This window comes from Haemaphysalis longicornis, unplaced genomic scaffold (assembly GCF_048455015.1).
Source record: "Haemaphysalis longicornis isolate Haplotype H1 unplaced genomic scaffold, Haemaphysalis longicornis Haplotype H1 scaffold_23, whole genome shotgun sequence".
Lineage (NCBI taxonomy): Eukaryota > Metazoa > Arthropoda > Arachnida > Ixodida > Ixodidae > Haemaphysalis > Haemaphysalis longicornis.
Window position 1 is genome coordinate 4,290,042 of NW_027526306.1, and position 72,089 is coordinate 4,362,130.

A 72,089-nucleotide genomic window follows, 5' to 3' on the forward strand; every position below is an offset into this window, starting at 1 on the left:
CTGTGTACATTAACACGAGTTTTATACCTCAACTGTTCCATCAAACATGGAGATCTAAGAATTTTTGACTTTGAAAATTATGATACAAACAATAACGTGAGCTGGCCAAGTATCGCGGTTGGGTTTGCTGTTGGTAATGTTGAAAACTTTTGAATGTTTTTCGCTCAGGGTCAGTTTCGTTTGCAGGTAGCACCAAACTGACCCACAAGAAAGGCAATGATGGAGTGTGCAAGCTTCTGGTTCGTATGCGCCGGCATCTAATCCATTTCATTGCAAATTGTGGCCGGTGCAAGTTCTTGAAATCGAACTTTGGTAATTATCCAGCCAGCATTACACGAAAGATAAAAGAAGCTTTTCTCTGCAAAGCACTTTTCGCAAACAGTATACAATCAAGACAAGCCGTGTGCCATGAATGTTGTTTTTGTACTTTCGCACGCGCTACATGGGAACGTTGTAGAAGGTTACAGAAAGTAAAGACGAAATTTTAAACGTTCAATTATCTCCATATGAAAGGGTTCTCTCAAACAGTAATCTGAAGAGGCGCACCCGTACGTACCCTAAAACTTTCAAAAAGCTGTGTACCTTTTTCGGCAGTATTTAATCAGATGCAAACAGCCGCTGGAGCCGCCGTTCTCGTCCCCTTCAATCAAACTGTGATTAGCGATTTCTCATCAATTAGGCCATCTTAAGGCACCCAATCAACGCTAAAATGCCTATGGGTAGGTGAGATGTTTGTTGGAAACAAACTTGCTAGTTGCGTTCAGTGTCCCTTTATGTGAATCCAGTGCAGTTTGCTAAGAGTCACTGGCGCTACCAGTGAGACTAGAGGACTGTGCTGCGGCAGCCAGGTATGCGGAAGACCGTCTCTCATACTTTTTTTCGCCGGCAGCTTCCACCCTGTTGGTGTTTTTGGACGTGAAAACAAAGGAAGCTAATATATAAACGGCACACAAGGCACGAGGTGATACGCGAGTTCTCCCCACTTCACAGGATTGCGCATGCTTGCTAACCTTTACGGCGCTGATAACGACCATTCGTAAAAAAAACACGGAAATGTTGAGATGAAACATTCACTGCTTGCCAGAACAAAATTCTGAAAATATCCCTTGGCCACTGTCGTGGTGAGGGGCTGTTCATGTGTAACGTTGCTTCATAACATGCAAGCGTACGCAATACCTGTCACGTGCCTAGCTGCCGCAGCGCCGACAACTAAATTTCGCGGTCACGCCCGTGGCCAGCAGTGTGCTGCACTGCATGTATCGATGGCTTGGGAGCACGCGTTGTTGTTAGTAGTTTTATCCTCATCACCTGTAGCGATTTCTAAATTTCAGCAAACAATTATGAGCACCGATAGGGATTCCTAGGTAGATGAAGAAGCAGCTTTTGAATGCTGTAAAATGTAAAGCGCTTAAAACTGTAAAATGTATGCTCTTTGTTAAACAGCATACGGCATTTTTAAGTGAGGTAGCCGAAGCCGGATGCTACCTATTTCTTTCACCCTATGTACAAAAAGTGTTGAACACGTAAAAATATTTTCATAGTGTAGCAGCCCGAAATGTCGGCTACTGAAGGAGGCGAGGAAGCAGACTTGACCCTGATTTCGAGTTTCAAGTCAAGACTTTATTTTCAAAAGATGCGTGCGCCGAGAGCTTTCCCCGACGAGGGAAAGAAGGCGAACCACCGCGTCCTTCAAAAGAGAGCGGAAAAAGTCCCCCCGAGCGAGCAGACGACAATGGCGCCAAGTCTAATGCCAGGAGCATAGGTCGGCGTACTCACTCGTGAGTACACTCATTTGTACTCATTTGTACTCATTTGTACTCAAACTCACGAGTGAGTACGATAATGAGTGAGTACACACCCAGAAAAAAAAAGTGAGTATGATGACGAGTGAGTACAGGGGTAAGTCAACTACTCGTGAGTACAGTACTCATGAGTACACTATTCATGAGTATGAGTACTCATGAGTACAGCATTCATGAGTACGAGTACTCACGAGTTTGAGTACTAATGAGTATGAGTACTCATGAGTACACATTACTCATGAGTACACAGTACTCATGAGTACATAGTACTCATGAGTACATAGTACTCATGAGTACACAGTATTCATGAGTACACAGTACTCGTGAATACACAGTACTCATGAGTACATAGTACTCATGAGTACACAGTACTCATGAGTACAATACTCATGAATACTGGTTTTGCGAGCGCTTGCACTCTCGATTATGTGCACTCGTGAGTACAGTACTGCAAACAAGTTTTATCATGAGCTCAAGTTTGGACGCGCGTGTACGAGTCGCAAACATTAGCAGTGCCGCTGTGCAGCTTAACTGTCAAGGATGTCAAAATTAGACAACGAAAACTGCACCTCCCCCCTTTCCCGGTCCATGTTTGCGCTGTAAGCGTTTCGCGGCGGTCGCTTGCAAAGGGGTCACGGTGAAGAGGGAAAAACGAGGGGGTGAGGGCCCGGCGGGAAACGCGGCCGCAGTTGCTCTTCTACGGCACTTGTTGACTGCCGCAGTTATTTTTGTTGACGCGGCCTGTGAACGCATGGCGGCTTCATTGCGCGTGCTCCCTTCCAGTTGTTTTAGGGGAGAGGTGGTGGAGGCTGCTAACAATGGACGCATTAGGCGTACTGAAATCCCTCTTTTTCGGTTTTCAGAAGTTTCCGTAGACGCATGTCGCGCTGTGTAGTCGTTTTGTGAACCGAACCGCTCATTTCAACAGTCGCAGTTAGTTTACGTAACTCGCGTCAAACCGACTACGTGGTTTGTAACGTTTGTCTCACCGAAATTGGCCGCACCATTTCGCTGTGTGTATTGAAGCGACAATTTGGCTGATGTACGTGCGCTCATATGGTTTTATTAGGTTCCCGTTTTGAAACATTTTGCTCAGGTTCGCTAGTAATATGGTCTCGTGTAGTGCCATTTACAAGTGAGCATACAGCCCCACCGTGCAACCGCGGCGGTGGAATTTGCCCCAGCAATGGAAATAAAATATCCGGGTACACCTAAGTACGTTTGTGAGTTGTGAATCGGACATCATAATATCCAGTTGAACGCGTGAGACGCCTTGTTTAGCCTCACATATTTTGTCGCAGAGCTCTGGCATCTTGCCGCTGGAGGAGCGTTTTGCTTTCGAATGGCTTTACTTTCGAGTGGCAACCCCATTCGCCGCTTCTCGTTTATGCCACCGTGTAATGACGACGCTGACGATGATGATGAATTTCGGTGGTTGTTATTCCCCTACCCTTCACTACTGTTTACAGGCGGGCGCACACCCCTCGCTAGCAGCTACTGTCGAGTTTAAGCTCGCACTGTGGGAGGCCTCGTGAAGGAATCGTTTTGAAGTGATGAACGCCAACGCCAGACGCTGGGATTGTCGCTTAAGCTCACGTCTTGGAACATCTCGTAAAACATGTGGATTGCACATAACGACGCCACCGCTTTTTTTGATCGATCGCTGTCAGCTTCATCCGCACTGCTCGAGATAAGAGCTGCAGATTTCCACGGTGCAATCAACCAACCAACAAGGCAATACAGTGACGTCAGTGCAAGCTATCACGCCTCCGAAAAACGCGTCTGCAAACTTTGTTCTCTAGTGCACGAAGCACGGCAGCGCAGTTCGACACTGCTGGAACGGCTGCCAAGCACCGGCAGCAACTGGGTGCCCTGCGGCCCTCGACTGCGAGCGATACCCCCTCCACGCCCCCCCTCCCCCCCCCCCCCCCGAACACACACGCACACTGTTTGGACTGGGCCATTCCTACTCAGTCACCACTGTTGCGACGTTGCCCTGCTCACTCCGTCATCGACGCGGCGCAGAGCAGAGCGATGAAGTTGTCGAGCCGACAGCGATTTTAAGCTGCATTTATATACACTATATACAAAGGTAGCAAGAGTGTTACATGGCTCGCACAAAGGCGATAGCACTTCTCAACTCCGTGCCGCCAATGAAATGCCGCTGCACAGCCGTTGCTTCAGGGCTGGTTTTATCCCCCGGGGTGCCGCCGCAGCCGCGTGCAGTTCGAATCTTTCCAATCAGGACTATCACTGGCCGCAGTTTGAAAGCGAAGGAATTGCGTCAGCCGAGCCACGACAAGAAAGGGAAGGCTACTCAGCGGCGCCGTCTCCAGGGTCTACATGTCTTTTTCGGGCCGGTCGTCCCAGGCATGATTTGGTGCGGCCGTCTCGATGGGAAAAGGAGAGTAGACTCGGCGGCGCTGTGTGCCGCCAAGTCGCGGCACGTCTGCCGCGAGCTGTTTGACCGAGGCGCGAATCTGGCCCACCGTCGGCGTGTCGCCAGGTGCAGCAAATTTGTGTCGGGCGCTCTGGTTAACCGCACACACACGCACACAAAAATTATCAAGGTCAGACCCGTGGGGGTTTTGACCGTGCTGTTAACGGAAATAGACACAACGACGCGTAGCGCCCCTGTCCTGTCCCTTTCTCGCGGCGGGACTTCCCTCTTTGGCTTTTCGCGCGGTAGCCGGTTTTCGTCTTTCTGTTTATCTGTTACATTGCGGGCTGGCGGCGCTTGCGAGGGGTACGGTTGCGCAATGTTCGCTGAATGCGGAACAGTGGCGGCAGCGTCTCTTTCCAGCTGGTTTTAAAGACGATAGCCTTTCTTTGGCCACTTGAGCGGGACAATGTTGGCCTGTCAGTCTGTCTGTCTGTGTCTGTCATAAAGATAATTTATTATTGCAACTTAATATCACGCCCCGCTGTATACATGGGAGCTACTGAGGTCACCGTTAAATAGCTTTATGTACATAATGTGCCCTCTCTACAACTGGCCAACTGCCCCGCCATTCAGCCGCTCGGCCAAACGTTAAAAGAATCCTTAATCGAGGGCTTCATATTGGCAAAATATTCCCTCGCTACTAAAGCTGGTACCATGCTTCCTATTTATCAGCTTTGTTCAACAAAAATAAAACAGGGATATTTGAACTTAGACATAAATACGAAAGTGATATGAAAGTGAAAGTCTCAGGCTACAACCCCGCGCGCTTCGAAGACACATGGAGTAACGGGAGTTCTTATTTACAGACATGAATTATACACGGAACCGTAGCCATACAAGCTTGGCTAACAGCCGTGCGCTTTCTGACGCTACGGGCGTCGACAGTGCATTATTTATATGTACAATGGAGCACACAACGACTAAACGTTGCCGCGCTTTCGAGCTATTACGGGAACTGTACGTCATGAAACTAAGAAAAAAAAATAAGCACCAGAGCACGGAGTCAGAAATGCATCTGAAGGGCGATTTTTTTTCCCTCTTCGCTGAGCCGCCTCGTTGGCGCGCCGGCACCGGGAGCGCGAGCGTGAAAGTACAAAGAAAGAGTGTGCAACCGGCGGCACAAGGCGGCGAAAAATCCGCTTTTTTGTTTGTTTGTTTTGCTGACCTCGGTTAACCCACGCCATCGACCAATGAGAGGCATCCCATTGCCTGTTGCCCTCAGCTCCTTTCCTGGCACCGTGATAGCATCCCTGGAGAGAAATAAAGAAGCGACGCGCCACCCTGACGCCTTTCCCTGCGTCCCGAACACACAACGGACCGAGTCCGCCGTCCAATCGGTCACGTGATGAGACGTCACGGTCCGCCGCGGTCCGATCCTAAGCAGAGCGCATCCACACGGCGGGCCGGCTGAGCGGACTGCGAATGGCCGACCGTCTGAACTCACAAGCCAGAAGGGTGAACACAGGCGCCGTTTGGCCGCGACAACATGTTGTAAAGCACGAGCCTGCACGAAACCTTTCATCCCCACAATAACGGCCACCCGCATGCAAGCCGGGCGGGCGTGCTCACGCAGCCGCCGCCGTCGTTCGCATGAAGGCGACACGACGAGCGGCGACGGCGGGGCGATCCGGGCTGCATACGGCTCGTCACCGCTCGCTGGAACCGAACTCTTCCCTAAATTGAGGTCCACATGCGTGAAACAAAGTGATAATCATAGCTAACATCGCACTAGTAAGAGTCAGGACTCGCAAGAAAAAGCGCGAATGAAGTATGCGTCGCGATTGCAAGCCTAGCCCGTCGCTTATCCAACCGCGGGTGATTGACAGGCTCCTTCGAGGGCTTCGAAACAGCCGCGCTGCCCGCGCTATTCTCTATTGGCGCAACTGGATGCGGCTCCGCCCACGCGACGCGGCCGCTGTTATGATGTCGTGGTCCGCCGTCGAGACTGCGGGCCGATAAGCCTCGGCGAATATTTGGACCGCGAAGGCCGCGGTCCTGCGCGGTCCAACGGCGGCGCGTGAACTGGTGACGTCTTATCACGGGATGCGCGGACCGCGGTCCAAATAATCGTTTTGGTCCGCCGTGTGGATCGGCGAACACGCAAGCCTTAGCCAAGAGGTAAATACATCAGGGAGGGAGTACTTGTGGCGGTTGCGCCGTGAAACTTGCAACTTCGCGCTGCGTAGCGCGAGGTATTGCAGTGTCGTCCGTTCCTCTTTCGCCCGTTCCTCTTTCGTGCTGTCCCGGCGCCGGTCCACGCAACCAACGACATCGCATCCGGATTTTTAGATATGGCCCCGACAAGCGAGCAACACGCACGGCGCCCGAAATGCACCATACGTGCCGAACGACCGCACACCAATTATAGTGGAGTGTCCTAGATAAAACGAGGCGCACAGCGCACGAAACGCACCAGAGGTGACGAACGACATCCAACTTGAACCAGTCGAGCTGACCACGGCGAACGAAATGCACAGCGCATGGAACGCCGCCAAGCCAGCACACACAGAAGAAACTGCTATTCGCGACATCCTCCGCTCGTGCTGCTGCTATCCCGACTTGGCCAGCGAATGTTACAACCTCAGAAATCACATGGCCACAAGCAACAAAAACCCAGCGCACGCGGTTCAACCCTACCGGAACGTACGAGCTCTCCGACAGCCGCTGCTTCAGCCCGAGTCCAGCGGACGAACGACATCACACTCGTGCAGGTAGGTCCGTCGACGAGCAACGACACGGCCAGCGCATGCGGCATGTCCGAGCCAGAACGAACAAGATCCCCGGCATCCGCGCTCCGACCGAGACTCACACGATAAACACTATTTCGTACAAGAGGACGCAACCGCGAGCAAGCGCACTCGGGACGAACGGAGCCTGCTTGTATGGGAGAGATAGCGATTATAGCATTCTCGAAACAACGGGCAAAAGACGAAGGCTTGAGCGACGACACGGACACAACAAAAACGACAACGAATGAACCCGATCCAGACGAAGGCATCGAATGCCCTAACAATGAAGTCACGCTTGCGACGCCAAGGAATGTGGGACCGAACGGACGGCACGAACTACCCCCGCTTCCCCACCACAACGGTTTCACTTCCGAAACAACCACGGCAACTGCGAGCACGGAGCCGCAAAGACTTTGACCGATCAGCCATGCCACCCTACGAAAACGCCACGCTACCGCACACTAAACGAAAAGCCAATCGGCTCCCGCATCATACGCAACGCACACGTCAATTCAAGCAACGTCCTCAACACGCCGAACTATGCCATCCCTACACAGCGCAGCTCGCCACCGGACGTCTACGCCCCCACATGCATCAAGCACGCGACGAGTTACACGAACACAATCGCCGACGGAAGCGGCGCGACTAACGCAACGCCGTAAACACTGTCAAGTTCAGCTTTGACGAAGTGAATCCCACGGCACACACACAATAAAAGAAAGCAGATTTGAAATTCACCGAAGCTCAATGAGACGAACACCCTCCTAATGAAGTTTCTAGTATCCGGAACAACAAAAAACAAACGCCAGCATCGAACATCTGTGAATAAGCGGACAGTGATCTCGATACGAACGGACGTTAATCTACAGAAACGCTTCATTGTGCCTGGGGGAAGGCACAATTCTGATTTGGAGCACGATTAGGAGAGTATCAGCGCGCCTGGAAACGAAAACGGACGACAAAAGCTGCCACCCGAAGACACGCAGAAAACAGCAGTTTACGGCCACGGCCGCACCGACAAGCCCCGAGCTCCCCTAAGCCCGATCCTGTTTTTCAAATCAATTAAACATTTTATTTTTTTCTATTTAGTCTTTCATTCGAGATACGACCTAGCTAACAGTGCAGATAAGTTGATTATTCGTGAGTAATACAAATTAAGTACTCATGAGTACAGATTGAGTACTATGAGTGCATAATGAGTAGTACTCATGATTGCAGAATGAGTAGTACTCGTGATTGCAGAATGAGTAGTACTCCTGATTGCAGAATGAGTAGTACTCATGAGTACAGAAGATTGAGTACTCATGAGTACAGATTGAGTACTCATGAGTACTGGGTGAGTACTCATGAATACAGATTGAGTACGAATACTCGTGAGGACAAAAGAGTTTGGGTACAAGTGAGTATGATTACAAATGAGTATTTGATGAGTGAGTACGAGTGATTTTGTGAACAGACCAGCTTTTTGAGTCTGAGTTTGATTGAGTACAGCGTGAATGAAAAAAATTGTGATTGAGTTTGAGTGAGTTCTTTCTGTTTTGCCGACCTATGGCCAGGAGTCGGCCGGACAACAAGCTCCGTCCGAGAGGTGACTGTAGTGAAGGGCCAGTGCAGTGTGGTGGCCAATCCTCCGAACCAGGTGTATAGCGCTGGCCGAAGGCAACGGGCCAACAGGAAAAGAAACAAGGAAGGTGCTCGGAAGCGGTCTGGCAAGACGACAGCAGGACGGCGCCCTCGCGGTGTAGGCCCGAGGTCCGTCGCCGGCGCTTCCTTCCAGGTTTTGTCCGTCGCGTGTAGGCGCGACGAAGGCCCTGGACGCCGCCGGGAAAAGCCGAGGTCCGTCCCAAGAGTGAGCGGTGTGCCGGTGACGCGAAACGCGGGCAGCGATGCCTCGCTTCGGGCCCAGGCTACTTCATCCCGCCGCTAGTCATCGGCACCGCCACAATCTCCGTCTTGGAATACAACGCCCGGTGAAACTTCTCGGCGCACACGTCTTGTACTGCTGACAGACTGCCACCTCGCGTCGACTCACCGAAGTCACCGGCTCGTCCCCGTTCTATCCACCGTGCCAGCCCCAGCTGAGTGTAGTGGACCAGTTCCTCGCCAGTCTTGTGAATATTGTCTTTGCCCTTTCAATACCTACCCGTTTGGATTGCCTGTTCAATATAACGCGTGTGTTTGTGCAGACAGTAGTCCGGCTCATTGCTCTGCACGCGGTCGGGCCCAACATTCATGACAAAAGTGGCGAGCCTGCCAGGATTCGCGTGTTACCAATAGGTAGGAGTCTGGTTGCTGTTAGCCCTAAAACCACGCAAATATCCGAACATGTATATCGCGGGCTTGGAAAGAATAATGAAGGCGGGGCAATACTTGGGACTGACAGGTGCAGCCCTCCGCAAGTACTTCGACACGGAGAAGGAGAAGCAGAAAGGGAGCTAGCATTGAGTAGGGAGACAAGGCGACTAGGTGTTGATGTTGCAATCTTGAGAGACGCTGGTGAGCACAAAGATGTGATACTGAAACAATGGCAGCAAAGGAAAGAGGAAGAAGAAAGGGAGGCACTCAGAGAGTACGAGGAAAGGAAGGACACGGATGAACGAAAGATTGCCGGACCTGAACAAGGAACTTGCCGCTCTCGAATTCCGCATATGCCTCGCTCGTCCGGCCGACATATCGCGTACCCCCGTACATGAGCCAGTCTCCGCACCTAGCCACCCTGGTAACTGTTCAGTGACTACTCAAAGAGAGCCTGGTTTGCAAGCACCAGATACACATGACGACAACGCGGAAGGTCCTGAGGAAGACAAGGCACCGGGTTCGATTATTCTCGAAACGTATTCAAAAAATGGCTGGAACTGTCGATTACGCATACTGGCAATTAACCTATATTATACAAGAGTATTCCTCTGCTCTAATCGATGTTTTGATCTAGAGTGTACTTTTATCGCACCACTCTTGGAGGTCGTTGTTGACATGTTTTTTTTTTGCTATCCTAGAGGCATTCCAATCGTGCATTCCTAATTAAAAAGGCTGGAAATGTCGATCATGCATATTGGTAATTTACATATATTGTGGAAGAGTATTAATAGTCTGCTCTGATTGATGTTTTTATTTAGAGTTTACTTTTATCGCACCTATCTTGGAGCCCGTTCTTACATGTTTTTTGCTATCCTAAAAAATCCCTATCGTGCATTCGTATTTAAAAAATGGTTGCAACTCCCGCTTACGCATACCGGCAATTTATCTATATTATGCAAGAGTATTCCCCTGCTCTGATTGATGTTTTGAATTAGAGTTTACTTTTTCAAACCAATCTTGGAGGACGATCTTGACATGTTTTTTTGCTATCCTAAAAGGATTCCTATCGTGCATTCCTAATAAAAAAGTAAACATCCCCCTCGCTAGGGGCACGATCAAATGCAGAGCATTTCCGCGGGGGGCGCGCCTGCAAGTCGTATGGATTACGTATTGGTTGTTGTTGTTGTAATTGTTGTCTTCCAGCGTAGACATTGTCGATGAAGTCGATGGTGAAACGTGCCATGAACCCCCTGCCGCGGCTATGACGCAACGTGGAGCGGCTTTGACGCCACGTGGCGCGGCTATGATGCAACTTCGACATGGTAGAAAGCGCACTAAAACGAGGACACATGAAAAAGGCGGTGACACGGGACGAGCGCTAGACATCAACTATGGCTTTATTCACAAGAAAGGCTATATATACACACATACAAATGCGCAGAAAAGCAAAAAGATACACAGGGCGCAGCTTTCACAGAACATGATATTGACGCTGTAGATAGGCTTTCTCTTTTGTGTGCAAGGCCAGCGACGGAGTGCTCACGCAGTCATCTTTTTCCTTGAAAATACAAAACGCCTCAAAGATTTCCCTTTGTAGTTGCGTCCTAAAGCTGCGCAGGACGCGGGTATTATGAAAGTCAGGCGTGTTATGAAAGTCAGGGTATTATGAAAGTCAGGCGTGAAAGTCAGGCGGGTATTATGAAAGTCAGGTTTAGTGCGCTTTTTACCATGTCGAAGTCCCATTACCAACTAGCCGAAATTTCTGCCCTGAATTATGCAACACAGTCCCACACAATCCACTTTAATCCAATCCAAATCCAAACCAATCCAATCTAATCCAATCCAAGCCAAGCCAAGCCAAGCCAATTTAAGCCAATCGAATCCAATCCAATGCCCCTCGCGAGAGCGTGTTATAGAGCCGAAATCGCGCCACCACACGAACGCGTGATGTTGAAGTCACGATCACGCCACAGATGTTAGCGACTGGAGCGCGCCCGAACGACATGTGTGGTTTAAGCGCGAACCGACCGCGGCGAGAGAGCGCGATGCGAGCGCCCCCACCTGTTCTTCCACGCGAACCGACTGCTGCTCAGCGCGAGCCCAACGCGGCGAGAGAGGGTGTTGCGCACGTCCGCACCTGTTGTGCGCCCGAACCGAACGCGGCGAGAGAGGGTGTTGCGAGCGGAGAGAAGGGGAGGAGGACGCGGGGGAGAGGGCGCACCTGTGGCCGCTGGTTGAATGAGTCAAGGATATAAGGCGCGTCCGTAACCTTCCATTCTGTGTCGGCTTTGTGGCGCAGTGGGCAGAGCACCATGTACCTTGCATTCCGCCCGCAGAGTCGTGGGGTCGAAACCTGGCGCCGGTAAGTATTATTTTTTTATAGACTACGGACGTCAACGCGTGTGACATCGTGAGTTACTGAAATGCTCTGCATTTAAAAAATGGCCCAGAAGTCAATAATCCCAAAGGACTCGCAGCCACCAGTGAGACATTTTCGCGCTCCCCAAGGAGACCGCGGAAACGAAAGAGCCACAAGGAGACTGCGACGCATTCGACCATTCGCCCCCAATTGCCGCACATCCCAGCAGCGACAGTTCCATTTATTTCTGCCAGGATGTGATGAGTGACTCGGAGGGGGCGCGGTGAAAGTAGTGAAAGAAGATTTCACATCGCGGGAGACACCAAGTGGCCGCTGGAAAAAAGACACCACGGAGAAGAAGAAGAGGGCGTGGAGCGAGCAAGCGCTGCGAACCCGGGAAGTGCAGGGCGACCGAGACAGGGCACGGTTGGACTGGGCATTCCCTCGTCAGACATTCGGTCGACGTGCGGTCCGCTACGAGACCGTCGCCATCGGTGACAAAGGCGAGCTTCCGTCTGGGTGCGGCTCGGGCACGAGTGATCGCAAGGCTTTGCCGCGTCGTCACGTTCCGGCTCGAGCCAGGGTTTGTGATGCTGCGAGGCCGACGTTCGTGGTGCGTCAGCGGCCCCATGCTCCTGCTCGGCCCGCCGGGTTGCTAAGTCCTGGGCACGACTTCCTGGCCTGGTGTGCTTGGTCGCGAAGGTGTTCCGGAGCGTCCCACACCAGCTCGTTGGCGACCTGACCGTGAAGCGGCCGGCCAAGTTTGCGACCCTCACCCTCGACGACCATTGCGCCCCAACAAGACGTACCTGTGAGCCGTGCTCAACGCAACTGTTTTGCGGGCCTAGCGACAGCCACTGCCGTGGAAAGCTAACCGAACCCGCTTTGCGAACATTTCTTTTTTTAGTTACCTTCATTCCTTGAGTGGCTAAATATGTTGTAAATACATTCCGTCCTGTGTGTGCGTCCGGCATTCCTTTCATTGGGTTCTGCACGATCCCAGCGCTACAAAAGTGGCGAGCCTGCCAGGATCCGCCCATTAACAACTGCAGAACTGAGTTGGATGCCGAGCACATATTCGTGACGTGAGTGGACTAACAACATGGATGTGGAGAAATTATTGGAGATAGGGACGCAGCTAGAACTCTCGGGGCCGGTACTTCGGGCGTGGATCGACCCGCAACGTGCGGAGCAGCGTGCGGAGAGGGCGGCTGAGAGAGAGAGGCTTAAGGAAGCTGCGGAACGAGAAAAAGAGGAAAGGCGAGAAGCCGACGAAAGAACTATGGAAGCCGCCGAGAGGGCAAAAGAAGCTGCAGAGAATGAAATGCGAATCCTCGAGCTGAAGATCCGTCTCCAAGAAGGATCGCGAAACGTCGCAAATGCCACTGCCGACAGTGAAACTAGCTCCAATGTATCAGTGATGAATCCGCAAAAGCTCCTACCCCTATTTGACGAAAGGCGCAATGCTCTTCACGCGTATATTCAGCGCTTCGAGCGCGTGGCAGCTGGACACGGTTGGGCCCAGGACAAATGGGCTTTTGCACTCAGTATGTGCTTGACCGGAGAAGCACTCACCGTGATTGGGAGGATGACTGCGGAGGAATCACTGGACTACAGCAAGGTCACAAAGGCATTACTGCAACGGTTCAAATTCACTGCCCAAGGATACCAAGAAAAGTTCCGCAAAGCCCCGGCAGAAGGCAGCGAAACAAGACAGCCGTTTGCAGCCAGGCTGTCGAGCTGCTTTGATCATTGGTTTGAGATGGCCAATATTTCTAAATCTTTTGAAGGCCTCCGTGACCTAATGATCTCGGAGCAATTTTATCGCTGTTGCCATGCAAAGCTCGTGGTGTTTTTAAAAGAACGCGAGTGCAACAGCTTGGATGGGTTTGCGGATGTTGCGGACCGCTTCCTGGAGGCACAGAACCTCTCTAACCTAGGGAAGCTTCCAAGTGACGCGCCGGAAGTTCCGAAGGGTGCGGCAGACACACCGAAAAAGGCGGAACAGAAGTCCTTCTTGTGCCATCGTCCCGAACACCGCGCGCAGGGCTGTCGCAATGTGCCCAAAGACAATATAGTTTGCTCTAAATGTGGCAGACAAGGCCACAGGGCAGATAATTGCCGGAGCAGACCGGGAGGCAAAGGTCAAGTCGCTGCGTGTGCACTTAACAAACTCCCGAGCAAAGCCGCGGAAGGAAAGTCCAGCATTGCCAAGCCGTCTAATGTCTCGTAGCGGACGGCACATCGACCGGACGTCTGACGTGGGAATGCCCAGTCCAACCGTGCCCTGTCTCGGTCGCCCTGCACTTCCCGGATTCACAGCGCTTGCTGGCACCACGCCCTCGTCTTCTTCTCCGTGGTGTCTTTCTCCCAGCGGCCACTTGGTGTCTCCCGCGATGTGAAATCTTCTTTCACTACTTTCACCGTGCCCCTCCGAGCCACTCATCACATCACCCCCACCTTAAGAAAGTTGTTAGGGGAGCCGGAGTAGTGGCGCTCTTAAGCAGGGCTTCAGCGCTTGCCACGGCGGAAAACAGGTAGTGCGGTTCCGAAGGCAGCGTTTGCCCTAGGCTGCTCGTACTCGTTTCACTGTCGCCAATAACTCCGTACTCCCAGTCAAGATCTGGATCGTTAGGTTCCCTTACGCCTGGAATGTTGCCAAGAACCAGGTCGTAAAGGGGACAGGCCATGCAGGCAGCGCTAATCTCTCCTACAAAATACGGCGTCGGCACTTCGATTTTCGCCTCCGGTGCTTCCTTCGCGGTCCCGTCTAGAAGGACAACACGGCGTGTCTTCCCAGTCAAACAGTCGTCGTCGACCAGATCACGGCGGTCGATGGCGGTGTTGCTCCCGGTGTCTCTGAGGACTCTAGCGGCTTTACCGGGCACTCGTCCTGAAACAACTGGCATCCCCTTCGCCAGGAACGGCGAATCACTGTCGCTGGCGCCCTTCGAGTTGGGACCATTTGCTCTCACGTCCGACGACTGGGCTTTGTAGGACTTGGTTTTGGCGGCTCTCCTTGGAGGCTCGTAAATGCCACATGCAGCTACCGTGTCTTTGCCTCCCGATCCACTTCGACAGTTATCGGCACTGTGACCTGATCTGCCACACTCAGAACAGGTGGTGTTTACTGTGGCCAGAGTGGAACCGTCCTGTGCGCTATGTCCGGGACGATGGCACAAGAAGCACTTCTGTGCTGCTCTTATCGGTGTGTCGGCCGCACTCTTCCGACCTTCCGGCGCGTCACTTGGAAGCTTCCCTAGGTTAGAAAGGTTCTGTACCTCCAGGAAGCGGTCCGCAACATCCGCTAACCCATCCAAACTGTTGCACTTACGTTCTTTTAAAAATACAAGGTTTGAATGGCAACAGCGGTAAAATTGCTCCGAGATCATTAGGTCACGGAGGCCTTCAAATGATTTAGAAATATTGGGCATCTCACCCCAATGATCAAAGTAGCTCTACAGCCTGGTTGAAAACTGTCTTCCGTTTCGCCATCTTCTGCCCGGGCTTTGCGGAACTTTTCTTGGTATCCTTGGGCATTGAATTTGAACCGTTACAGTAATGCGTTTTTGACTTTGCTGTAGTGCAGTGATTCCTCCGCAGTCATCCTCCTAATCACGGTGAGTGCTTCTCCGGACAAGCACATACTCAGTCCAACGGCCCATTTATCCTGGGCCCACCCCTGTCCAGCTGCCACGCGCTCGAAGCGCTAAAGATACGCGTGGACATCATCGTGCCTTTCGTCAAATAGGGGTAGGAGCTGTTGCGGATTCATCACTGATACATTGGAGCTAGTTTCACTGTCGGCAGTGGCATTTGCGGCGTTTCGCGATCCTTTTTGAAGACGGATCTTCAGCTCGAGGATTCACATTTCATTCTCCGCAGCTTCTCTTGCCCTCTCAGCAGCTTCTTTTGCCCTCTCAGCGGCTTCCCTAGTTCTTTCGTCGGCTTTTCGCCTTTCCTCTTTTTCTCGTTCCGCAGCTTCCTTAAGCCTTTCTCTCAGCCGCCCTCTCAGCACGCTGCTCCGCACGTTGCGTGTCGATCCACGCCCGAAGTTCCGGACCCGAAAGTCCTAGCTGCGTCGCTATCTCCAATAATTTCTCCACATCCATGTTGTTAGTACACTCACGTCACGAATATGCGCTCGGCATCCAACTCAGTTCTGGGGTTGTTAATGGGCAGATCCTCGCAGGCTCGCCACTTTTGTTGCGCTAGGATCGTGCAGAACCCAATGAGAGAAATGCCGCACGCACACACAGGATGGGATGTATTTACAACATATTTAGCCACTCAAGGAAATGAAGGTAACTCAAAAAAGAAATGTTCGCTAAGCGGGTTCGATTAGCTTTCAACGGCAGTGGCTGTCGCTAGGCCCGCAAAACAGTTGCGTTAAGCACGGCTCACAGGTACGTCTTGTTAGGGCGCAGTGGTCGTCGAGGGTGAGGGTCGCAAACTTGGCCGGCCGCTTCACGGACGGGTCGCCAACGAGCTGGTGCGGGACGTTCCAGAACACCTCCGCGACAAAGCACACCAGGCCCGGAAGTCGTGGCCAGGACTTAGCAACCCGGCCGTCCGAGCAGGAGCATGGGGCCGCTGACGCACCACGAACGTCGGCCTCGCAGCAGCAGAAACCCTGGCTGGAGCCGGAACGTGACGACGCGGCAGAGCCTTGCGATCACTCGTGCCCGAGCCGCACCCAGACGGAAGCTCGCCTTGGTCACCAATGGCGACGGTCTCGTAGCGGACAGCCCACCGACCGGACGTCTGACGTAGGAATGCCCAGTCCAACCGTGCCCTGTCTCGGTCGCCCTGCACTTCCCGGGTTCGCAGCGCTTGATCGCACCACGCCCTCGTCTTCTTCTCCGTGGTGTCTTTTTCCCAGCGGCCACTTGGTGTCTCCCGCGATGTGAAATCTTTCACTACTTTCACCGTGCCCCCTCCATGGCACTCATCACATTGCCAAGCCAAGCGATCCTGGCAGGCTCGCCACTTTTGTGATGAATGTTGGGCCCGACCACGTGCAGCGCAATGAGCCGAACTACTGTCTGCACAAACACACGCGTTATATTGAACAGGCAATCCAAACGGGTAGGTAATGAAAGGGCAAAGACAATATTCACAAGACTGGCGAGGAACTGGTCCACTACAGTCAGCTGGGTCTGGCACGGTGGATGGAACGGCGACGGGCCTATGACTTCGGTGAGTCGACGCGAGGTGGCAGTCTGTCAGCAGTACAAGACGTGTGGGCCGAGAAGTTTCACCAGGCGTTGTGTTGCAAGGCGGAGATTGTGGCGGTGCCGATGACTAGCGGCGGGATGAAGTAGCCTGGGCCCAAAGCGAGGCCTCGCTGCCCGCGCTCCGCGTCACCGGCACACCGCTCACTCTTGGGACGAACCTCGGCTTCTCCCGGCCGCGTCAAGGGCCGTCGTCGGGCCTACACGCGACGGACGGAAACTGGAAGGAAGCGCAGGCAACGGACTTCGGGCTTACATCGCGAGGGCGCCGTCTTGCTGTCGTCTTGCCAGACCGCTTCCGAGCTCCTTCCTTGTTTTTTTTTCCTGCTGGCCCGTTGACTTCGGCCAGCGCTACACACCTGGTTCGGAGGATTGGCCACCACGCTGCACTGGCCCTTCACTACAGCGACCGTTGAATGCACGGGAGAATGACCTTAGCCGGCGTTGGCGTCGCCAATACGCCACTTCCACCAAGGCGCACTTTCGTCGAGCCGGGGGCAAACCGGAGAGAAAGGATACGCGCGGGTGCCGAGCGGCGTCCGTTACAGAGGCTCCCCCATACTTTGCGGAGCTTTTAAGGAAAGGCAGGAGTTACTGGCTGAATGTAAAAAATTTCCCCGCATTTCCCCGAGGGGAAGAATGTGAAAGTGCGAATGCACGAGTTGAATTTGCGCGGTTCGGTAATGTTCGCGAAAGAGAGATCACACACACACACAACTACAAAGAAAGAAAGATGCATTTATTCACAGACACCTATTTGTGTTGTCGTTGTACTTGATTGCTAGAGCGGATCTCAGCTTTGAAATTTCGTGTCAGTACTCCTTTAAGCGGGTGTATTAGCCCTTCTCACGCCCGATTCCTGGCCAATCGCCCACGTGGGTATGTGCCATGTCAGTGGCCAGGCAGCGCGCGCCCATCTCCCCCCGTTGCCAAGGAAGACGAGGAGATTCCTGGCCAATCCCCCACGTGGGTATGTGCCATGTCAGCGGCCAGGCAGCGTGCGCCCATCTCCCCCCGTTGCCAAGGAAGACGAGGAGCGCGCGCACCCGCAGCTGTTGCTATGTGGACGGACGGCGGTCGCCGGAATTCAGGGTCGCTTATAAAGTGCATTCGCACTTCATGCATTCGCACTTAAAAGGTCAGAGCCCACTGGTTATCACTGAAAACGTACATGAGAGGCTGCATGAACACAAACCTCAATATGAGCAGGCTTGGCGCAGTCGACGGCGACGACTTCTCGTTTGCCTCCTCACGTCTATTGTGATGGTCTTGTTATTACGTCCCAAAACTTTGAAAGGGCCGTCGTACGGCGGCGTGAGGGGCGGCTTCGTTGCGTCGTGTCGCAAGAACACATGTGTAGCTTTGTCCAGGTCGGTAAAAGTGAAAGCCTTTCTTTTTCAGGCGATGCGATGTGCTGTTGGCCTGAGTTGCGCAAACCATGCGCGCAGCTTCTCCATGTGGTCGGAGGCTGCTGGGGCGGAAAGTGTCTAGTTGAAGAATAATTTTCCCCGGAGGCCCACTGTAGAGACGTGCAACATTTCCGTTGCGCTTAAGCCGAAGTCTTCCTTTACCGTTGAGCGTACGTCAAGAAGAAGGAGCGGGACCTTTTCCACCGAGTGCTGGCGATCAAGTTTCGCTGTAAGAGCAGCTCTGAGTTGCCTGTGCAGAGCACTCCAGCATTCTGTTGCTGGCTGGTTGGTAGGCGGTTGCATGCTGCAGCCTCCTGCCGAGGTGGGTCGAAAGCACGGAAAAGAGTTTGCTCTGGAACTGCCGTTTCTGGTCTGTTGTTATGTGGGAGGGGCAGTCAAAACGGGATACCCATGTTTGAATAAAGTCCTGCGCGACTGTCTCAGCTGAAATGTCCGCAGTCGGTATAGCTTCGGACCATCGCCTGTATCTATCGATGCGTGTGAGCAGGTACCTGAAACATTGGCCGGGCGGTAGCGGTCCCACCAGGTCGAGGTGAACGTGGTCGAACCGCGACTCAGGTGTTCGAAATTCCTATAGTGCAGCGCGAGTGTGGCGGGTTACCTTCACTTGCTGACACGTTTAACATGTCGGAGCCCAACGTCGCCCGTCCGCGTTGACGCCGGGCCAAACGAAACGTTCTGTTATCAGCTGCTGTTTGGCGCAGACACCTGGGTGGCTGATGGAGAGGAAAGTGTTGAATACCCCTAGGCGAAAATGCAGTCGGACGAAAGGTCGTGGGGCTGCCTTAGTGGTATCCCAGGTTAACGTGCCCTGGACGTATGGATGTGCAACCTCCGAAAGCACGAGTAAAGATCCCCCACCTTTTAGTCTCGTCTATTCAGTGTCCTCCCGCTGAGCCACGGCATCACCTCGAAGTCCAGGACTTTTGTGCCTGAAGCGTTGACGCGAGACAAGGCGTCGGCCGCTTCGTTTTCCACCCCGGGAACGTGGCAGATGTCTGTAGAAAACTCAGAGATGAATAAGAGTTGACGAATTTCCCGTTCTGAGTATGAGGAACTGTTGTTGAATGCGTAGGTAAGGGGCTTGTGGTCTGTGAAGATGTAGAACTCACGACCTTCAAGGAAGTAGCGTAAATGAATAATGCAACAATAGATTGGGAGCATCTCCCTTCCAAAAGTGCTGTACCGTACTCCTGCAGGCTTTAGGCGTTTCGAAAAGAAGCCCACTGGCTTCCACTGTGCACCCTCCTGTTGCTGCAGCACTGCACCGACCGATTTGGAGGAGGCGTCCACCATGAGGCGCGTAGGAGCGTCAGGAAGTGAATGGGTGAGAAGGGTAGCCGCGGCCAGCTCGTCCTTAGCTTTCTGGAAAGCGTTCTGGTGTTCGTTGGACCAACAAAATTCTGGTGCCTTTTGGTTGTCTCAGCGCAGCAGGTCGATTAAAGGCTGGAGTACTTGAGCACAAGACAGAATGAACCGCCGGTGGAAGTTTAAGAGCCCGAAGAACTCTCTCAGCTTGCGGAAAGACGTTGGAGCAGGAAACGTCTTGACCGATTCCACCTTCGCCTCAAATGGCATAATGTCTTCAGCAATGATGTGGTGGCCGAGGAACGTGAGAGCCTGGACACGAAACACGCGCTTTTGAGGTTTCAACACCAGACCGTGCTCATCCACACGCTGAAAGAACTGGCAGAAGTGCTGTTCGTTCTCGCTAGGAGTTCTGCTGGCCACCAAAATGTCACCCAGGTAGACAAAGACGAAAGGAAGACCCCAGGTGACTTCATTCATGAACCTTTGAAAGGTCTGTGTTGCATTTTGTAAGCCGTAGGGCATACGGACAAACTCAAACAGGCCGAATGAAGTTATTTGGGCTATTTCTAGTAGGTCCTCCGGTTCGACGGGGATTTGGTTGTATGCCGCTAAGAGGTCGATCTTGGAGTATATTTTAGTACCTGCCAGCCGCGCACTAACAGTGTGAATGTGTGGCAGAGGCTACTGTTCCGGCGTCGTCGATGCGTTCAAGGCTGTGTAGTCACTGCATGGGCGCCAGTTGTCCCCGTCGTTTTTAGGCACCATGTGCAGCGGCGATGAATGGTTGCTAGAAGAAGGGCGAATCATTCCCAGCTGCAGCATAAGCTCGAACTCACTAAGTGTAGGTTGATGCCTGCTGCTGGACAGCCGTCGTGCCCGGGCAGTGACTTGCGGCTCGGTGGTGACGATGTGGTGAGTCACGTTATGTTTCCTGGGCTGTTTCGTGTTGCGGGGCTTGGTAAGAGAAGGGAATTCAGCCAGGATGTGGTGGTAGGCAGATACTGGCTGGAAGGCGCAGATGCCAGATGAGCAGATGTTTGTCTTCAAACCACGTAGTGTGAGGTGTGTGTTGTTACCCTTGAGGCAACGGTCACGTAAGCTCACATCCAGGTTGAAGTGGCTCAGAAAGTCTGCTCCGACTATGGTAGAAGTAACGTCTGCTTCCACGAAGACCCGGTGAATCAGGCACCTGAGTTCAACGTCTATACTCAGCGAGCGGAATTTGTATGTAGCGATGGTAGTGTTCTTCAGCGCTTGCGGCGACGATATGTTCTTGGTACGTCGGTGATCCTCGGTTGTTGCCGGGAAAATACAGATTTCGGCTCCTGTATCCACTAGCAGGCGCGAGTTGCTTACGAAGACGACTGCGAAGAACAGGCGGCTGGGTGGAGGTTCGATGTCGTAAGGCGGCGTTAACGACTGGCCGGAGCGCTTCCCGGAAACGAGCAAGGTTGAATGCAGCGGCTAGCACCCGTGCCGGAACGACGGTGGTACCAGCAAGCTCTGTCCTGCTGATATCGTGACTGGCTTCTCTGGGAAGAGCTTGGCTGTCTTGAAGGGTATCGGTTGCGGCGTTGCTCATTCTGTTGGGGAGCGCCAGACAGCAAAAGTTGCTGCATGGTTTCGGTAAGTTGTTGACTTTCTCCTCAAGGTGCGACAGTTGTTCGTGTGTTCTTGCAGCAGGTATGGGCACGAAGTTTGGAGCAGAGTATTCCGTGATGCGATCGGCAGGTTGTGCCAGTCGATCAAGGGACGGCTCCTCTGAACCCGACTGGGGCAGCAGTTGAAAAAAAAGTTCACGAAGAAATGGGAGCTGGACGTCCTGACTCGCGTGCACACAGAGTCGTTGCCGCATCCGGTGCAGCAGTTTGGAAGGTCGTTCGCGGCCCAGGTCTTCCCGTCATAACAGGTGTTGAAGTCTGCTTTCTTCAGGAGCCTTGAGGCGGTCTACCACCATCTTTTTGAGGGTGTCGTATTCCCCTTGTGTAGGGTATGAAACCAAAATGTCGCCGATAACGTCGGCGATTTCTCGAAGCAGGGCTGCGATGACGTGAAGGTACTTCGCCGGCTGCAAGGTGATGTGCCGGTGCTGAAAACGGGCCTTCGCTTGGCTGAACCAAACTCTTGGAATTTTAGGCCAAAATTATGGTCGCTTCAGTTCTGTGGCGAAGACTGTGGGCGTTGAGGCAGCAGTGTTGTTGTCGGAGCTTATCGCGGCGTGTTCGTTGAAGCGTTCTTCGGGTCACCAATTTTGTAGCAACCCGAAATGTCGGCTCTTGAAGGATGCGAGAAAAAATGACTGGAGCTGGTTCGCAGTTTCTAGACAAGACTGTTTATTCTCAAAAGTTGCGAACGCCGAGAGCGTCCCCCGACTAGGGAAAGAAGGGGAACCCCCGCATCCTTTAAAAGAGAGAGGAGAAAGGCCCCCTCTGACGACAACCGTTGGGGAGGGTGGGGGAATGGCCCCTGCACTAAGCCGGCGGTGACCATGCCAATGCGCGCCTTCCACAAAGGCGCATTGTCACCAAGCAGGAGAGAAAGGAAAAGGCCCGTCTCGCGGGTGCCGCTCGCGCTGGGGTGCCGAGAGGCTTCCGCTACTATAGCAAAGAGTCTGGTAGCCGTCGTCTGGTAGCCTTCGCTACTATAAAACGTGCACTATAATAATTTAAAAGTGACATCTTGAATTATAACTAGTCACCGGTGCAGAACGAATTACATGGAAGCCTTTGCACGCATTTAAAAGCGCACTTTCCGCTAAACCAACGACAACTTGAAAGAAAATAAGCCTTTGGTTTACCTAGATCACCTGAACATTACAACAAAAACTGCAATTTTTATGTTCTTCCGCACGAGTTCTGTGGACATTAAATATGAAGACTGCGTAATCAGTTTAACTCAGAACGACGGCGGTCTAATATAAACTGTTATCTCTGGTAGTTTCATGATATTCCTCGACAGCGTCCTGACGTGGCATCGAAAGGGTTGAACGCAGTTTCGGGTAGTCGTGGCTATAACAATGTTCCTGAAACAATTAATCTCAACTCCGAACAAATAGAAACACAAGAGCTTGGTCAAAGTTTCAATAAAGAGTTGGCAAATAGCATTCCTCCTACGAAAATTCTGTAAGAACAACATGTACTGGGTTGTGTTTCCCTCCGATTGGCATTTTCTATTAATTTGACTGATGCACGTTAGGCGTAAACATACTTTTGTTATTATAAAAAGGCAGAGCATTGTGACGTCATAATTTGGAAATTATCCTCCAAAACGTGTTCCTTCCCTGACTTACAAGTAGGGGTGTTTCCTCTTGTGGTACGAAAAGTGCAAGTGTATTTTTATTTTACAGAAGCGGTGATCGGGGCATACCTCAAATTGTACGCCCATATTTATCCTTGTTGTCGCGACAAAGAGCATTGAAAACGTCATTTCTCAGAAAACGGTTTTTGTTACAACAAACGCATAAGCGGTCACCGATTCCGATTTACCACTAGAAATTCCACTGAAACATACCGCCCTTAATATAAGCAATTTTGATAAATACAGAAAAGAACTTTTACATGGTCGTAATAAATACTTAATTCTTTGAGGCATTCTACGCGTCGATTGTCGTATTCGTTTAACAAACTGCAGAGGTATGGTAACCATGAAAAGCCATTAAATTGACTTGTACCTGATTCACATATCAGACAGCAGCCTGCCTGTACGTATACTCACAAATTCACTAGGCTGCGAATTACGTGTGGCGTAGCTCATGGTAGTGTGCACGTTGACTTCTCCGTTATATTTATAATGTAACCTGATGAGAGTAGACCGCTTTTAGCTGGTGCTGATTTATACCAGCCAATAGGAAGGTCAAATATAGTACTCTCTAAGCTGTCACTGGGGTAAAACATAAATAGTATAAAGTTTTTCATAAGAAAAACACAGCAGTTTTATTTTCTGCTAAAAAATAAATAATCCCCCCCCCCAACATGTTACATTTCGAACCTCAGCAAATCAACGTTATACTAAACACGAGATTCTAGAGGTACTTCTTTTTCAACTTAAGCTCTGAAGCTCACAATGAATACCTCTCCAAACAGCTGTATGCAATTAAATCTACCTTCTCGCGCTTTGGTTCCATATTCCAACTACGAACTGGGTAATATTCAAGTGTATTAAGCTTTATTCTTGTCACAAAAAATTGTGTGGGCACCCACAACAAAAACAAACATGAATAGGCTTCTAGTAATCCCAGAACAAATGGTATGATGCATTGCCAATATCGAACGCATATCCGCTACAAAAATGCCTTTTCAACAGACACTGTTTGTGTTGACCATATGTGTGAATTATAGCTGCTGTGCGCCTTTTATTTGTCTCGTGGTCAATTTTGTAAAACGTCTTGCATGTTTAGAACATAAACGAATAGGTGAACGTGCCCGAAACACTGACATATGGACCGTATGGCATTTCCGTACGAAAGTATAAATTGGAATTTTTTACACAATAAGTGAACCACAAGTTACTTTGTAAAACGTTTTACATAATTCTTTGTGCGATTGCAAGTGGAAGTATTGCTGTGGTTGTATTGTTCCCCTTTGATTGTACTGTTTATGGTGTTATGAGGTATTATCTCGGGCTAGTTCTTTATCTATCCTTGAAATGCACGCTACTGTGATGTTGCAATTTATATATTTGACCTTTTGTAACTATTTGTAATATTGAGCTATTCAACAACTGCGTATCTTGTCAGAACTAACTGTTGCTTCATGCGCTGTCCACTGCGCCTTGTAACGCTTGAATGAAATACGTGAAGCTAATGCGTAGCTTTTTGTTGGGGAACCATCCAGTGTTTCTGGAAACTAAAAGTGAAATTAAAAACTTCAAAAGTAATCGGAATACATATTGAATCACTGAAACACGTATTCGAGCACGTTGAGTACACATTGAAGCACTGGTTCACCCCACGTTTGAACCAGTCAGTATCGCGATCCCCTCTCGCATCTTTCTCTTCCTTAGCTCATCTCTCGGTCTACCTGGCTCCCAGCCCTACGTGGATTGTCCTCCTCACCAGGTTTATTCGAATTGTCTTCTTGTTCACAATTAACGGGTGGTCATGCGGCACAATCCCAGGCATACTATCCGAAACTGCGCACTGATAGGCAATCGCATCGTCTCGGGGGCTCTTCTGGGCGCGCTCCGAGGGTCCGATTGTGGCGGACCGTCCATGGGCACGTAGTCGCGTGCGATTTGAAGGTAATCGCGCGAGCATCGACCGGCCACGGTGATAACGCCCCCGCTCTGCTTCTTTTACTGCGCCTGGTTCCTTGTCTACGCATTCTTCTCTCCTTCGGTGGCTGTTTACTCAAGCGGCCATCACTCCCACGGCAAAACCAGTAAGCCCTTCTTTTTATCACACACGCAGCGATGACATTCCACTTGTCGGGTCTTACAGCAGTTCTCGAAAAGGTGCGCACAAACACACTGCGGGTAAATTCTGGGCATTTATAATAACGGGTGCTATCGCTGTTCACGATAACCAACTAGAAAGCCCACACGTGACTACAACCACATAAAATCACCACAAAGCGGAAAGGGTGGTTTACTAGCCACGGGAGTGATGACTGCTTGAAGGAACAGCGATCGAGGGAGAGGAGAATGCATAAACTAGGCCCCAGGCGCACTAGAAAATTCCGTGCCGGGGCGTTATCGTCTTTATCGGTTTAAGCTCGCGCGATTACCTTCAAATCGCCCGCGACTGTACGGTCGAGCAGTACGGCCCCTCACAATACTGTGTGGTAAGCGTTCGTTTGACTACGGCATAGTATATTGCCGCGAACCATAAATTGGGTTTGTTTATTTATGTTTTGCTTTTACCGCCTGGCTGCGCCGGTCTGTGTTATCTGTGTTATCTGTGTGCCAAGGGAAGCGCGTGTTCGATTCTTTGTTTTTATGCTGCATGTGTTATCTCATCTGATAGGGAGAGCATTTCGAACTAACGTGAACAACCTAGAAGAGTCTTCTTTGTTCTGAATGTAAATCGACGGCTCAAGAAACACTGGCGCCGAAAGATAAAAGCCTGCAGAGCAGACCCCGCGGTATTCGGCTCTGGACGCTCGACTAGGCACGTCACTTTCTTGACTGTTTCCCCGCCTGTGTATCCTTTGAGTTGTTAGGGGAGCACAAGTTCGCTCCAATAAACTTATTTTCTTTGAAGACAACTGCGTCGTCTTTGGCTTCGTGACATCTGGTAAAGGTGCGTAGAGGTGCTGGGTACGCACCGTTCATGCACCCTACAACCTCTTCAAGCCGCCAAGCCAGCCCAACAAGAGCCAGCCTCCGCCTGCAAGGTTTCCCAGCCGAGCTCGGCCTACTACTGGAGAAAGCGAAGAAGAAAGACGTCGCAACCAGCACCATGGTAAACGAAGCCAATCCTCCCGTCGTTCTGCAGCAACCTCGGGAGCCCCAATCATTTTGAGGATCCCCTGATGAAGATCCGGAACAGTTGCTGGAGAAACTGGAGCGCGTCCGAAGTTTCAACCGATGGGATGATGAAGAAATTCTGAGGCAAGTGTTTGTTTTACCTCGAAGACTCGGCTCAAGTCTGGTTTGAAAATCACGAGAGCTCGGTAACATCATGGAGCATGTTCAAAGCGGAAGTTCTGAAAACATTTAAAACTGTCGTATGAAAAGAACGAGCTGAGCTGTTGCAGACGCATATCCAACACGCTAACGAAGGTGTTATGGTGTTCGTTGAGGAGATGAAAATGCTGTTCCCATGAGCTGATCGTGAAATGACAGACGAGAAGAAGGTGCGCTTTCTGATGCGGTGAGTTAAGCAAGAGCTCTTCAGTGGACTCATTCCAAAGCCGCCCAAAACCACCTCTGAGTTCGTCATCGAGGCTTCGATGATCGAGAGGACTCTGGACATGCGTTCGAGGCAATACGATCGACCACTGAACGCGTTTTTGGCGAACCCCGTCAACGCCCCTGGATTCGCGGCGGAAGATTTGCGGGAACGATCCTCGCCTTCCTTCGCGAAGAACTGAGGAGGCTTTTCCAAACCACGCTGCAACCCCAGATCGCCTCCATCACCGACAGGATCTGAGAAGTTCAATACGCACTGGGGACGTGTACGCCGTAGGAAGCACTCCGTGAGCCACAAGCTATGGCCTACGCCGAAGCTGTTCGTCGACCCCGCCCTGCTACAGCTCGTTGTCAAGAGGCCCCGCTATACCGCCGCCCACTGTCGCCCACCAGACCCCCTGTGGTCCAAAACCAAACGCCGAGGAAGACAGACGTATGGCGAACTCCCGATAATCCTCCTCTGTGCCACCACTGCAGAAAGGCCGAGCACATCCACCGTCCCTGCCCCTACAAGAGGCTTGTTTTGCGAGGTTTCTCCGTCGAAGCACCCCGCCCCCGACCCGGCCAGCGCCCATCGGAGATCGAAGAATACCTGTCCAACACCAGCCGTGGACCAGCCCGCTTCAACCGATCGTCGTCGCCCTACCAATACCAGTCGCCCTACCGCCGTAGTAATGCTGATTTCGCACGTGGACGTTCCCCCAGCCCACGCGGGAGAAACTAAAAGCAGCAACTTCTGGAGGTGAAGTTGCTCTGCGGGGAAAAACCGGAAACCCTCCAACGACGCAAGGATGCACCGAAGACCGTGAATTACGACATGCCCTCATCCCAACGACCCGACCTAACCCTGACGAGAATCCCGAAAAAGGTTACAGCTACATGGCGCGACGCGTACCCGACATGACCGAGACTGCCGCTGTGAAGACGACGACTAGAACGCAGTGACCGACCGTCAACACGCACAAGCCGAGATGCGACGCCCCGACGCACACGGAACTCGAGGAAGGCGGCGTCCCGCGTAAAGTTGTTCATCGACGGGTTCGACGTAGTCGCCCTCATCGACACGGGAGCCGACAACTCAGTAATGAGCAGGTCATTCGCGTCAAAACTAAAGAACCTTACGCCAAAATGGGACGGTCCGCATATACGCACAGCAGGAGGCCATTTCGTAACGCCAAGTGGAACGTGCACACCACGCGTCGCCATAGATCGCACCACGTACCCTGTTGCGTTCGTTATTTCACCTAAGTGTTCTCGCGGCGCAATTCTCGGAATGGACATTTTAAAGAACAACGGCGCAATAATTGATCTGCAGACCAAGTCATTTTCCTCTGATCGCTCCACGACGCCGCCTCCGGACCCCGATCACCATGCTGCTGTTAAGATCGCCGACGATCGCGTCACCCTGCCAACCCGCACCAGCTTGATGATCGCCTTTTACTGTGAGGATGCGGCTTCTCACATCGACGCTATCGCAGAGTGACCAAATGTTGTTTTTAAACGGCTGTGTCTCCGTCGCAAGAGGCATTGCGTGCTTTAAGCAATGTAAATCCCAGGTTTTGGTCTCCAATTTCACCGTGGAGTACCAGCATCTAAACAAGGGCGGTGCAATTGCGTTCCTCGAAGAAACGCAAGAAACAGGTCAATTGATCGCAGTCGCCAACATTGAACACGCACGCGCAGATCCTTCCAAGCTGCTGCATACTTTCGACTTCAATCCGGCGCTGTCGCAAGAAAATCAGGACAGATTGCTGGATTTGCTGCACCTCTTCACCGAGTGTTTTTCGTCAAACTCAAAGTTACGTCAGAAATCTCTGGCGAAGCACAGGACAATAACCGAGGATGAAGCCCGACCTACCCGACAGTCACCGTATCCGTCTCTTCACACTAGCGGGGAGCCATCCGGGCTCAAGTCGACGACTTGCTCAGCGACGGCATTCTACAGCCATCGAAAAGTCCTTGGGCTGCGCCGTTCGTACCCGCTAAGAAAAAAGGCTGCACATTAACGTTCTTCGTTGACTACCGGCGACTGAACAGAAACACTAAAAAGGAAGTGTACCAACTGCCACAAATCGACGACGCCCTCGACCACCTCTGCCATGCGAAGTGCTTCTCATTGATGGATCTGAGCCACCGGATACTGGCAAATTGAAGTGGACGAGAGACCAAGAGACGACTGCATTTATAACTCCAGACGGCCTTTACGAGTTCAAGGTGATGCCGTTTGGGTTGTGCACGGCACCCGCAACGTTTCAGAGGGTCATGGACACTGTGGCAGCTGGCTTGAAGTGGCACACCTGCCTCGTATACCTTGACGGCGGTTTGGTATTCGCCCGTACTTTCGACGAACACCTTGCGAGGTTGAAGTTTGTACTCGAAGCTATTCGCTCGTCGGGGTTAACGCTGAAGTCAGAGAAGTGCCGGTTAGCTTGAGAGGAACTCAGGTTTTTCGGACACGTCGTCAATGCCGCGGGAGTCCTATCGGACCCGATAAAAACTTCAGCCATTGCGAACTTCACAAGGCCGAAAGACAAAAAGGGCGTTCGATGATTTCTCTGACTGTGCGCGTACTATCGGCGCTTCGTCGCCAACTTCGCACTCATTGCAGAGCCACTCACGCACTTGACTAAAGATAGCACGCCTTTCACCTGGGAAAACGACCAAGAAAAAGTATTCTGCGAGCTGCAAAATCGCCCGAAAAGTCCGCCCGTCCTTGCTCATTTTGACGAAAACAACGAAACGGAAATGCACACCGACGCCAGTAATATAGGTTTGGGTGCTGTTCTCGTCGAAAAGCAAACCGGTTGTGAAAAGGCAATCGCCTATGCCAGCCGTTGTGTGTCGAAGGAAGAAAAATACTACTCTGCCTCTGAGAAAGAGTGCCTGGCTATTATATGGGTGGTTTCAAAATTTTGCTTATACGTGTATGGAAGATCATTCAAGGTTGTGACAGACCACCATGCGCTGTGTTGGCTCTCCAATTTGAAGGGCCCGTCTGGCCGTCTTGGGCGGTGGAGCTAGCGCATGCAGGCGTTCGACGTTACAGTCGTCTATAAATCCGGCAGGAAACATTCCGACACCGACTGCCTGTCCCGCGCCCCCGTCGACCCACCACCACAAGACTCTGATGAAGACTTCGCCTTCTTCGGAATCGTGACGGAGAGTGACCTAGCCGCCCAGCAGCGTACCGACCCCGACTTACGCGTGATAATTGATTACCTCGAGGGATGCAACTCGCCGTTCCGTGGACTTTCAAACGCAACTTACAAGCATTCACCCTGAAAAACTCCACCCTCAAGAAGAAGAATTTCAGCCCCGGAACAAGAACGAATTACCTTCTTGCCATACCCGCGGACTTCGTGACGAAATTTTGGAAGCGTGCCACGACGACCCGTCTTCCGGACATCTCGGCACCGCTTCCACTATCGGAAAAATCAAGGCAATGTACTACTTACTAGCACCGCCTTACCTCTGACGTCACTCACTACGCCCGGAGCTGCCGTGACTGCCAGGGAGGAAAAACGCCACCGACGAGACCCACCGGACTTCTGCAGCCGATCGCCGTCCCATCGAGGCCTTTCCAGCTGATTGGAATGTACCTTTTGGGCCCGTTTCCTACGTCACGATCTGAGAACAAGTGGATTGTCGTAGCGACAGACTGCATGACGAGCTACACAGAGACTGCTGCTATTCCGAGGGGGACTGCCCAAGAAGTCGCAAGGTTCTTCATAAGTCAAGTTGTGCTGCGACATGGAGCCCCTGAAGTTCTAATCACGGACTGCGGAACGGCCTTTACTGCCGAGCTGATGGAAGGAATCTTACGCTACAGCAACACGGATCACCGAAGAACGACGGCCTACCACCCCAAAATGAACGGACTAACGGAACGTTTGAACAAGACGATTGCGGATATGCAGTCTTTGTACGTCGATGTTGAACATAAAACCTGGGAAGAAGTGCTCTCATATGTCACGTTTGCGTACAACACCGCTATCCAAGAAACTACACAGATGACACCGTTCGAGTGTGTCTACGGAAGACGGCCGACTACGACGCTTGACGTCATGCTTCCGCATTTAAAAGACGACGACCTCAACCTCGACGTCCAAGGATACCTTCAGCGTGCGAAGGAGGCCCACCAGCTCGCTCCAGTTTGCACGACGGACGTGCAGCTGGTGGATGCCAGCCGCTATAACCTCCGACGCCGAGGCGCCCAGTGCCACCCAGGGGATCGTGTGTGGGTTTGGACTCCCATCCGACGACGCGGGCTGAGGGAGAAGCTTCTACGACGCTATTTCGGACCCTACCAGATTCTACGACGTGTTTGCCAACTTACCTACTAAGTGATCCCCGATGGTAATTCCGGCACATAATGACGACGCATGCGACCGAAAGTCGTCCACGTGGTTCGCTTGAAACCATTCTACGCACGACGACGGACTTTATTATTTCTTCGGACTGCCGCTTATGTTAGCATTGGGTTCATGCACTCTTAGAGGGGGGTAATGCCGCGAACCGTGCAATGGGTTGTTTATTTATGTTTTGCTTTTACCGCCCACCAGCGCCGGTCTGTGTTATCTATGTGCCAAGAGAAGCGGGTGTTCCATTCTTTCTTTTTATGCCGCATGTGTTATCTCTTCTGATAGGGAGAGCATTCCGAACTAATGTGGACAGCCCAGAATATTATTCTTTTTTCTGAATGTAAATAGACGGTTCGAGAAACACTTGCGCCGAAAGATAAAAGCCTGCAGAGCAGACGCCGCGGTATTCGACTCTCGACGCTCGACTACGCACGTCACTTACTTGACTGCTATTTCGTAGCCTGTGTATTCTTTGAATTGTTTGGGGAGCACAAGTTCGCTCCAATAAACTTTTTTTGAAGACAACTGCGTCGTCTTCGGCTTCGTGACAATATGAAAACTTGGGTACGCTTACGGCCACCTCCCGCAGGGGCGAGGGTCTGTGACAACGCCGCTCGCCGCGCTATGTAAGAAATCGAAGCTGACCCACGGAGGCGTGCTAGTTCATCGGTGCATATATTGGGCTGGCGTTTCGCCGCGTGCCCCTGCGTGCGAGCCTGAGCCGAGGTTATTAGCTCTCTGCCCTCGCAACGAATAGCGTGCCTTGTGAATACGTTGTATATGTCGATATTTAGTGTCATATATTTTCCAGTAGACACAACTTACACGCCCCTTCCCCCCGATGAGAACGCCTGAACACGGAGGAAAACTTCACAGTCATGAGGATTCTCCCTCTCTTACAAACAAGCAAAACTAAGTAACCAAAATTCCGGCCTATCTGCACCAACGTGAAACCTGGGAAAGGACGAAACATGCAGTGTTTAGGTGTATTATTGGCGGCTTGCTGTTTTCGCCAACGGAGATGAAACCCTTGTGGGGTAGACGTATACAGCTTAGCTGTAAAGGTTTCGTGTTTTGAAGCAGGAAGCTTTCAAGCACGAGGTCTGGATGAGCACCTCGGTATTTCTTAGTACACGTTGCATTCTAGCCTGAGGCGTAAGCGACTTTCCCTCGGTTTTTGTACCGTGAATACAGCCACCACGAATGCGACGAAGACAACATGAACCACTGACAGCCTGGGCCTCTGAAGGCGCAACCACATGACCCTGTAAAACCGACGTACTCGTGAAATGACGCAAACCGGCGTAAGCGCGTAAGGAACCGGCGTACTCCGGCGTACGAAAAATGCATTGCTACGTGCTTGTTAGGCCCCAGTCGGAGCCCGCCAGACATCGACGCTTGCATTGAGGAAAACGTTCGGGCGCACGGTGTTGACGTAGACCTCTCGCGGTTATGTTATCTGGTGGTCAGGTCCAACAACAAGACAGCTAATTGATAAACAAGATCATGATTGCTAATTATGCGATAAAACGAAGTAATTTGATAAATACAGAGTGCAAACAACCGTACAAAAGACGCGAAGCAACTAGCAACTGTGGGAGCAAGGCAGCTTACGCCAAGTATGCTTGCTAATTCCTAACGTTTTGTATTGTCCCAAGAACTGTTTTAGTCCTTTCTGTATTAAATATACGTACTTTCGTGAGAATAAGCATTATGTGTTTTATTTGAATTAAAATATAGTTGATGTGGTCACCCAAAAGCGGAGTCCGGGGAATTCAAGCCACACTGCGCAGCGCACTGGTTTAGGCGCGCGTTGCGGCGATATGGGATTACTTGCCCTTTCCGACGTCGTCGGTCGGCCTAAAGGTAGTGGCTTATGTCCCCACAGGCGTACGCCATTGCGCGAGTGCGTCGATTTTACGCGTGCATATCTTTGGGTTTTAAGGGGCTTCTTCCCTAATGACCTATAAACGACCAGCGTACCCTCGGAAACAGAGGCAGATTTTTTACCTGCGATGATAACACAAAGCTTGTGGCTATAACGTTTACAGACTACAGCCATGTTTGCTAGTTAACTTCCGTAAAACATGAAGACTAAGTTAGGCAATAAATACAAGTATAGTCACGTAACATGACCGGAATGCCCCGCAGAACTATGTGGCCAAGTCTTCCAGGGAAGCCTTGACCGAGAGGTACAAATTTTAAACGCAGATAGCGTTCCCGCACAAGTGCTTAATGCGGTGGTTGGCTGCCTTCTAATAAAGCTCAAAGAGCAATACGAAAAGGGGCTAGGATTGTATGCACAAATTGGAGTGATGCATTATAGTCGTATTTTGTAGGCGGTTTCAAGAATACTGTCAGGCGGGTTAGTGTGGAACGACTGTTTTGTGCGACGTGCGAAGCTTCATGCTTGTGCACACTCATAGCAAATACTGAAACAACAAATGTACCCCCAACACAACGTATATGAATATAATAAAAACGTATACTGCAGTAGTTGTTTGTAATTACAATATTTTGTTGATGTATGCACAGTATAAGCAGCCACTCGCGCCGATTTCATTCTCTGGGCTGGCGAACACCATGCGTTCAACTATTCTACAAAAACCGCGTGCTGTAGCTTCAGTGGTCAGTGGAACTGCGCGCGATCTTAAAATATGTTACGATCTTTGTAAAAAGCAGAAAGAAAACCGGGAAATACTTGATGTGTTACATACTACCGTCATTTACAGAAAACATTCCGTTTTTTTCGACTCCACAACTTTATTGTTGTAAACTTTGCTTCGTCGGCCAGACTAACTGTGGTTAAAACCCATTGTTTGGCAAGAGGCCACACAGGGATGCTTGTTGGCCATAAGCTATTTATTGATTATCAATGAAAGCTTAGTTTAATTAAGGAAAACGTTCTGGACAGTGCCCACAGAGAATTGTGAGGTAGTCGGCAAACATTATGGCTATCATGCGGTCTCTGTCCATTCAGTGCATCAAAAATATGCTTATGTTTACAATGAGATTTCTTAGAAATGATCTGCTTTATTCTTAAAAGTGCCACCCGGCGGCTCCCCTGTGAGCACTTCACCACATCGTACCACAAACGGCGCACACCTCGTCCTTACGTGAGCGGCCCTTCACGCATTTACACGCAGAGAGACAGCGGAGTTTTATTGCAGAGTCAGGCGGAAGAAGAACTCGGCTTTTCCTGTGAGTCGAGTAATGCATTTCGTTACGTCGCGGTTAGGCATTACTTTACTCCACCATTTAAATATATTACGCAGAATGAATCACATCTGACGGAGCTGCGGGTTTTCGGATGAGGCTGCGCTGGACGTTATAATAGTTTTGTATATAGGTTTAGCCTTTGGATTGAAATTAGATATCCACTCTTAAGAGGGATGGCTGCATTGCTGCTTTCCTTCAAAAAAGAAGCCCAAGCAGAGATGACACACGGCGCATGGGTTCTCGCTTCGATGACCAGTTTTAGCTGCTTATTGGTACTTTCAAATATAATGAAGAGTTAATAGCTCTATGAAGGTGTGTTGAACACTTTAAACGCAATTTCGACGTCATTACGCAACCCGGTCATCAAATATCGGCCTTCGAAAACCTCACGAGATCGTCACCAACTGGGCCTCAAAATACAGCTGCAGCTGCAGCTGCAGGTACCCTGTGTTTTGTCTGCCCGTCAACGGCCTGCATTAGACTATAAAATAAGCTATCAAACTGGCGACGCGCTGCACCTGGTTGCGTGGAGTGAAATAAAATGACGGCCGGCCTGCAGACGGCTATGGGAATTCCTGAAGGCGTTTAAAATCATGAAGTGATAATGAGAAAACTGCAATTGAAAATGCACCTTTAGCAACTACACTAAATGAAGAATGTGTTGAAGCAGTCTCCCAAGCAACTACACTTCAACCCGCTGCAGTGATCCACAACACATTCCCAAACTTCAAGGATTTCCCAGGAACCGATAGGGGAGACATCCGTGGCCTAGACACCGGTACTATAACCGAACAACTGCCATGCATCCTCGCGTCAGCAGTGCACAGGATCGTTCAAGCCAGAATGCTTGCCACACAACTTCACCTGTGGTAAAATGTGATGATTCACATGTGCCTTTTGCATATGAGTTCAGACCACATTTTCGCTCGGTGCAGTGTTGCAGCCTGTGTAGCAATATCCGGTACTGCCAAAACGTTTGCTTGATTCCGAAGTCAAAAGTGTGCGCCCAGTCTGATGAACGCGACCTTACTCCAGAGCACGCCTGAATACCGAAATGCAGATTATGTAGACTCTAGCATGTAAGCACAAGTAAAGTGTTCCGAAAAAAGCTTTGTCCGCCGCCACCACCACTTTACGCGTGCGAACGCCTGGCAGGAGTACGGCAACATACCAAAGACAGTCTGAAGAACCACCAGCAGCTTGTCACGTGAACCGATGGTATGGTTGGTCTTTACCAGCTCGGAGCAATGGACACAGGGAAGCCGTTGACTTGTGTAACAACATACATTTAATGCACACACAAAAGCCCTCAGGCAAAGCACTCAATATTTAAACTACACACAAACGATAAACAGTCACATCTCTAACTAACAATCCCAACATACAATTCAACTCTAACCCAAAGGTCTCTACAATATAAAGTTCTACACAACTCGTCCAAATCAACTTATTCTATCACCCTCAAGGTGATCTCACTAAACCACAACTCCCTAGTTGTGTCCTAAGACTGCTTTCCTATTGAACTGGCCTACCCAGGTCGTCGGCGCTGACGTGTCGCACCCTTGCGGGGCCGTGACTCTGTGCTAGCCTTCCTCGTGTCGCTTCTTCGGTGCCGGCGTTCGATGCGCGCGGTCACTCGTTGGACGGCGTGGGCTCCGCGCGTCCTGACTTCTTTCCTCTGCGGCTACACCCTGGTGGCCGCTCTCGCTGGAGGTCCTTGATTCTGGCGTTCGACGCGCGTGGTCATCCCTTCGGCAGCGTGCTTTCTCGGTGGCTAACCCCTGGAAGCCGCTGCCGCTGGAGGTCCAAGGTAGGCACGGCCCGAACGTAGCCTTTCGGGGCCGTCGAGACGAACGTCGACGGAGCGTGGACGCTGGCCGCTGGTGCCCGACAGATGCCGCTGGGGCCACGAAGACACAGGTTCGTGGTGCACCTAGGATGACGGTGCCGATGCGAAGTCGGCCCGCTGCCGCCCAGGCTCGGATGGCGTGGTCGATGGCCTGGCCGCGTACCCCTGGCTCGTTCGTTGAAGCGCACGTGCTCCGGCCGCCTCCTGGTTTCTTCGGTTCCTTGCCTCCCCTTCTCTTTCTGCGTCCCGCTTTTATACCCTCTGGGCTCTCTCGTGGCGCACTCCCACTGGCTTTTTGCTTCTTCCCTGTCCTTATATGGTAATCTCGCCACTTCTCCCATGCGTGGTCTTCCCTGATTGGCCGAGAAGTGCGCTGCCACCTTTGACCATGATTTCTCGGTGCGTCGGCGCTGGCACTTGCTGATTGGCGCGCTCTTGGCGCGCACTTCAAATGACCGTTCCTTTGTTCCTTTTCCTCGTTTTTTCGGGGGTTTTGATGCGTCCCCCTCTCAGGGGGTGCTCTAACACATGACACAGCTCATCCGCAATATGACCAGCATGTTCAAGGTGACTCCCAATGTCAGTATCAGCCACCGGCACAATTAGGCTGGTCCTCCACCGATGCTAACCCAGTAAGGGTACCTGAGGATTTTGTGCAATTGTCATGTCCCCAGTGCAGAAAATCGTGGTTTTACCACACATACGAAAAAAAGAGGAAATAAGAAACAGATTCAGCACCGGCAGCCAGAACGGGGACGCAAGAGCACAGTATTGAAGAAGTGCTGAATCACCTGGACATGATCCGAAAGGTGCCACTACGACACGTAGTTTTATTTGCGACCACACTGAAGATGACGCACCGGCCTCCCAGCGTGCCAGCACCAAATAAACACATATAAATATTCTGGAAATCCTGTTCAATGATCTCAAAAATAAAATTAAACGCCCGCTCGTAGCGAGCGAATGAAGGAAGGAGTTTCCGAGGAAATGAAGGGAAAAAAATAAACTAAGGCAGTTCACACTGACGCGTAAGATTTAACGGTATCGAAGCTGTACCCACCCTCCACAATCATCAGGGCGGTTTAAGTACACGATTGCAGCCGAATTGCTTCTTCGCTGCCGCAGCGACCTATACGTTATCATTGAGGCTATAAGTGGGAATATTTAATTTTTTGGGAAGTGGTACCATTGAAGGGGCATGCGCTCGCGCCATACGTTGGAGGGGCATGCGCTATGAAGTGTCTTTCTCCTTCCGAACAAGTTTTGTTACTGTGACGGCGAACGCTCGAGATTTTTTGCCAATCCTGGGGAATCTCCATAACTGGGCATGTTTGGCTTGAGAAACGTGGACCGGGACGCTGGGCGGCCGCTGCGACCCACGCACACACGAGCGCTCGAATTTTTGTTGGTTTTGTTATCTGCCCGGCACTCACAGTGAGGCTCACGCTCACGTGCACTGGGCATTTTCCTCATACATTTAACTCTGGACAATGTACTAACGACTTGCTAAACAGCTTAGCTATTCAAAATTGCATAAAACGCAGCGACCTTCCACCAATATTCCGCCTGGTCGAATGACACCCGATGACAAAAGGGAACCCGGCCAGGGTAGAGAACACTAAACGCACCCAGGCTTAGCCAACCACAATGTACCAGTGTAATTACCGCTCGTCCCACCACAAAAAACATTCGTGGTCGGTCTCGGCACCTCAGCACATACCGACAGTCATTGCATTACAAGAAACGGAGAGATATAAAATAACTCTCGCGGGTACCAAATCTACGCTGAAAATTTGAAGGCAAGGACGGCTATCCTCATACAGGCAAAGCAAACACCACAAACACAGTTCCTTCACACCTCGTTGCGTTAAACATTCCTCGAATGTATTTCAGCCAGGGAAACACAAGCAAGCCTCTTCATTTTAAAAATTCATTCCTCCATCTGCAGGATTCGGCGAGATCGATTTCCTCTTTAAAACACTCAAACAATGTTCAAAACGTCATGACCGTGTAATATAGGAGATTTTAACTCGAGTCATGCTACTGGGGGCACCGAAGAAATAAGAAAAAAAGGCAAGCAGCTATCCGAAGCCGTCCGGAAGAATATTACACATTTGTGCAATGTCAATAAAGCCCCTACAAAAATATAAGTAGCGTTGGCAGTGCTTTCAAAACAAATAGGCCAGCCCAGAATAAATTGGCCAAGATTTTCTCCGCGCTGCAAACGCTATCGCAAAAAAAAAGAGCACTGAAGGCTGCGGTTTAAAACACGGTATAATATTGGTAGAGTGCAATAAAGACGTTGTCTACATGATATAATTCAAGTGTAGTAACCTTGGAAAGACTGGTCGTTACCTTAACGTTCGCTTTCACGTACATCACAACTCGTTGACAGAGGTACCATGTTCGCATTTAGCCTGACTCTCTTCTCGCTCCGTGTTCTACACGGGATCGCTTCTTCTCCCGGCCGCTGTCGCTAGCAGCTTCTTATTCGCCAGCACCCGTTGTGAGCTCGTGCTCTTACCACGAGCATTTCGCGCCTAGCTCTAAGTAATGACGACGGTGCTCTAGGGGTATTTGTAACGTAACTCACCGCACGCGTCTTGGTTATCATCATCGTATTGTTTTACTTCCCTTCATCATAACATTCGGTTACCGGCAAGCTCCCGTTATAGTGAAAACACGCCGACATCAATTTGATACCAAAACACGTGAAGCCAGTAGCGCCCGAAAATCTTGTGTTGGGGGGGGGGGGGTTCACGAGAGATAACACGGGCGTGTCGAATGGACATTTTTCATTTTGACAATTTTAAATATATATATCCTTTTGCACAGGGAAAATATATGGGGAATAACGTGACGAGATTTTACTCGCAAGGACTGTGCTTAGTCACGGCGCGCTATAAGTATTAAATCAAATCCACTTGCAATAAGGGAATGGAACTGTTTAGATCCCTCCTTAACTAATGCGACATCGGTATCTGACTTTGCACCAAAATTAGAAAATATGTTCTGTTAATGTGGCAACACTCGCATCCCCAGCGGCATTGCGCCACCAGTGAAAGCGTATTTGTGGAGTATCGAAGTGTTAACTGGGGTGTTTGCAAGTTTGGTATTATTTGCCTGTGTACCACTGGATTTCATGCACAATTGCTCTTCTTTTTGGTGTTGGTTTCTTTGTCTTAAGTTAAAAAGCGTGACTTGATTATGCTTTTTCTTATGAGTGTGTTCATGTTGTAAGTTTTCAAGTGTGTTGTTCAAGAATTTCAGCTCCGTATTCTTCCTATCTAATGAAAAGTAAACAAATTTGTATATTTTTCGCTCTTATGACTGTCATTTCACTACATTCCTGTTTCTGTTTTCTGCGCTGATATTTATTTATGTACCTCCTGCATGTACCATCTGTATGCCCACCTGCTATGGTCTCGGAATGAGACTGGCAGTATTGAAAATAAATAAATAAATACCGACGAGGTAACAGCATTTAGGGAGCATCTGCTGAACAGCATTTACGGCGCAACTGCCAAATTCTGAATTTGAGGGGCACGTCTCACCGAAGAGGAAGCGCATACCCGACAAACGAGCTAAGGAAACGGCTTAACAGAACCATCGCTGACATGTGCAGCATGTACGTCGATGTTGAGGAAAAAGCGTGGGATGCATTGTTGCGATGCGTAGCGTTTGCGTACAACACTGTAAAACAAACTAGAAAACGTAAATGACGCTGTTTGCACTTCTCTGCGGTACAGAACCATCGACAATGATTTACACAATGCTTATTTCCAACATCAGTGATGTCCCAGTTACTCCTGTTCACGAGTTTGGATGCCACGCTAAAGACGTGCGAGCTCTGGTCCGGCATTCGATCCAGTAGCATTATTTGTGAAACCCCGCCCGTTTCGACCTACGGCATCAACACGCCACCTTCGTTCCGTGTGATCGGGTCGGGGTATGGACCCCTGTCAGACGCCGCGTTCTGTCCAGAAAGCTTATGCGCCGGCACTTTGGCCCGTACACAGTGATACAAGTTATTTAAGTCACGTACGAAGTATCACAAACTTGCACTGGCGTCGCCGGATGTACCCGAACTCACCCCGATAGCTTGCGGGTTGTGCGACTGAAGCCATGCTTCTTACAATGACCGGCCTCTTCGTGAACTTCACTGCTGCATCGAGTCGGTGCAGCAGTGTAGGGGAATAATGTGACTAGGGGATTAATCGCTAGGGAATAATGTCGCTTGGGCATCGGCTCATTCGCGATATCACCGCTATTCTACGTGTGGCTGAGTGCATGGACTGTGGCGTGCTGTAAAAACTGACCACTGAAGATAACGGCCAAAAAGCGCGTGTACTTGTTCTTTGATCGCCATATTGTACACGTCTTCGATCCTCACTTGTCTTGCGCTCACCACTGAGGCGTATTGCCTAATGATGTCCATCCCTGTGAGTGTAGCCAACTTGGGTCTCCATTTGTATGATGCAGCATTAGTCACGCTTTAGTAAAGCATGGGGTTGGGCTAGTTTTTGTCGAGACATTAGGATGGCCTAAACGGTTTAAGTTTACAGGTCCACCACTCAAGAAAGGACAAAACGAAACTGTTGATGCGCTCAATAGTTTAGTTTTGTTTTTCTGTGGTCGTCCTCTAAACTTCATCTTTTTTTGTTGTCGTCCTTCATATTTATCTGTGAACTTCAGCCTTCTGTGTTTGCCTAAATTTTATGCATCCCGCCTTCCCAAGCACAACACCTGCCCTAATATTGTACTTTTTTTTCGGGTCCTTATTTTGATAATTCGAAACTATGGCATAGAAAATATCTTTGGCATTGAATGCTCGTGCGTACCACGGCAAAGTTTGTCTGGCTCACTCAAACTCACTCACAAATATATTTTTGAATCACGCACTCTCGGGCAAACTCACACTCAATTGCTGAGCAACTCATCTACGCTCACTGAAACGCCAGCGGACTGCGAGCGCAATACTTATAACTCACTATGGCTCAACAGTCACTCGCTCTCAGAACTCAATTCGGGATCAGAAGTCAAATGGACTCAGAACTCACTCGGGCTCAGAACTCACAATGAACTCAGAACTCCAACTGGCTCAAGGTAAAAATGGACTCCGGACTCACTCGGGCTGAGACCTTAAATAAACCAGAACGAAAGACGTACCTGAAACTAACTCGGGATAGCCTCTAAACAGACTCAGACATCACTAGGACTGAAAATGAACTCAACACACCCCCTCGACAAACTTCAACCGGATCAGTGACACTAAAGCGTAAATTTATTTTTGCAATGATCAGTAACCCGACCTCACACTCATTGCTGAGCAGTTCATCTCATCATCATCATTATCACCAGCCTATCTACGCCCACTGCAGGGCAAAGGCCTCTCCCATTATTCTCCAATTACCTCGGTCCTGTGCCAACTGTGACCAATTTATCCCCGCAAACTTCTTGATCTCATCTGCCCATCTTACTTTCTGCCGCCCCCTGCAACGCTTGCCTTCTCGAGGGATCCACTCTGTTACCCTTAATGACCAGCGGTTATCTTGCATTCGCATTACATGCCCTGCCCACGTCCATTTCTTCTTCTTAATTTCTACTAATATGTCTTTAACCCCAGTTTGCTCCCTAACCCACTCCGCTCTCTTCTTGTCCCTTAATGTTACACCTATCATTTTCCGCTCCATTGCCCGCTGAGTCGTTCTCAATTTAAGTTGAACCCTCTTAGTGAGCCTCCAAGTTTCTGCCCCATAGGTGAGTACCGGTAAGATGCAGCTGTCATACACTTTCTTCTTCAGCGACAATGGTAGGCTGCTATTCTTTATCTGAGAATGTCTGCCATATGCACCTCACCCCATTCTGATCCTTCTAATTATCTCTGCCTCATGGTTGGGATCTGGGGTCACAACTTGGCCTAAGTATATATATTCGCTTACCACTTCCACTGCCTCGCCATCTATCTCAAACTGCTGTGCTGTCCCGAGGTTATTGATCATTACTTTAGTTTTCTGCATATTAATTTTCAGGCCCACAGTTCTACTCTGTTCGCCCAGCGCGGAAAGCATGCTTTGCAATTCGTCCCCCGAGTTACTTAGCAAGGCAACGTCATCAGCAAATCTGAGGTTACTGAGGTATTCTCCATTAACCCTTACTCCCAACTGTTCCCAATCCAACGTTCTGAATACTTCTTGCAAGCATGCTGTGAATAACATTGCAGAGATTGTGTCTCCTTGTCTGATACCCTTCCTTATAGGTATTTTACTGCTCTCCCTATGGAGGATGATGGTAGCTGGAGACCCATTATGGATATCCTCTAGTATTCTTACATCTATGGCCACTCATCTATGGCCACTCAAACTTAAACTTCCTTTCGGGGCAAAGCTCACAACTAACTCCGGCTCCGAGCGCACCAGGGTTCAGAACTGTTCAATTGGGGCTCAGAGCTCGAATGGTCTCAAAACTCACTCGGACTCAGAACTAAAAATAAACTCTGGACATACTTGTGTAGAAACTCAACATGGGTTCAGCACTCACTTGGGTTCAGAACTGAAAATACACTCGTACCTTAGTCGGCTTCCGTACTCAAATGAACTGCAACTCAAAATGGACTCAACTCGCTCGTGATCAAAACTCAAAAGGAACCAGAACTCACTCGGGCTCGGAACTCAAGTAATCTCAGAACACACGTGTGCTCAGAGCTCAAAATGGACTCGGAACTCAGATGGCATAATACGGACTCAATTCACATGGATAAAGAGCTTGACATATTGAAATGGGAGCAAACTCGTGAGCTCAAATCTGCGTGTTTGATGAGAAAGCCATCATATTCTAATTGCAGTGTGGTCGTAAAATAATTCCGCTGAAAATTTAATACAGCCACACTTCCTCGACCATGATGTCTAACATCGTTTAAAAGCAAGTGCAAGCATGTATTGGAGAAGACCAAACAATTCATATGGGTTCCGTGCCCATCACATATTTGATTAAGGCTGAGGTTGCGCTGGGACCCGGGGGAAAGACAACGAGCATTGAACAAGGTATCCTGAGCTCAGTTAATTTACAGATTAGAGTGCTTTTGTTTTTGTTTGCTTGCTTACTTGAGTGTAAGGTCTCGATTTGGGAAAGGTGTGGCTGCTGGCGCGGCTCAACAGCATCACACGTACAAAAAGCAGACAAATGGAATGGAAATGTCATGAAGTACCCATGGGAAAACGCAGGTTTCCTTGTTTAAATGTGCCGCCCCTTGCAACCTTTCCCGATTTTTGATGTATTATACGCACATCCCATTTGTTTCTCAGAAAGTAAGTCGCGGGGATGCAAGCTTTAATTAACTAGTGACCGCAATATGAGCGGCATGGCTAGTCACAAATGGGACTAAAATTAAAAATGATGCCTCCAGAGTGAGCAAAGTATAAAATTGAAGCTCTCGATGAGTGGATTCACGATGTACAAGTAAAAATATGCTTACTAGTGATAATTCTGAATCTTCATGGCTAGCCTGTGGTGCTGGGGCGTTTGGGGTCGCATTGAGGGCCCGAATGGGGGGATTCATTTGGGACAGAGGAGGAGGAGGAATGCCTTTATTATCAGAGGGTGCATGAATGCCCTGTTGGGGAAGGAAAGGGCCATGAAGGAAGGGAGGGAATAATCGAAAAAAGAGCAATGTTCAAGGTTCAATCATCTGAAATGGTGGATAGCATTGTAAAGTCCGTTAAGATATAGTTCGCAGAAACCGTGGAGATAGGTGCGACGATTTTTATAGGTGTCGGCCCAGGTTATTACACCAGCTTGTAAAGACCACTCGTTAGTGCGTATTCAATAACTTTCTCAAGCACTGAGGGGTCCTCTCAAACGCGTTGCACGTGCGCTTCTTCATCTCCGGGTGGGGAACCGAGGTCTAATAGTGGCTCGCAATCGGTCTTGAAGTGCTCACAGTGCCACATCAAATGGTACAGGTTAGGGATACACTTCTCGTCACATTACGGGCAGCGTTGGATGTGCTAGCTGGCTCCGTGGGTCCATTTATTTATTTATTTATTTATTTATTTATTTATTTATTTAAAGTACCTTACAGGCCCCTGGCAGGGCATTGAGTAAGGGGGGTACATATGAAATGTGCGACATTAACAAGATTTTCAAAAAGGCACTACAAAGAACCACAGTCCAAGAAAACATTATACAAGAACTTAGCCGTAAATACATATCTAGAGAAACGCAAAATACAAAGATAATGTGTGCTATATCTTGCACGAACTAAGACTAAAATTCCGCACATTCAAGATTAAAAGCAAGCATGAGCAAACAGATACCTGATGCAAAAAAAAAAAAAAAAAAATGAAACACAAAGTTCACATAAAACAGTGATAACAGATTGGTACTGTATTACGAAAAAAAGTGAGCATGAAGAAGGTTACGGAATGCGTCGCCCTTAGATTCGGCCGCAATGTTATCAGGAAGACCGTTCCAAAGCCTGATGGCCATGGGAAGTGCGGACAAGTTAAATGCATCTGTTTTACCGTACTGGCGGGAAAAACTATGTTGGTTATTTACTCTACGTGAAATGTTAGTCGGAACTTTAAGATGTATCTTTGAGTGAGCTGAATTGTAAACATATTTGTGAAAAAGGCACAAAAGAGAAATGTTGCGTCGAAGATCAAGCGGGTGAAGTGAAAGATTCAGTTTAATCTCTGATACACTTGAGGGGTATTTGTAATTACGTGAAATAAACCTTGCAGCTCTATTCTGTATTGCTTCAATCTTGTTAATCAGATATTGATGTTATGGGGACCAGATGGCTGACGCAAACTCGAGCTGTGATCGAACGTATGTTGAGTAAGCTAGTTTGCGAATGTCAGATGGAGCATGACGCAAATTTCGACGCAAGAAACCTAATGACCTGGAAGCCTTGGCGCAGATGACGTCGATGTGGTTACTCCAGGAAAGGCCTTCTGTGAATGTAACACCTAAGTATTTGCAGGATGAAACGTGGTTAAGGTGGCTGCTATTAATGTGATAGTTGAAAATTGATTTTGCACGCTTACGGGTAAATGAGACAACATTGCACTTTGAGATGTTTAGTGACATTAACCATGTGTTACACCAATTAGAAATTATGTTCAGGTCATTTTGAAGGGACAGGTGATCATTAGTACTGCAGATTGATTGGTAGATAATACAGTCATCGGCAAAAATACGCATGCGAGATGATATATTAACCGGCAAGTCATTTATGTATATTAGAAAAAGTAAGGGGCCAAGAACGCTTCCCTGTGGTACACCGGAGGTAACGTAACATGTGGGAGAAATTAAATTATTAACAGCTGTAAACTGTTGTCTTAGTGAAAGAAAGTTGCGAATCCATGAAAGGGTTAGTGAATCTAATCGAAGAGCAGACAATTTAGAAATTAAGCGGCAATGAGGCACACGGTCAAATGCTTTCGAAAAATCTAAAAATATACAGTCAGTTTGCTGGTTATTGTCCATATTATTATGCAAGTCAGTCGTAAATTCAAATAACTGTGTCTCACACGAGAGGCCTTTCCTGAATCCATGTTGGTTAGAAAAAAAGAAGCAGTTAGACTCGAGGTGATTGTACACGTGTGAAGCGATAATGTGCTCAAGCATTTTGCAACAAATGCACGTGAGTGATATCGGGCGGTAGTTCTCTGGGTAATGCTTATTTCCTGCTTTGAATATGGGTATGACCTTAGCGAGTTTCCAATCGTCTGGTAGCAGTCCAGATGATAATGAATGCCTAAAGATGTGATAAAGAATTTTGCTAGAAACGAAGAGGGTGTTTTTTAGTATTTTAGAATTAATGTTATCTACACCAGAAGATGTAGAAATTTTTAGGTTATTGATCAGAGAGGCGACACCTTCCTCAGTAATTTCAATGGGTTCCATGTATGGCCAGGCATAGTCAGGAAAATGAGGCAATTTAGAATAATCTTCCTGCGTAAACACAGATGAAAAGAATGAATTAAAGGTTGAGGGACAGTCGTTTTCAGGTTGTGGGATGTGGTTATCGTCATGCAAAGTTACTGTGTTATTATCATGGTCAGGTGATATTACTCGCCAGAACTTTTTTGGATTTGATATCAGCAGTGATGGGAGGTCATGGGAAAAGTACTTTTTCTTTGCTGAGTCTAATGCGCGGCAGTAAGTATCAAGATAATCCCGGTAATTTTGCCAAGCAGCTGGAGTATGGGTGAGCTTCGCACGTTTATAGAGGCGTTTCTTTTTGTTCCTCATTCTTTTTAGTGTTTTAGTAAACCAGGGATTAGATTTATCATTAGTTATTGAGATCAGGGGGACATACTGGTTGATAAGGGTAGACATCTTGTTTTTAAATTTCAGCCAGTTATCTTGAACCGTTCTGCTGTAAAAAGATGGTAGTAATATTTGGTTAAAGAATATATCCAGCTCTTCATTAATTTTAGTGAAGTCTGCTCTGTTATAGTCACGAATTTGTTTTGTTTCTACACCGGAAAACGGCACTGGAAGTTGAATTGATGCCTGCAGTAATTTGTGATCACTAAATCCGTCGATGTGCAATACAGTGTGAAGGGATTCCGGTGCATTTGTTAGTATTAGATCTAATATGTTGTTTCCGCGAGTTGGCTGGTTAATGACCTGCGAGAAGTTGAAATCAAGGGTTAAAGTAATGAACTGTTCGGAGATGCCACAAGGAGAGGATAATTGTTCCCAGTCGATCAGCGGAAAGTTAAAGTCACCAAAGAGGTAAATTGTGTTTGTACCACTGGTTTGAATTGCTTCGGTGATGCTGTCTTGCAGTTGGGAAACAAAAGAACTGCATGAGTCAGGTGGTCTGTAGCAAACTCCGGTTAGTATTTTGACGGAATTAACCACTACGACAACCCATACAATTTCCAAAGCGGAAGCAGAGCTGATTAAATACGAAGTTAATGTTTTTTTAACACCAAGAAGGACGCCACCACCTCTTCTGTCATTGCGATCTTTACGGTAAATATTGTAATAATTGTGATCAGGAAGAATTTCATTATCGTTAACATCGGGATGCAACCAAGTTTCAGTAAAGGCGAGAAGATCAGAGTTATTATCATCTATGAAGGAACCAACAAGGTCGCGTTTAGGTATTATGCTTCGTATGTTACTAAAAGATAATGATAACATGGACGGGGGGGTGAGAGGTAGCTTAGTTGCCTGGCGCACGCTCATTGTGCGGCGCCTAGCTTTGAGCTATCTTTTCGACAAAACGACGGTGCTGGTGATAGGGTCATAAATGTAAGTCTTGTCATCGATTAGAAGCTTGTCTACTGCAAGTTTGAAAGACACGTTTAGTGGCTTAGCGAAGTCCAATAACTTTTTTCGGATTAGTCGTGTAGCTGGCGAGAAATCTTCCCCAATTGATTGCTGTGTACCCTTTAGCTTGTGCGCCGATGAGAGTATAGTTTGCTTGTCTTTAAAAAATGTTAGTTTGGCGATAATGGGTCTGTTCTTCCCTTCCACGTACTTGCCCAGCCTGTGTACTCGCTCAAACTGTGCACTGTTGGTTGAAATTTGTAGCTTCTCTGAGCAGAATTTAATTACTTTAAGTTCAGATGCTGCCCACTTTTCTTTTTGGTCGTCTTCAATCCCAAAGAACAAAAGATTTGATCTCCGGAGTCTATTTTCGGCGTCCTCACACCTGGACGTAATGGCTGCAAGTTGTTGTGAAATGTCGCTCGAGGGAGCTACTGCGTTGCCTGGCTCAGCTGCACTTCTCGAGGCGATGCTTGACTCCAACGCCGCTACCTTCGTTGTCAAGTCGCATAAGGCAGTGTTGGGCACGTTCGTCTCGGGCACAATATTCGTACCTATGCTTGATTCTAATGCTGCAAGCTTTGCTGTCAAGTTATCAATAGTGATGTCGGAGGCTGCTTGTTTTTCTTTAAGAATTTTTAGGTCAGCCAACAGAACTGCCTGAGTCGTCTCTAGCGCTTGAATTGCTTCAAGCGCTGAAACGAGTGTTTGTGATGATTCAGCCCCCGACCTTGTCGTCTTTGGCCCCGGATTTGACTCAACATCACCAGAAAGCATGAGTAGCAAACTGAATAAACGCGAACACAAGGAATGACAAGGCGCCAAGGATCGCTCCAGCACTTCAATCCACTCAGTTGGGCACGACACCGCTATCACACAGCGACTACTACTACTAAAGCATGAAGTACCGCGGAGGTAACTAACCTGCAAGAGCAGCGGGTAAGTCGCGTGCATACTGGATGCGGTGCCGTGCCCGAGGCGGACGATGCGTCGGTCAGTTATATGCCCCGCGCCGGTCGTGTTGAGCGCTGTCGTCATCCATCCGGGTTGCCAGCTGCGAAATGGCGTTGCGTCCAATCTCGGCGGGGGAACGTCGCAAATCGGTGAACGCACAGGCACAGGTGGATCGAAGGGAATCAGCTGACTGGAATCCGTCCACCAGGAGCAAGTGGCGCATATCATAACCTGCAAGAGCAGCGGGTAAGTCGCGTGCATACTGGATGCGGTGCCGTGCCCGAGGCGGACGATGCGTCGGTCAGTTATATGCCCCGCGCCGGTCGTGTTGAGCGCTGTCGTCATCCATCCGGGTTGCCAGCTGCGAAATGGCGTTGCGTCCAATCTCGGCGGGGGAACGTCGCAAATCGGTGAACACGGCATTATGCAGTACATGAATTATGCAGTACATGAATTATGAATTATGAATACATGAATTATGCAGTACACGGCATCATGCAGTACATGAAGTACATGAACACCGATTATGCAGTACATGAGGGGTTAGGGCCGTGTTAGCGTGAATCTTATTAGCTACCACCTCGCCCGAGCGTGTGAGCGTCTTGAGCGGGCCCAGTACACCCACCGGGGTGGTATCTTGAAGCTTCTTGCGACTCTCTGCCTTGAATTTCCGCAGGTGAAGTTGCCAGTCTGGTCGTGGTAGGTGTTGCAATGGGGCACTGGAAACCACTGGAGGTGTGTCAAGTCTCTCCTGGGCGGCGGTGTGAGCCGCGTGGTTGCCATGTGCCCCAGGCCTGTGTCCCGGGGACCAGATGATGCGGACGGCGATGCCTTCCAGTTGAAGGTCTCGGATTGCATGTAGTATATTCGTGGCCGTATAATTACGTGAAAATGTCTGGTTCAATTCTTTAAGGGCGACGTGAGAATCTGTAATGATGTGAAATTTCCGGGATGAGAGTGACTCACAATGGTCGCGAATGGAATGGACAGCCCCCAGGACACCCATAAGTTCAGCTTCTTCAGCTAAGCCATATGTATTGGAGATCTTCCGGGAACCATTTAGCAAGGGGGCGTCCGAAGATGTCCATGCAATCGGAGCCTCATTGCCGCGCACGGGTGCGTCCGTGAAGATGTCGACTTCGTTCTCCATCTTGTCGTTCTGGATAGTGCGAACGTATACTTCGCGTGCTCTCACCTGCCGCCGAGGTATAGGGCGACGCCGAGGGATGCCAATCGCAGGGCGCTCCCAGGGCGGGAGGGAGAATGCGTAAAAAGTGAGGTCGAATTTAATGTTCATATAGTCCCATGAGCCGATAGCCTTGCCTTGGGGGGACTGCTCAAGATTTTCCTTAAGACGTAGCTTAGTCTCTTCGATGATGGTACCAAGGTTGGGAAGGGGTACAATTTTGTGAAGAATGTCTACGGGGGTGAATTGAGGAAGACCACTAATTGTACGGAGAAGGTGCCGATTTTATATATGAAGATCCTTTACGTGAGCTGGGCGAAGATCATATACTGGAAAGCCGTAAGTGAGGTGCATGTGTGCTATTGCACGGCCAAGCATTGTACAAGCCTGCTGATGGGCACCACCAAACTTATAGGAGAGGAGGAGGATGGCGTGCAAGGTGTTGCGCCAAGTGGCTTTCAGATTAAGGATCCATTTACGGGGGCTATTGCAACTGCTAATGGGAAGCCCGAGGAGACGAATGATGCCGTTATGAGAATCCAGCTGCGTATCCTCGATCTGCATGGAAATGATTTGATCTGAATTTGTGCGATTTTTGCCGTCAACGCTGAGTAGCTCTGTTTTAGTGGGTGATAGCCGTAGTTGAAACTGGGAAAGGGAGCGTTCAAGGCTCAATACGGCAGCCTGCAGTTCCGTTTGCAGGGGATCTTTAGAGGGATAGTATTTAGCTTCTGTCCAGACCACTACGTCGTCCGCATAAAAGGCAAACCGAGCAGCAGTGGCTTGTTCAAGTGTTCGTGCCAACCGATTCATGGCTAGGTTAAACAAAATTGGAGCTAAGATGAAGCCTTGTGGAACACCGCGATCTAAATAGAAAGTGGTCGGCTGGTGTATGGAAGCATTTAGTCGAATTAGTCGAAGCATTTAGCCAATTCTTACAATACGTCTGATTGACTAACGTTATCGAAAGCTTTGTGAATGTCCAGTGCAATCACATAATCTGGCAAATCCTTGCGAGCAGTTCAGATAAAAATTGTTGCTTGGTTAGAATGATGACACTGCCATGGCGAGTCGTGCATTGGTTTAAAATTGAGAGATGTGCCGCTTTTGCATGTGGGGTATGAAATTGAAGGTCTCGCTGAGAGATATAACGTGGAAAAAACGCACAGTGCTTCATTGTCACAATCATGACATAGTCATGTTAAGTCATAAATTTCGTTGAAACACATAGTGACGCCCATTGGGCATGTGGAGTATAAAATTAAGTTTCGGTTAGAGATATAACGATAAACAAATAAACACATCCTGGACATACACATAGATAGTCATGGTGAGCCATAGATAGGGTTAAACTTCGAATTAACACCTCCAGGGTGAGGAAAGTATCGAATGAAAGGTCTTCATGTGGGAAATCACGTTGGGCAAACTAAATCCTTTATCGTCGCTATCATGGCATAGTTATGGTGGGTCATAAATTGGGTGGAATTTTATATATATGCCCCTAATGCGCTTAGAGTACTAAATTAAAGGTTTAAATTAAGTAGTTAACACTGCACAAATCGGAATTATGTCCTGGCGTATTCATGACACTGTCTCTGGTAGTCATAGGTTGGATTAAAGTTCGAATTGATGCCTCCAGGGTGACCATATTATCAATGAAAGGTCTCAACGAATGGATCTATTTGGGACAAATAAAAAATTGCTTCCTGGGTATGGTCATGACAAAGTGCTGGTGATATCGGGTATAAATTCAAAACGTGCTGCTAGGGCATGTGGGGTATCAAATTGAAGGTCTCTATGAGGGAAATCACGTGGGACATAGAAAAAATGCTTCCTGGTAATAATCACCACTTAGACATGGTTAGTCATTGTTTGGGATGAAATTCATGGTTATGTCCCTCAGGCATTTTACCCAGGAGCTGGAGCCCTACGCTAGGATACCACAGAAGTCGTCGCGACTCTTGGGATCGCACCCACCGCTCCCGAATCCACTATGTAAAGAAAATGTATTTTACTCTCCTTCCCTTAGACGTGTGGCGCATGAAATCAAGATTTCTGATAAGAAAATAGGATTCGACAAATTAGACATATATCCTGCGCATAATCACTGACATAGTCAAAATGAGTCATAGATCCAGTGAATGAGTGGATTCACGGGGGACAATTGAAAAATCGGTTCCTGGGTATAGTCTTGACGCAATGAACGTAAGTAATAAATTTGGTTAAAAATCAAAATGTAGCCGCGAAGCCATGAGGAGTATGAAAATGACGCACTCGACGAGGGAAATCACGTATGACAAATAAAAAATGCTTCCTGATCATAATCACCAGTGTAATGGTTGGTCATACATTTGGTTTACATTCAGAGTGGTGTGCCTTAGGCCTGTGGGGCATCAAAAAAAGATTTCATTTGGTAAATAGCGTTTGACAAATAAGAATTATATCCTTGCCCTAATCATGACATAGTCATGGTGACTCATAGATAGGGCTAAAATTAAGTGATGGGCCTCCATGCCGTGGGGGGTGTCATATTGGAGGTATCGACGAGGGAAATCACGTGCGGCAGGTTTACATATGCTTCCTAGAAAAGATCGTGACATAGTCATGGTGAGTCATAAATAAAACTGAAATTCAGAGTCATTCCGCATAGGAGTGTTGAATGCGGAATACACGGTGTCGATTTGGGAAATGAAGTCACACGAATAAAGAATGTGTCCTGGTCTTAATCATGACACACTCAAGGTGAGTTATTGATTGGAATAAAAATTGAAGGAATGCTGCTGTGACGTATTGGGTATCAAAGTGAAAGTCTTGATGCGGGGAACCACGTCAGACAAATAAAAAATGCTTTATCGTTATCCTCATGAGATAGTCATTATGAGTCTCAAATATGGTGAACGTTCACACAGGTGCCACTGCATTGTGTGGGGGATCAAATGAAAGGTCTCTATGAGGAAAATCAAGTAGGGCAAATAAAAAGGGCAACCGGCTGATCAGAACCAGTTAGCAGTAGATAAACTTCGCTATTTCAGTGCAGATGTTAAAATGGTAGCATAAGAAAATTGTGGTGTCAAAGGGAAGGGTTTGAAGACTCAAATTTAACAAAGCCAATGACTGATCACTATATCCAGTCACTTCATCTGCGAAAATTCCGAGTTGTGTTGTTAGGTTAGGGGGGCCGCAAAATTAATAGTTTTCATTTCAGAAGGCAGGTACAACGAAACGAACACATGCTGTTGCGTAATGGCCAGTTTAGCTTTAAAAGTCGGCAATATTCAAAAACCCTACTGTCGAGCTTCAAAAAGCTCAATCCCGCTTGCCGCTTTTGAAAACGCAATATTTCCAATAGCTTGGAGGGTACTGTGTGGCTCGCAATGTCTGAAAAATAAGCGACCGTATACTTCGAAAACAAGGGTGGTAAGCAGCCACAGAGGCAAGCTTGAGTTACAGATTGCAGAGACGTTTCTAAATGTGCGGAAGGGTCAATATCTGCAGCCCCCTCCTGCTTGCGCGTGTATAACTTGTATACTTTGTTATTTCTTGTGTCAATCAGTTATCGGGGTTACCTGCACAATATACTTTCGTTTTCTGAGCGAAAATTCAACTTGGAAATTTCGCATCGTTCTGTGTTTTTGTATCCTCTATCAGTTCTACTTTGCTGCGATTTGACACGATGAGAAACGAAACAGTGTAGCGATGCATATGCTCATGCGTTTTGCACTGCGCCCAATGTCGGTTTTGCCAACGAATAACTGGCTCTAATATGGAAGCCACCTGCCTTACTTTCAGAGTATCACGATGCAGGCGCAAATTATGAGGTTGATTTTACGTGGTGACATAAGGTTGATTGGCCATCAGTTATACTCTCCGCAAGAACTACGTAAAATATTCAAAGGCTCAGTGCTTGAAATATTGACAACATGTGGCATAAAATCACAACGTTAAAAGAAAAAGAAGCGCGCAGATTTCCACCGGGCAGTCTTTCAGATATTTCTTCTCTATTTTCGCCAGGGTATCTATTGAAAGGATAATGTATTGAAGAAATTGATATATTTACAACCATGCTGTTATTTTAAGACTTTTGGTTTACTATTATACATTGTATTCTTGGGCCGATATCACCCGAATCAGAGGTAACTCACTGCAGCATCCTAACTTGGCATGGATGAGGATAGCTAATTTATAATTAACGTTAATGCGAAAGAATTGTTTGGCAAATACCACACAGCACCAACCATGAAATCTCCTGCATCTCCACAAAAACGCATGATACGCATAGCTAACTAATATAGCCGCCCTAAGAGTCATCATCTTCACAAACAACTGCCTCTTAGGCTCATTGCCATACGAATGCCTCTCCCATTGACTTCCAACAGCTTCGTTGCTGTGTCGCTCGAGTCCACTGCTGGTCACCGCGAACTTCCGTATTTCATGCCTCAATCGCTTTGTTGGCCGACCCCTTCTTCTAGACCCATCTCTTGGTATCCACTCTGTGACCCTAATTTTCCACCGGGCGTGGGTTCGTCTCACTATATGGTCAGCCCATGCCCATTTCTTTATTAAAGCAAAGCTTTCTACTTCTACCAGCCAACGGTTCTTTCGTGGCATGCGGGACACGAAACTCGCAACGCGGCTCTGAGGAGGAGGGCAGTTTTCACTGACGGAGCAGAGTGTACCTGGCGCAGCAATTGGTTGCCCAGCGTTCCCCGAGCGCTGCTTACACCGGCAGGCTGGTCGGTGGGAGGGGTTTGTCATCTCATTTAGCGAAAGCTGTTTTGTGCCTGTTTTGGCCCAGCTTCGCGTTCATTGCGCGCTTCCTTTCCACGGATTGAATAACTTGTAAGACGGCACCTCCTGGTTAACCCTTACCAGACGAAAGTGGTCGTACGGCAAAGGTACTTTAAGGATCGGTTTGCAGGGCGGGAAGTCAAGATGTAGAGTCCACATACAAACATCTAGCCGCTACAGAAACCTTACCTTTTGCGCACCGCTTGCCCCAAATGGAATCCCATTTTGCAAATTGGTGAATACCAATTCGGTTGTGTTTTACGAGGTATGGCAAAAGGCGAAAGGAGCACCTGGTTCTAATAAATAGCGATTATAAAAGTTCCCTCAGCTTTCTCGCCAGTCCCAACCATACTAAAGTAACTAGTTTAAATCGGCATAAATGAGAATCACTAAGCACACATGCCGAATTGTTGAGGTGTTCGAGGTTGTGTCGCGCGGTAGTGTAGCCCCGAGCTAGCTCATCAGGATGGCTAGGTTCCGCTGTCTGACCTTTGGAAACACGCTTCTTTACGTTTTTCTTTCTGATGACGCACGACAGGGGTACAGCGGTGGCGTCCGGTGCTTACCAAGAATTCCAGGTAACGGTTGGTAGAATCACTGATTTCACTCTTAGTAGATCCACGTGTGTTAATTCAAGTGACATCGCATTAGTATTTGTTGTGGGTGTCGTTTACGGCTTTTTTTTCACCCACAATCACAGCGTGGATTGGAGCCAATGTTTTTACTTGAACTATTACATCATCTGTTTTAGTCTGTGTCATAACCGAGAAAGCTCGTTTCCGGTTCGCAAGTGTTACTCGTACCATGGCCCGTTGAGACGATCTGTGTTTGCTTTTCATTTGTTTAGTAAGATGCCAAGTTTCTGCTCCGCATGTTTTAGCGGGTAGTATGCGCTGTTTGTATTTTTTTGAGCGAGAGAGGTAGCTTATTTTTTTATTAATTACGAGAGCTTGCTGAGTGCTCCGCAGCCAATACCCAATCTGCGCCGGATTTGTCTGTTGGAGTCAGCACTAACCATCCGTCCAAGGTTCTTATATTCTTGCGTTTCCAGCGTTTTGTCTCTGTGATGATGTGGCCGAAAAGCAGATAGTCGGAATCACCCAAACAGTAATGTCCCCGGGCAATCGCGAATGGGGAATGTGCCAAAGAGCCAGAATTTGAGAAAGAAGACTGGTGTAGGCAGCTTGCAGTAGGTCTGCTGGAACGGGTGTGGGTGTAAGCAGTCTCATCAGGAAAGACACCATTGCCGGGAGAGACGAAGGGTTCGGGACAAGGCACGACAGGCCCACCATACCGCTCGGAGTTTACTCGGAGTCCGGTGTAAGCGCCACCCTGCGTTAATTTTTGCCGGCGCTTTGTGGTACTCACAGCTTCGGTGCAGCAGTCGGGGAATGGGGTCCGCCTCACTTTCGCGATCGAGGTTGCCAACGAGGGACTATGCTACGAGCTGCGAGGTGACGCCGCTGCACCGAGAGTGCCACCCCGCACCGCAAGTTCCACGTAGGGTGTTTGGGTTTTTTCATGTGTGGATTGACGGTTAGTGGTGAGTGAACAGACCCGTGTTGCAATATCGTTCTTTCTGTAGTTACTATGTCCCTTTGTTTGGTTTCCTAATATAATCCCCTGCGTGTACCCACGTCCAGTACCTTTCTCGAAAACTCAAGGAAACCTAGCGAATCCTCGCAGGCTCACCAATATTTGTGAATGGGTGCGTCGTGTTAGGTTTCTTTAAGAGGATTTGAGACCTGCAGTCCGGCGTGGGGTTTGTAAAGATAGTGTCTCCTGGTCTTACTCCCGTTTGAATGGGGAATTAATCGCTTTCCTTGTGAAGTGTTATCTTACCCGTACATTCCTTATACACGTCGTCGAGAGGTCTAATGTAGGTCTCTTCTCTTCACTGCTCCTTTAATGCTTGCAGCACGGCTCCGGTTTGTACTGGGTCAAACGCTTTCTCATAGTCTATAAAATCAATGTAGGGGGGTTTAGTGTATTCAGCGTCATTTTCTGATTGACGGCTTGGTCTTATTCATGGTTGAGTAACTTGAGTAACTTGGTCTTATTCGCGGTTGAATAACTGTAACTTTGGTAAACAGCTTGTAAACAACTTGGAGTAGGCTGATGAGTCTGCAATTCTTAAAGCATTCCGGGTCTTCTGTGTTATGAATCAGAATATTGTTGGCTTTTTTCCGGGCTATGGGCAATTCCGATTCTTCAAAAATTCTGAAAATACTAATGGAAGCTTTTCCATTACTATACCTCTTCCTTCATTCAGGAAATCTGCGGTTAGGTGATCGTCGCCTGCAGCATTGCCTCTTTTCATGTCTTTAAGAGCATTTCTCACTTCCTCATAATTAACTAGGGGTACGCCGCAAGTAAAGCTTATGCTATCAGTAGCTCTCCCGTTCCAACGTCGTTTTCAGACAGTCTGGTGTAGAATCATTCTGCTACCTTGATTATCTCGTTCATGTTGTGTGTAATGTCACCCTGCTCGTCTATCAGTGCGTACATTCTGCCTTTGCCGATGGAGAGCTTCCTCTTAGTTGCTTTCCAACTTCTTGTTTGCAGCATTTCCTCCATCACTGCTATGTTGTAGGCGCGAATGTCCTTTGTTTCACTTCTGATACTCATTTTAAACAGTTCTCCTAACTTACGTCGATGCACAGCACTTGATACTTTAATGTTGTTTCGTTTGGAAATTATTTGATTCGTTTTCTTAGTCAGTTTTCCCATTTGTTTTCTACATGCTGCTTCTGCCACAGCTGCTGGAGATTCTGTGATTGCCGTTGGTAGGTTGACATTTAACCTGTCTACACTATATCCGTTCTCCCCGTTAAGAGGCGAAAATTTGTTTTGGACAGCTATTTTAAACTCCTTCGTCCTGGTATTGACTGACTTAGTGCTGGGTTTCTTGCTTTTGATGAGTTTCCTTCTTTCTCCTTTGAGTTTCCGGTTTGTTTTTATTTAACCACTCTGTGATCGCTGCACCAAATCTTACTTATCACCTTTTAATCTTGCACAACATATGGGTTGTCACTCAAAATACGGTGAATTAAGTTTTTGATTTTATGCGCAGGACTTTTCCATGCCCATTTCGTATATTTTACAATTGTAGAAGAATGTGTTCATCAGAAGCAGATTATTTCCCTCCGCAAATACGACCAGGCATCTCCCCAACTGTTGCGATCGTCTATTACAAAGTTTATCACTGACCTTTCTCCCACTTGCTTCTTACTGACTTTTGCATTAAATTCATCCATCACAATTAGGAACTGTGTCGTTCCCTTCTTCATTGCTAATTCCTCGTCCTCCTAGGAGCTATCTACGGCTTCATCATAGCTCCTTGTTGGTACATAGGGCTGCACTTTTCTTAACTTCAAACGCTTATCTAGCTTGATCACAGCGGCTGCGACTCTTTCCCTAACGCTGAAGAATTCTTCTACGTTTCTTCCTAATTATTTATGGATTGAAAATCCCGCTCCGTGTTCTTTATCCTATAAGAGTGTGTGCGTGATTTTTTTGTCCAAAGAGAATAGTAAAAAATAAGCACACAAGAAACAAGCCCCACTGAGTTTCCTAGAAAATACCACATTATCAGAATTTGGCAGCTGATCGGCGAGCCTTGCACCAAAATTCTCCAGAAGACGATGGGTGCACCGTATGACTGGGCTGTTGGCCAAAATAGTATACGTTTCCATCAGGCTGATGTGCTCATGAATACTGCAGTAATCACAAGCACCCGTTGGCAGGCTGCAAAAAACTGAATGAACGTAAGCTTTGATTGAATTTATTGACAACATAGTTATGGGTGTAAATATTCTAAGGTGTAGGGGGGAGAGAAAGAATACCCGGTAAATGTCTTTTGAAGAGTGCTTGGGCTTGATGAGAGCCATGGAAAGCGTTATGTTCCAGCGGCCATCGGCTAACAGTGTGTGCCGTCGTAATGTTTCCAGACACATCTCCTGGCTGATTCCCACGAGATGAATCATGAGTGTGCACGCGCATATTTTTCTCATATATTACAAGTCATGCGCAATCCAGGTAATTGCCCTAAACTGCAATCCGTTTTCTCTAGCCGGTCACTTTGCAAGAAAAACGTCTGTGAAATCGGCATGGTTAAAGCGCGGTTTAAAGCGGCCGCAGCTTTTTCCAACCTTGAGACTTTGAGCATGGCCAAGTGTAATTACTTAGGATAAACATTTTTTGAAAATGAACACTACACCAAGATTACAAACAGCGTAAAGCTAACCTTGCGTTCTGCCGCGAAAGGAAATATTTGGAAAAAATTTGTGAAACCGGACAATATGCTAGATTGTAGCTTAATTTGACGCCTATTTGTGAAAGTCTTGTAAGCGATAGGTTACCTTGGACCTTTACTTCTAAACTTATCGTACAAAAGTGGCCTTGTCAAGAAAAATATAACTACAAATAACGTTTCCCGGTTGTGATTATTATAAAAACGAGTAACTATGAAACTTCAGGAATAAACTGTCATGAATTTCGTCAAAATTAAGGAGATAACACTCCGTAGGAGTGCCAACAAAACCGCTGCACCACATGTAGCGTTATGTTGTTTGTACCAAAGTTACAAGTTGCAGAATTAACTCGTTTCGGACGCGTCTGCGTGTCGTGTGCTCCGCTACTGCCGCTGCTTTTCTGGCATCTCGCTTTGATAAAATGGCTGTTCAAATGCTGCGGCAAAACCAGACATATTTTAACGTTTTACGCTCTTCTAAGGCAGAAATCGGCGTTCCTTATCTTTTATGTGAGATGATTCAGTGAATAAACGCTAGCACAGCTACACCTTATGCGAAGACACAGCAAAACGCGCGCTTTGCAGGCATAACGTTTTTCTTTGCAAAACCACAGTGCAAGGTAACAAATCAAAGAGGTTTCGCTTTGCGTCGACAACCGTAACATACCCCGTATCAGCGACTTGTATGAAAAGAAAAACTTGTTTCAAATTGTGACATTTGTTTACGTAGGAAATTACAAAAACTGCAGTTGGTTTCAATGTCGGAAAAAGACCAACATTTACCCGGCACGCCTATAGGTACACAAAACTAGCTTTGCAATTTAGATTATAACATTGTTTAGGGCACAACACCAGCAAAGGGCAGAAAAAGGCCTAGGCGTGACCGTTTTGGCACGAATACATTTATTAAATTGAAACAACGCGTATTCTTAATAATTTTCTAGAAAACATGCCTCACATAAAACCATGCCCTTTCTTTTGCGCGTCTCGGAAGACAATATCAAACCCAGAAAATTAGAGGAATGCCAATAACCTTCTTGTTATAACTTGGACATCCGCACTTTAAAACACAGCGCACGCAATGCCTGGTAAGGGCAAATAAAAGGTCCCGTTGCTATTGCGATATGTAACCGAATAGACAGGATTGGTTTGTTAAGACTACAAACGCGATTTCGAACAGTTCAATCTCTTAGGTTCTTTCTTACGAACAAATTTCACCCAGCCTCACGATACGTTCACGCGCTCGCCTCTCGAAGATGGACACGTCAAAACCACTGCTTGAATGTTGGTTGCCCATATGCAGAAGCTCGCTAGCTTTATAAAAAACAATTTAAATAGTCGGTATATCTGCACCCTCGGCAAAAACAGGTGTCTTTACTTTGTTGGCACCCGCCCAACATGCGTGGCTTGCGAAAACGAGAACATCGAGGAAAAGCAGGGCCTGTTTCACTATAGTTACCATAAGGGGTGAATGCAACCACTCTACTTCACCTTCCCGGTACTTGGCCAGTTAAGACAGTCTTCATCCAATAAAATGCTTTGTTTTTTTTTACCCTGCTGTTTGTGTTGGCCAAGAGAAATGTTACACCCGCAAAGCCGCCAACTATGGCGGGTCTCCACCACAGTAGTATTTGTGTTAGCGCCTATTCAGTGATTTATTGCAACTGAAAGATATAAAAAACGCCGATTTTTTCTTTAGAAGTAAAACGTTGACAAGTATGTCGTACGGCCGCAGAATGCGAGTAGATATTTTGTTTTTCTAAAAGCGCGATGCCAGAAGTGCCGCGGCCATAGCGGAGCGCACGGAACGGAGACGCGTCTCGAAAACGGAATTTGAGACACCTATTACTTCGGTACAAACAAAAAAATGGGACATGTTTATCAACACAGTTTTGGGTCCTCGTGTGTTGTTGTTTCGTCCAACCAATTTTGAAAAAAAATTCACATCTGTTTTTTTTATTTTGAAACTTTGCGCACTTTTAGAAAGCACACAGCAGTCCATCGTGATGGAGTTGTTTTATATTTTTTGGACTACCGATATTTTACAGATATGTTTAGAAATACGTGGCCATCCTTACCTGCCGCTTACAAGTTGCTCGCTAGTGCGGATACGGAAGTAGGAAAGGCTAAAGTAGCGACATTCACACGTCTGTTGCGCATGCTTAAATTTTTTAAATTTCTCGTTCGCACCAGAACGCGAAGATTGCCTTGAACAATTTATTCTGGGGTAGTGTTCGTTTTCAAAGACGTTTTAGTCAGATAAATTACACCTTGCCGTGCGCAAACCCTAAAAGTGGGAAAACGGCAGCCGCCAGAAACTGTGCGTCACCTGTGCCAACATCGCCATTGTTTGCTCACGGAGTGGGCATTTAAGAGAAGAACAGATAGCAGTTTTGCTTTAATCCAAGGTTTGCGCATAGCTCATAAAAAGAGATAAATAAATTATACGCCTCTACACGCTTCTACACGCTGGTACCTCATCGAACGGGGAAAAAAGTCAAAACATGTCACGGTCCGAACATGTGGGATGCGTCAAAGTTAGGTAATGAGAAGTCCACAATATGAGTTCGCTGCTGGAACGGACTTTTTCTGTGGTAGAGCGCACACTTAGCTCCCGTTGCACAGTCGTGGCGAACGCAGCTCTATTGTGGCGTCTATCTCCTAGCGATGTCGGGCCGCCCTACTGGATTGAGGGGAAGACCTCCTGGAGGTTATAGTCGTGGATTACCTCTTGGGGCACAGCACAGGACCGGCCACCCGACCACCGTGCATCGCGATCACGCTCCTTCCTCCGAATCTCTTCTTATTCTCCAGAGCCCGGCGTGAGCTCGTGCTCCTACCTAAAGTGTTTTGCGCAGTAGCTATCGTTTAGGATAATGGTGCTCCTGGGGTGTTGGTAACGCACCCCACAGCGCACCTCTTCGTTAGCGCCGTCGTCCTCTCTTTTCAATTCACTTCATCACACTCTCCCATCACTTAAGCATTTTCCCGCGAAAAATATCTGCACCGTCAAACAGTATAAGAGCCAACCACACTAAACCCTCTATTTTAACATCAGTCACAGAAGCTATATTCCACATAATTGTACCTAAAGCATGCTATAACGAAAAACACAAGTTCGAGGAAACCTATCATCGTATATAAAGATGCCTACTCAGCCACTGCACCACTATATTAACACAATAATATATGAACCAGACTTCAACCGTAAAGGCATACCGGCAGGTGATTTATACCTTTTACGGCAGTGGCTGCGGTGCTACACTCTACCTCTACCGTAGAAGCATCACGCAGACTAATGATTCGAGTTTACCTTAAAATCATTAGCTAACCACGCACATCCCACTTCTTTTCCAGGCCTTGGGCATGGCATTCGCGGGACAACAGTTGTTTAAGTGGCTTTTGCATTTCGACCTTTTTGCCGGGCGTGACGTCTTTTTGGTATGGTACCTCTTCGGTGCCATGCCCAGATAACATCCTTTTCGCCAGGCGCTGCAACCTGAGGGAGTAGGACCTCCTTGTCTTTGAGAGGAAAATTTTTGCTACAGGGGGCGCTGCGGAGGCACGGTGTCCTCCAGACCCGCTGTATGAAGAACAGAGGCATGAACAGCGAATTTTGATGTAGCCGCCTGGGCTTTTACAGAGGCTTTGGTATTCAAATAACCACGAGGCACCGTTTGATGTTTTGTGGTTACGCCAGGTTCACACGCCTGTTTGGAATCTAGAGCTCTTCAAAAGGCAGCAGAAAGTTGTCTACGTTGGACCTCGGCGCTAAAAAAGGCTCAGCTGTATCCCATGTCTCTATATCACCGTGAGACTGAGCTGCCTCCCTGTGCGTCGCATCCAGCTCCACGAGCCGTAGACGTCGTTGCAATAATGGTTTTTCAATTTCCCTCCGCTCCATCTTTAATGCGGCCAGCTCTTTTGCCACATGGAACTCTAGAGCTGTTTCCTCGCGCCAGCGGTCTTGTTCTTTGAGCAGCCATGGTCTTAGCTGTTCGCCTCTCAAGCCTAATCGCTCCTAAAGTTCCATTACCCTTGCGTGTCTATAAGTTCTTGCGAGTACTCCACAAAGTAAACTAGTCTCTTCCTTCCATGAACGCCGATTATTCTCAGGTTCTTAACAATAACAAATTGAAGAAGGAACTCTTTAAACAAGATTATGTGTGTATATATTACCCGTAACACAAATAAATACACACAACAGACACGGATAGATTGATGCAAGACTACCAACAGGTAAGCGCAGCTCCAGTGCAAACAAACTGGAAAACGTCTCAGTCCGAACCTGCGGGAAGACTCTAATTCAGGTCATGAAAAGTTTACAATATGTGTTCGCTGGTTGAACGGAGTTGCCCTACCTCACGTCCCAGAGGCGCAGTCAAAGTGTTTTGGTGTTCAAAGGTCCGGGTGCAGTGTCGAGGCGGCTGTGGTAGGCCGCTCACCCAGTTTCCGTTGTACAGTCATGGTGAACGCAGCTCTGTTGCGGCGTCGCTTTCGCCTACCAAGGTCCGGCCCCCTGACTTGATTGCGGCAAAGACCTCCTGGAGGTTGCAGTCCTGGAGGACCACTTGGGGCACAGCACGGGTCCGCCCGCCCGACCACCGTGCTTACTGGTCACGCTCCGCAGTCTGACTCTCTTCTCTCTCGGTGTTCTACACGGGATGGCTTCTCCTCCCTGCCGCTGTCTCTGGCAGCTTTGTATTTGCAAGCGCCCGTTGTGAGCTCCTGCTCTTACCTCGAGCGTTTTGCGCCGTAGCTCTAAGTGATGATGATGGTTCTCTAAGGGTGTTTGTAACGTACCTTACAGTGTGCGTCTTGGTTATCATCATCGTCTTGTTTTACGTAACTTCATCGTAACATTTGGTTACCGGCAAGCTCCCACTATAGTGAAAACACGCCGACATCAATTTGATACCAAAACCCCGTAAGCCAGTAGCACCCGCAACACTTGTGTTAGGGAAGTTTTCATGAGAGATCAGATGGGCGTGCAAATGGACATTTTTCTTTTTGACAAATTTATTTGTAGCTCCTTGTGCACAGGAAAAATATATGGGAAGTAACTCGGCGAGATTTTACTCGCAAGGACTCTGCTCAGTCATGGCACCGTTTTATAATAATTGCCGACAGGGGAAGAGAATTCATGGCGCCTCGTCTGTACAGAATTCACGATGCAACTGCCAAATGCTGAATTTGACGGGCACGTCTCACCGAAAAGCGAAGCAGATACCCCCGGCAGACAAACGAGCTAACGAAACGGCTTAAGAGAACCATCGCCGACATTTATTTATTTATTTATTCATTCATTCATTTACCTACATTTTGCCCACATGGCGTTACAGTAGGGAGTAAAAACACATTTTCACACACGAAATGTGCCAACAAAAAATAAAGTAAGCAATAATAACAACAAAACAGGGAAATAAAAACAGAAAAACATACATATACAAATATACGAAGCGTGTACGTCGATTGTGAGCAAAAAGCGTACGATGTAGTTCTACGATACGTAGCGTTTGCGTATGACACTAAAACAAACTAGAAAACGTAAATGACGCCGTTTGCACTTCCTGCGGTAGAGAGTTATCGAACATGCTTCACACCATGCTTATTTCCAACATCAGTGATGTCCCAGTTACCCTTGTTCATGAGTTTGGATGCCGCGATGAAGACTTGCGAGCTCTGGCCCGGCATAGAATACAGTAGCACTATCTGTGAAACCCCACCCGTTTGGATCTACGGCATCAACACGCCGCCTTCGTTCCTGGTGATCGGGTATGCGTATGGACCCCAGTCAGACGCCGCGGTAAAACCGGAAAGCTTATGCGCCAACACTTTGGCACGTACACAGTGATACAAGTGATTCAAGCCACGTATGAAGTCGCACAAACTTGCACTGGCGTAGCGAGATGTTCTCGAACTCACCCCGATAGCTTGCGCGTTGTGTGAGTGAAGCCATGCTTCTTACAATGACCGACCTCTTCGTCAACTACACTTCTGCATCGAGTCGATGCAGAAGTGTAGAGGACTAATGTCACCAGGTGAATATTAACGGCAGGGAATTATTGTGGCGCAGCCATTGGGTAATTGTCGATATCGCCGCTATTCCCCGTGTGGATGAGTTCACGGACTGTGGCGTGCTATAAAAAAATTCGCATATAAAAAAATTCGCATACTATAAAAAAATTCGCATACTAAAAAAATTCGCTACTCAGGAACCCTGAGTAGTATGTGAAGCAGCCAGGGGATCGACTAAAGTCGACTGCGTTTAGGTTGTCTCCCTGACATCATGGTGACCTCGTCTATGATCACGCATTTCACGTTGCGGAAGACCACGCGGAAGATGTTCAACTCGCTGGCGCTGAGGCCTCCGTCCTTGTTGGAGACAGTGCCAAAAAACAGTGTTTTTTTGGCAAATCTAGGCCAATCTCTCGATGTGGTTATGCTTGGAATGACAAGCAGGTGGCGGGGACGCCACGCGGGCGCCGCGGGGCACGTACACCAGAGGGAACAGCATTTTCTTGTTTGTTATTATTGCCGGGAGGTCTCCGCATTCTAAGTGGGTACGCGGGGCTTGACAAACGTTTGTAGGGGACGCTAGGCTGTCGCCACGTGGGCAGTGCGCATGTACTCGCTCTCGGCAATTTCTTGGTCGACACAAAAAATTACCCTTTGCTAAACAATCCCTCCGTTCGAAGAACGTGCTCAATGGTACGTACTATATCAAATTCTTTAGAGTGCTCGGCCATGGCCGCACAAATGCTAGGGAGGAAACATTAAGTATGAAGGAACCTGCTTCATGTGAGAAAGGTTCGCGACCCTCACCCCACCAGACGAAGTGACGCCGCCACGAATGAAAGTCGAATCACCGCTTTATTCCGGGACAGCAAAACAAAAATGACATGAGTAGAAACAGCAGCTCGTAATACATATGGTCATGTAAACAACGATACACTGAAAAGCCGCAATGCACCGGTTGTGCAGAAAAATAATACAGCGCTTCGCCCTACGCTCATGACAACGTTCGAGTCTTTGTACCAAGCCACTCCGTGTGCACCCACCACATGTACTGGTTAGTCCGAGCTGGCCAGGGCTCGCCGGTCCCGGCGCCTGTCTCTTGGTGCTCCCATCATGGTTCTATTGCCGCCGAGCTGTTCCGTCCAACTCCCCTCTACCACACCCGTGACAGCAGTCTTAATACCAGACGGGGCCGTTGTGAGCATGTTCCGAGCTTGGTATGCACCACACGTGTTCCTTGTCCGCTAACTGTTTATCGCACACGAACACACGGGCACATGACGCACTGATGTCACTATCGGTGTTCTAAGCACGCTATCTGCACTGTAATCACCATACGCGGGCGCGCGTAGGCGTGCGCCCCTATAGGTATTATTCCTTTAAACTGTGCTAGTTGCAGCCATCCCACCAGCTAAAACGAGTATTTTGTAGCGTAAGCTACACAGGCCGAGGTTGAGCAGTTTCGCGTGTACCTTGAAGAGCCGTGCTGCGCAAGCCCGAGGAGCATTGGATATGGTTGGATTGAATTTGGATTGAATAAAAATGAACTGTATCAATCAAATCCAATCCAATTGAAATATTTGCAGATACAATCCAGTACAGTCCAATTGGATTGGATTGGATATTCAATCCAATTAAAGTATGGGTGTGTAGAGAATTAGTTCTCCATATTCACGGGTCCGGGCATTCCAGAGGAGTGACGTCATAGCCGCGGCAGGCGCACTGGCGCCGGCGCGTGCCCAGCGATGCGCCTTCTTTGCGCAGCAGCCAAGTCTGAAGCTTCGCCGGAGCCGCTTGATAGCCGTTTTGCGTGGCTCCTCGAGAGCCCTGCTGCGCATCCGCGAGGAGCAGTGACTGGACTGGACTGGACCGAACTAGACAGGACCGGACTGGACTGGACTGGATCGGATTAGATAGGGTTGGAAATCGTTTTAGAAGCAGTATGCATGATAATCAGCTAATCCTAGACAACCAGGAAACCTAAGAATAACCATCTGAAGCTTAGCTCAGGCTACGCATATCCTGGCATACACGAGCTAAGCCACTGATATTTTTTTTGAACAATGCTTGTTCAGTAAAAGTTTCGGTTGATTTTACTTCCTTCACCTGTTTTCATTATTCTCCTTTCCTTAACTGTTATGATTTCTTCTGGCGTGCCAGTCGCACGCCAGCTTATTCACTTTAAAGCTCCAGCGAAACGAAATGAGCGAAGCGTCGCATGTGCGCTTTTTTGGAGCTACTTTAACTTTATCGACTTTTCTAAGATGGATACCTCCTGCAAACAAACTACTGCCACATTGTTACGAGCAGAAATCTTGTCGTTGCTTAGCTTTGACTAGCGAACGAATTACTACAACCAGCTGGTGGCCGGCCCCTTGGCTGTATGGGAGTGTCCGTGAGACTCGCAGTACTGCACCCACGCCTAGCCTTTTGGAGTAATTTCATGCGATACGTTGTATAAAATCGGTGAGGAGGATGCATACAGGATTTCAGCACTTTCAAACGGGCGCAGAATGGTCGAAACATAGCCTAAGGTGTCCATATTTCAAATTGAGCAAGTAATCCCACCGTGCTTACAAATCACTTATGTGTCCCGTCAAGAAAGGGCTTTAATTTTTCTCTTAAGAAGCCGATTGCATTTTCTGCCCTGCCTAAACTCTTGAGTGGTCAACAACTACCTCAACATAGAAGCCATTTGAAATACAATCAGCTGGCTCGTACTAGATTCACTAAAACATCTTTTTTACGGATCATAGAGGTCGGTTTACTCGCAGTACAAGATGAACAAAAGTCTCAGTTTGGCGAATATATACCACAATGCTGTTTACTACTGCCTAAAGTTTCTTTTTATAAAAAGAATACTTTCACCAACTTGGTGATTGCCTTTTAGAAAAACATCGCTGGTCACAAAAAAGAACGCAGGAACATTGCGACGCATTTATGGCGTGTATATGTAATTTTTATTGCATCTGTTAGGGCAACAGGAGACAGGCAACAGGGTTCGGTAACATGGCTGACCGGAACTGGCTTCTGAGCTTTAATGACACGCTTGTGTATACAATGATGACAATAATGTTGACTGCGCAATGCGACGAGGCTGCAAATGGTACGGCAAGAGGAGGTACGGCAAGCACGGTTCGGTGTCATGGGTGACAGGAAGGGGGTTCTCTAAGGTGGCCTCCAGTTTCGATATGTGGTGATTCGGTGATGACAACATTCGGTCTGCAGCAGCAAGAATTCTTTCGCAATCAGCACGGATATGCTTCCGCAACAAACGCAGAGCGTCCAGCTCACCAGCTTGCTGTTCGGTAGCCGTACTGTGTGTGCCTAGCATGGTGGACTGAACGAGACGTGGCATGTCTGCATCGGTTGGAGGGTTGCGGACGGTTTTGATAAGAGCAGCGGGGATGGCCACGAGAGATATCGGTACAGTCTGAGTAGTTGCCCCTCCCTCGAGGCCGGTGGTAGGAATGTCAGTGTTGGCGTCTGTGCATTCGAGGGAGGGAGTGGATGTTGAGCGGTTCTTGGGCTCACTTGCGTGCAGCAACTGGCATCCCTGCTGCTCTCCCCGTCGGTCGCTGGCCTTCTTCCCGGGTTTCGACACGAACTATTAGAGGAAGAGGAGACACGTAGCAGGGTTCGGCAACATGGCTGACCGGAACGGGCTTCTGAGCTTTAATGACACGCTTATGTATAGAATGATGACAATGATGCTTACTGCGCAATGCGCATACCCCATCGGGAGATTTAACAGCATCATTAGAGCGAGTGTCTCCTGAATACATTAGTCAGCCATGTTTTGAATATAACATTTATTGTGTACCAGAATGGCATCAGAAAGCTCAACGCACTTGAGGCATATCGTCTTCATGGTAAGAAGCGCACGCATAAAAATATGAAGGCTTGTCTTCAGAAAGTGTGAATACCAGGCATACAAATTTTATGCCTCGTCTTACTTACCCTTTCCTATGAAGGTATAGTAGGTTGGTGGCCCAAAGTACTCCATAGGATGACCTTTCTGCTAGAGGTAAAGGAACTTCCTTTATTTTATTTTTTAAGAAACCAAAAACCTCCAAGACATGCTATGAAACAGCGCATTCACAGCTTCCTTAAGCTATCTCGGGGTATTTTGCGGATATCTAAGTTCGCGCTTGACCTTATTTGTTAAGTCAATATTTTAGATTCTTGTCGCTATGGAGTTCGAGCGACGACGTTTCTTTTTTTATGGTTGTTTATTTAAACTTCGTTGTGCAAACGATTGGCAAAGGGTAAAGTTTAGGTGAGCACATGTGATAGCAAAATACTTCTCCAAAGGACGATGTATGGCTGTTTCCCCTTTAACAAAAAATGGGGTCTGAAAACAGTGCATTGCGAACTGCCATAAGCGCCACTTGAGGCCAGGTTCCCTATTCCTCTTTCGTGCAAACCCTTGCATTCACGTGGAAAAGAGTCACTTGTACCTGCGGCCGAATCAAAGTAGCTGTGCTATATATGAATAAAGCTGAAGTGCCAAACAATGGGAAGAAATATTCCAAATATTGTCTCATTAAAGCCACTGGTGTATAGGTTGTATAGGTTCCTCTTCATAAAATTTTTATTGTTGAAACAATAAATGAATAATTGAAAATATGCAGAAATTCCAAGTTTGAACCGCAAATACGGGGAAATGTCTTCTTATGCACAGCTGTAAGACAAATAGATCTCACAACTTAACACAAGCAATTAGAATAAATTCTGCAAGGTGCGATCAGACGTGTTTGTTGGGATCAATAATACAGCTGGACATCAAGGCATCCTTTTGAGTTGAACGGCTTAATACGGCAACAAGGGTGCAGCAGTGCTTTAACTTAATGTTTGGCTGGTCTGTCTGTCATTGGGCGAGAGTAAGGATGATGTATAGTGCGCGGGGCGGCTGCTGTAAATTTACTGGGAACATCAGACTCAGCGCCACCGGGACGATGTATTTGCAGCTGTTAGTAATTGATGTGTGCCTCAGAATAACATGAGGTATATGCACTCTAACGCCCAGTTTCGCGCCCTTTACTCACGTTAATTTGACGTCGGAAGGGCAGATTTTTTAATTGTGGTGCAAAACATAGCGGTGCGCAGCGATTCTAGGTAAATGTAGGACGCCATCATCGTTTGTGAAACAATGTCAGTATTTTGAAAGAGGAACATGCTAGATACTGAAAACTGTGTGGGCGAGATAACATAAACTTTTGCTTGCAATGCTTGGCGTATCTGCTACTAGCAACCGCTGATAGGTAGCGGAGGCACCAGTATTGACAGTACTAGTTTGTAGGATATTTTTTGAGTTCTAAAATACTTTTGTCTTCTGTTACCTATTTTTTCTGAAAAAACCGGAATAACAACCTTCGCTGAATATAATACACAGCCAATTTTCGGGTGAGTTACTCACCAATCGCGGCGGAAAATATTAGGCTGCTACATAAAACAAAACTACCAAGTAAATTATTGGGCTCCAAATTTGTTCCTAAACTCTGTAAAAGGCAAAAGAAACATTCCTTCAAGAGCATACCTTCTAAAATAGATCACAGAAATAGTCAATATAGAGATAAGTTGCTTCGATTGATTAAGGCGGTGTCCTTGTTGAAGCTGCCTAAAAAAATCTCCTTCCGAAATAATAAACATAATATATTTTTGGAAGTTTTTGTATTTTGTTATTTCGCTTTAAAACATGCTTGCTGCCTCGTATTTCGATTCTTCCTAAACATACAACGTAACACACCTGCTTAAGAGCTTCCCTAAACTGCTACCTTGTTGTGGTTGGAACTATATCAAATTACTTAATCATGACAATTTTATCATGTCAAAACAGTAAAACAGAATGCACACGTTCCCGTACTGGGTGGATATAAATAAACCATACAAATTAGAAGATCTTGTTACAAACATGTTTAGCAGTAAAAACGTACAACACCCATATATTGAAATTACAGTTCAGATCGACGCTTCTCCAGCTCCGAATATTCCCTCGTTCTGCTTGAGATCGGGGTACAAAAAGTGAGGGCAACCAGTAAACAGTACGTTGAAAAGGGTAATATTTATTAGTTAGCATAGTACCCACAGCACTATTTCAAGGCATTACAATGCGGGGGAGGAAGTAGAAATTTCTAAAAATTATGGGCAAAACAAAAGTATCATTTAAAACACAGTAACAAGCCAAAACACTGCATGTTCAACGAAGATACACTGCAAAGAACACAAAAATACGTCACTAGACGTAATTGTCAAAATGTTTTTGGGTAGCTTTTTCCATTCGCTAATAGTATTGGGGAAAAAGCATGCTCCAACAATTGCGTTCTAAAATGTATTCATTTTATTTTACAGAAGTGACCTGTCCTTAGTGGAACATAGTCTGGACTCTTAAATAACAACTTCTGTCTATCCCTGTTTTGTTATAAAATATATTGTGAAACATTTTTAGTCTGGGTACTCACCTACGATACTGAAGCGAATCCCAACCTAGGATGCGCTTAGCAGTGGGCACTAAATTTCCCCGAGTGGCCAAGTTTTGCACTCTTCCTAGTTTCACGAACTGCCACGCCGCTTTCTGTATCACCTAACGTGGTGGTGGCACGTAAGTCTACACGTCTTCGTAACTACTGTGTAGATAATATACGGGGAGCGTTAACAATACTTGTATAGTATTTCCTACATTGAGACCCGTAGTGGATGTCGCATATCTGTCACTTAGAAACGTGCGTTTGTGTAGACTATCACAATACGTTTTTTTGTTTGCTGCACTTTTAGGCAAAATTTTCTCAACGTACACATCCAGGCTTTTCGTGTGTTTGTACTGGGAGTAATAGGCTCCGCGTTAGAAGATGCTGATTAGGAAGAATAAAAAGTCATTACATGACAGATCGTTCTATATCCCGAGCTCGAACTCGGCAGTACAGAGGGTTTGCCAATTACGCCAGTAGACGGAAGATGAAGAAATGTGAACAACGCAGCCCAACGAGCCAACATACAAGAATCTAATTAGGCGGAATAATTAAAAGCAGAAAAATATGTGACAAAGGTAACCAACTGGACGTCTATGTAAGGGCTGCAGACATAATGATGACGCCAGAAGAGAATTAATAATATGCCGAGGGTTGCTTTGTAGGTGAACACCTGGCGAGACTTATCAACGCCTTCTTTATCGCTATCGGTTCTTTCTGTTTTTCGCGTGAATTACTTTGACAGGTCGACACGTAACCATTACCAAAGCGCTACGGTGGCTTGTGACATGGTAGGCACTGGTCTACTTTACAACGGTCAAGGTGACGTAATAGTCAATGAAAAAAAATATTTCACTGCAAATTTGAATATTCTAATTGCGTTGCCCTCTTTAGTGAATTAGGGAACACACCAGGGGAAAATGTTTCAACGGTTATACTGAATAAGCTCTACATTTATTGTTTTTGTAGACTTACTCATGCCTTTATATTGTTGCCAGCAATCCGAATTGCCGTGCAGTTATAAGCTAAGAGAGGGTTGTTGGATGATACCCGTTACCTGACTTGCGAGCCCTTTCTGATCACCAGACATTTTCTCAAGCTCACAAATACGATTTTCCAATGATATATGCTGAGCACGGACACTGCTACTATATTCGGCTGTAGGGTTGATGCCCGGTGCTACCTTAAGAAGTATAGCCTTCGAACGATAATATCATAGGTCGCTGGAAACGAATGTTAAGGAGAAATGTC